General features: G+C 37.3%; 1 protein-coding gene across 3 annotated transcripts; it reads left to right on the top strand.

Annotated features, from left to right (window-relative positions):
• Nucleotides 1–32,688: 32,688 nt before the first annotated feature.
• SLC35B3 (solute carrier family 35 member B3) lies at nucleotides 32,689–62,763 on the top strand. Of its 3 annotated transcripts, none has more exons than XM_075744997.1 (10): nucleotides 32,689–32,871; nucleotides 37,401–37,679; nucleotides 39,043–39,164; nucleotides 41,065–41,219; nucleotides 42,750–42,857; nucleotides 48,679–48,776; nucleotides 51,586–51,678; nucleotides 52,073–52,184; nucleotides 56,506–56,575; nucleotides 57,685–58,730. In XM_075744997.1, the coding sequence occupies exons 2-10, from the start codon at nucleotides 37,479–37,481 to the stop codon at nucleotides 57,833–57,835; spliced, it is 1,110 nt and encodes a 369-aa protein (XP_075601112.1). In that variant the 5' UTR covers nucleotides 32,689–32,871; nucleotides 37,401–37,478; the 3' UTR covers nucleotides 57,836–58,730. The 3 variants fall into 3 exon arrangements, with proteins under 3 accessions (XP_075601112.1, XP_075601109.1, XP_075601110.1); XM_075744994.1 differs by having other exon boundaries at nucleotides 32,841–32,960; nucleotides 57,685–62,763; XM_075744995.1 differs by lacking the exon at nucleotides 32,689–32,871 and adding an exon at nucleotides 33,054–33,347 and having other exon boundaries at nucleotides 57,685–62,763.
• The last annotated feature ends 9,326 nt before the right edge of the window (nucleotides 62,764–72,089 follow it).

Below are 72,089 nucleotides of genomic sequence, written 5' to 3'. Positions count from 1 at the left end.
TGGCAGAACAGGTATGGGACCACAAAGCTTCTAACTTCCCATCTGTTAACAAGGGAATACCGAATTATCTTGCAATTGTACTGCAACAGAGAATTCACAAGATTAAGCTTAGCTACAGAGAAGTAATGCAATGGTCAGATTTTGAATGCTTGACATAGAAAACATAATAGGCTCCAGAAGCAACAATAATTCAGCTGTTTTGTGGACGTCTTGCCACATGCTTGTTTTTCCTCTGTAAAACAGAGCTATTTTATCACGTGATACAATGGCATAAAACATGATAGACAGTTCTTTCCTCCCCCCCCCGACATTGTCATTTTTAACACCAGAATATTTACATTGCATTTAATAAATAACATATTGTATGAAAATAAAATCTCTTGAGAAGGTATTTTCAAGGGTTTTAATCAAAAGAATCCAAACCTGAAAAACCTCACATAAATATTTAAGTTCCCATCAGTGGAGTTTCTTGAATGAATACAATCAGGCTTGAGCATGATTCTTTGCGGTTTAGTGGCCTAGAAGAATTGTGATGAAAGACAAGAACAAACAAAAAGTTGCAACATTAAAAAAAAAGTACAAATAAAGCAGAAAAAACACCACAGATGATGACATTAGAAAAAACAATCATCCACTCAACTGCAGCAAAGGAGCTATCCAGCAAAATCTGACCAAAGACCATGTTTCCAAGTTTTGTTTTTATTTTTAGACCCTGTTAAAACATTTCTAACACATGCAAGCAATGACTTTGAAAAGCAGTAATTGTGATATTAAATTTTATTGAAATTTTCTGAGCACTGATTTGTGTACAGGCTCTTATACCAAGTTCCCACGAAGCCGTAAAACGTTTAAAATACTGTCTGTGCAAATGCAAAATTTATGAATTCACACATCTCTGGTTGATTTATGTGAAATAATAATGCACTATTTAATGCTTAAACATGGCTAGGAGCAATGCTAGGCTATCAAGATGTACAATGAAATAATAGATTTATAAGATGGATAACCTTCCTGCCTAGAGAAGCTTGTTTAAAGGTGTTGTACAGATATATTAAACTATATGTAATTTTATACTAACTTAATGCTGTAGGCCTATACTGCAAGCAGTAAAAGATTACTGCCACAGTATTTGCAATAATAAAATGATCTGGCTATTCAACATAAGGTATCAGAGGAGTGAAAAAAAAATTCTTTATGATTTCAAACTTTTTACTCCTCTCTTTTGATTTAATTTAAACATTTAACTGCTATCTTTGCATTTCACAGCTCACTGTCATCAACTCTCATCTGATTTATCAAAATTGCTTTTGTTTCACCTTCCAAGAGCGAGGCTCTGCCTTTCTCTCTGACAATAAATAATGACATATTCAATGATTTTCACATTGAAATAAAAGGGACTTTATGTGGGACATGGTGCATCTTTCAGGAACAGGCTTCTGCTGAGGTAGAAACTACCACTATGACCTTGTCGTGCGTGGTAGCTTCCATAAGCTATGTATTCCTGGCAAGGCATGCAAAGGTAGCAGGATCTAGCCCTTAAGTAGACAAGCGGCATGCAGTCTTGCATAGGACCTCAAAATATTGGCTGTATTGGCTGGACTACTTGCAAAAGACAATGTGAAAAACAGAGACTTAGTATCACATATTTAAGAATTTGTATTATTAATTCAATGACAGCTACCATCTCACATACTCACATGCTGGCACAGCACTCACAGACCCTACATAGAATACCCTCCCATGTTCACATTTCTTTTTCTCAGAAGAATTCATTGTCTGTTTGGTTTTTTTAATTTAGCACTAAACAAAAAGCTCTTTTAACCAGCTTTCACAGTATAAAGGTATTTTCACAGAAATTTTGAATAGGACTCTATCCTAAACTCACAATCCAACAACCAACAATGCTTCTTATGGTTTGGGGTTTTTTGTTTTTTTTTTCTTTCTTCAGTCTTAAATTCTGTTTGACTAGATTCATTTTTTTCAAGAATTTGTATACTATTCACAGATGTTGGGCTTATATTTTCAGAACCTTAGTGTGTGAACTTCTCATGAACCATTTACAAAAGTAATAAGAACTCAGACCAGGTCATAGAGATGTTACTCATGCTACTGAGTTTTCAGTTATTCAAGTGAGTGGTTTTGCTTAAGTCAATCAATGAAAAAAGGATTAAACGGAGTGCAAGCACACTTGATGGGCAATTTTATTTAGTAGACACAAAAATGACCACAGTTTTCTTAGTCTATATCTTGCCAAGATTACCACAGACTGAATCCTGCTTCTGTTTGATACTCTCAGGCCGTGAGAGCACTCAGAGCCCATACTGAGAGTGTTCAAGTGACTCTAGGTTTTGATACGCAACTACTGGCTTATAAACATGAAGGAAAAGCAAACTGGTCCAAATCCAGTACAAGATGTAAGCGGCTAGCACAAAACCCAGACAGAACAAAGGCACTCCAGTGTAAAATTAAGTTGAAATACCTTCCCACTCAACCAGTTAATTAGCTAAATCCAGTAAAGCCATCCTGTTTGGCTTTGAAATTCCCCAGTCAACTGTAGTTCTCCTTTTGCAGATGGACAGGTCAGTCTGAGCAAGGCAACATTTATGTTATACCTGAGCCCAGCTGAGATGCATGAATCGGGTAGTTCTCCAGTTACCAACTTCAGGGCATTTCCACAAAGTGAGGACAGGATGCATCTTTTCTAATTTTACACATTCATAACACAGATGTCTGCTCGTAAGTCACGCAATGGTAGTTTCAGGTTCAATCTATCTCATATTTATAATGAAGGTCAAGATGAATCATATCCTAGAAATTCTTTACAATGACCAAGAGCAGAAACTACAGGGTCAGGTTCAGAGTTCTACACTGTAGTCTAAAGACAAGATGAATTCAACCCTGACCTCTTAAGACAAAGGGTTTAGACTTTGGTCAAGACTTTCTTTCATTCAATCTTAATGTGAATTAATAAAGAATATAGAAACTATATGATGAGTTTGTTATGCAGAATAATTGGAGGTAATGGTGTCTCCAAAGTCTCTGTTTCTCCGAGGAAGGAGGGAAGCAAACCAGAACTCAATGATGAGATTTTCCCCTAACTCAGTGGCTATAGTGGGCATCTCAGTTGAGACATGCTATCACACCATCCCATTCTCCTCTGAGCTTGCAAAACTGCTACCTGCTACATGAAAGAGGAAGAAGAGCCTCTCTATTCTCTGGTGCCAGCAAGCAGGGCACAATTGATTCTAGCTTATATTAAATCATTCTTTGATGATGTTCTACATTTTCAAAGTATCCTAGAGACTTCCAACTAAACCTTTTAACACCCTAATGAGACAGGGGAATTGCTGTTCTGCCTCCTTGTAAATGAAGGAACTGAAAGACAGGTATCACAGTCTATGCATTTAAAACCATTTGCTAAATTTGAGTAATTCAGTATCTGGATTCTCATTTTGGGACTCCCAAAGCATAACTTTGAAAGGTAATCAGTACCCACTACTCTGACCTCAACAGAAGCTGAGATCACTCACCTCCTGTGAAAATCACTCTGAAGATCTTTCAATGCAGGCACACAAGAAGCAGAGCACACAAAATAGTGGGCCCTTTTGAACATGTTTTCTTGAATTACTGGCTTATAAAAAAACCCCAAAACATCTGCTATCAACTCTAACATTAATTAACAGCACAGAAAGAGAAGCAAATACTATGTTTGAGCACGTAAATCATATATCTGCATGTTGCATAACTAACTATGCATGTTATTTTCCGATTCCATTATTAATCACAGTTCCTGATGATAAACAGAAAAGCAGAACTCACACAACTGTAAATACTCTGGTTTACTTGCTTTTTTTTCTTCTATACTTGTTCCATTCTCAGCAATGGTTAGCATATAAGAAACATTCTATGAGGAAAGAAGCTTCCTTTGTGCAAATTACATTTTTAATAGCCATTTAAACCCTGATGAAGTAGAGTGTAGACAGTTTTATATACATCTAGGTGTTGAGTCTTCTTTCTAACCAGCAAAACTGCTTTTGCAAAGTTTAGAAGAAATTAAGCCCAAACTATACAATATTTTACTTCCACAAATGTTAGCCACAGCTGAAGAATGTTTCCTGCATTTTCAGAACCTGAGCAAATATTTTTTTAAGCCAGTGTGGTACTGAGTATTTATGGCTATATGTGCTGCAAAGGCACAAACAAGATGGGGAAGGGAGGTGATGGTTACAGACTCTTCATGAATCATGGTGTCTCATTGGGTAAAAATGTATTCTACAGCTCCCCACTTGGGAAAAAAGCAACTTGAAAAAGAGAGGCAACATAACACACACACACACACACACACACACCCCCCATGAACATCGCTACTCTCTCCATCCTTAATCTCTGTACAAATCCAGCCACTTCTAACTTCCCCAATAAACAGTGACAACTTTGACTCTAAATCCTCCATTACCTAAATTTGCAGAAATGTCAGATAAAAGAGTTGCAACTACAGTTCTACAAACAGCAACGAGAAATACAAGCCTAACTATATATTAACATACGTGTATTTAATAACTACAATTACAGGCATTTAGAGAAAAATCCTTTCTTCCATTAACTAGAGATTTGCCACCAAGATTTGATGCAGGATACACAATGAAACTTGCCTTAGGTAACCACAGGAGGACCAAAAAAAATCCACTAGCTTCATCCAAGGTCATTTTTAACTAAGTTGTAGCAAAATTACTGTGAAAACTTCCAGAGTGGATAATAAAAATTATTCCATATGGGTATACTCTCTGAGGAAGAGAAGATTTATATAATACCAAATAATAAACTCTGATATAATACATCACAAATAGAAGGACTTCTACATCCTCTCATGGTCTCTATATCCAACTAATAAAATAAAAGATTAGTTCACCCTTAAAAGTACACAGCTTGTCTGCAAGTCTACTGTGGATGCTCTTCAGTGAGCAACCAAAAACATTGTAAAATATTATAAATGTAATAGAACAGTAAAAATGTGAATTAAATATAACATTAGAAGATGAGAAACATTTCAGTTTAGATGCTGAAAATATCCTGCAAAATCCAAATATAACATGCAAACAGGTAACCTCAACTTGATCAGTTTTCTCACAATCACTTATATAAACTTAATACTTTTTAGAAGACTGAGAGAAAGAAATGCTAGGAAGGAATGTTTGTTAAATATGTAAATCCCCAAGGGAAAAAAAAAAACCTACAAAATAAGATTAATCATGAAATAACTGCAACTTTAATTCCAACATGACATGAACTGAAAATGGAACATACATCAGTGGAGGGACAGACAGAGACCATATCTCAACCTAAGGTCGCCATTCTGGGTGTTCTCATAAACAAATACTGTCCTTTGAACAGCCCAACAAGCTACCTATTGCACACAAGGTGTGCTGGTCTAGCTAGTATCTTTATTGAAGCAAAACTTCCCAAGACTTTCTTAAAGAAAGGAACACTGAGGGAGTGCTGCATGCTGATACTGCTAATATACAAGTATTCTAAATATTTTAAGTTGTTCTAGGAGACATTGAGTATATATTTCAGCATATAGTTGACTATATGCTGCATTAACACTGTGAGAAGTTGCTGTAGCTATGAACTAAATATTACAGTATATATCATGTGTTTATTTAGACAAATATATTTATTACTTTTCACTTAATCTTTTCCCCCAAAATTGTATTCAGAACACATCACATAAATTAAAAAAAAAAATCCAAATATACCCAAACCCAAAAAACCGAATTCTGATCTCTACTAGTCTCATGTAAATCCAAAGTTTTTATTGTCAGTTTGAGCCATTTTTAGTTAAGTCCCCCAAAACTGTTTTTATTCCCATATGTATAACGAAAAAAAATTAGCTGAACTTTCTAAGAAAATGCTCCATTAGGCTATGACTAAGCATGTAAAGTTTCAGAACCCAGGAGGGAATTTTCTGCAAAATTACAAGCAATTGAACATTTCCACTACAATTAATCGTGTGCCCTAGGAAATGTACATCTCAGACAATTAAATTTTCCCCTGCTTATGCTCAGTACAGCATTTTCAATTGGTCATAACCTTTCCTTGACTCCATTTTCTTAAAGTGGATGGTCCTCCTAAGAGTATTTCTATGTCACTTCATAATGTTATGTCTATCAGTATGTTTAACATTTTTACAACTAGGTGCTTAAAGCTATTCTTCTACGGCCATGTTTAAGAACCCAAGAGTAATTTTATTCTGCTGAATGCCAGGCATTACAGCTCCAGTTGACCCCAGTAAATGTACATGGAAGATCTAGTCAGTGCAGCTAAAAAATTAAATTTCTCTTAGTTTGATAATTTTGGTATACCATGAATAATATCTCAACGTTGAATGACAAAATCTCAGTCCAAAGACTACTTATTCATGGAATTTGGGATGTTTTGATGCAATGAATGCAATGGCAGAATTTTATCAGCCAAAAACCTGCTCTACCTGCTTTCAGTTCAGAGCCATTGACCCTATGAAACAGCAGATCACTCAAATTATACATTCTAGCATTGATCACCTCTTATCATTACCAGCAGTTTTAAATTAGCTGAGGCAAACTAGTAAACAGAAGCTCGAAAACAAAATACAAAACAAAAGACACCTTGACACAACACACTAATGCATTCCAGTGTCATCTAAAACGTAAAGCCTTGCTATCCTCAGGGCACAATGTACAAGGGCTTCTGCAACTCATCTCAGACCAAAGTGGCATTCTGACAAGTCAATAATCTCAGGAACACAATGAAACTCAACAAGTAAAGACCAGTTCAAAGCTGGTCTTTTTTTCTTTTTTTTTTTTTTTTTTTTTTTTTTTAAAAAAACAGAGTTACCTTGGTATTTAGGCACCAGCATTACTTAAGCTGTGGATTAAAGCTAGAAAGCTTGCAAAATACTCCATCATGGCATGTTTCACTTCCCAGGTGCCAGAACCACTTTGCAGAGAATCTTGGGGTATTGTGAAAAAGAGTAAGGAAACAACACTGTATCCCTCTGCCTATCTGCATGTCACATTTTCCTCCAACATTGGAAAAACTGACCTGTGAATTCATTCTCCCTCCACCCATCTACTTGCACAGAAGGGGCTGTAACAATCTCAAGCAGCTGACGGAAGCCTGACAATCATACCTGGTGGCGTTCTGCCTGCCAGTCTCATAACAACTACAGGAACAGGATGGAGGCTCCCTGTGCCGAAACCCAAGCCAAGTAAATGAGATTCCAATATCTTTCAAAAATAATGTTGATGCTGAGGGAAAATATAATTCTTGTCCCTTTCCAATCAATGAAACCCAGTACCTGAAATTATGTACAAGGAGGTTTCTATGCGAATAGGAATTACTTGTTTCTGGCAGCAAGATTCCCATGCTTAAAGCCCCTATCTGTATCAGTCATTCCTGAGTACTTTCCATTCTCTGCAATCTGGAAATCTTCTGGATGTGTGGACTAGTTGTGTAACAAAAATCACATTAATACACACGCTGGCTGACTCAACGTATCATATTCTTTTTTTTTTCCCCTCCATTCACTGTATTTCTCAAAGATACTACTACTGAAAATGATAGTATTTTAGCAGTGTATAAACAATGTAAATGTAAACTCTTAACATGCAAAGCAATCGAGTTAAGTCAATATTAAGCAAATTCTTTTTTTCTTTTCTTTCTTTTTTTTTTTTTTTCCTGGTAGTAAATGCATAACACAATAACCTCAATGTGATTTACAAAGTGTTAATAAACTTTAAAGTAAATAAATGTCTTTATGATTCTGAAGGAGTCCTGAGATAGCTAGGCAGTCTTAGATTCATAGCTAGTTGCAATGCAGGAATAAAAACAAAAGCAAAAAAGTTTTTAAGTGCAGTCACAGAAGTAGCTGATACAGTGAGATGGTTCCCTCTTCTGGCCAAAGCTGGAGGAGACTAAACTCTGATTTTACTTTTTTAATTGAAATTGGGTAATCTACAGAATTAAAAATAAAGACATCTGTCTAATTTTACTTTAGAACAAATTCATCTAAACATTTGTACAATATATTTTCAGAAATTAGTCCACAGATGAGGTAATTTCCAGAAAACTCTTTAGTGAAGGTCATATATCTTGTTTACGGAACTTCATGTTTAGATTACCTTACTGATAAGCAAACATTAGCACAGGTCTCAAACATGTCTCCAACTCACTGTTCTCACCATGAATATGCATTCTTCAAAAGAAAAACTGTGAAAACAGTTAAAGCTACACTGAAAGAGTATTTAATAGCATACTTCAAAAAAAAAAAATCATTCCCTTGTTGATCCTGACTACCTGTATAATTTCCAACAATGCTCCAATCCAAACACCTGCTGGTATCTATGGCAATGCAAGCTCAATAATGATAAATAAAATAAATAAATAAAAAGGCCCCAAACCAGAATCTCTCCTTTCTACATATTGCACCTGAGAACCTAACTACACCACTAAAAGTGCCAGTGCTCATTCAAGAGCATAGCATATATTATCTTTTTACCACAAGGTATATACAAAAATAATCTAATATATGAATTTGTACCGAGACGTCAGGAAATACCAAGCTGAACTGAAAGAGCGACTCCTAGGGCAAATGGTAAGAAAATCTTTAAATTAATAATATAATTTTATTGTTGAATGCATAATTGTCTGGGTTTACATGGTCAGAGGTTATTTTGGACCTCATCCAAGGAAATAAGGTCAGCAAAATAAACAACATCGAAGCCAGAGGAGATGCCAGAACTGTTGCTAGTCATTTGTTATAAAATACCAAAGAAACAAACACATCTTAAGAATGACCATGATATCTTACAACAGTGTTAAAGCTACTTGAGACATTATTCAGAGCACAACTGGTAACAGTTAACCATAAGAACAAAATGCACAAGGACACCTACACACATGTGCGCTAAAGAATGGACAAAGAAACAACAATAAAACAGCTGAAAAGCTGCAACAAAAGCCTTCCTAGTTAACTTGCATAAAATGAAGGGAAAATGGAAATGACAGGACTTCCACAGGACCCAAAGTTTTATTCTGATTCTAAAGCTCTAACAAATAATGAAGAATTTGGGGATTATGTTAACAGTCAGGTTCTTCTATTGAAATGCACACAGAAGGAAGGATAGACATGAACTGGTGTATCTGATGCTTCACGTTAGTTTGTTATAAGCAGACTAAGTTCTGCTGTTTGCCTAGTTTGAACTCCATCTACTTGTCTCTGGGCACCATTTCTCCCACATTCATCCCTCTTTTTGAATTGCACCCTGGAGAAATTCCCCAAAATTCAATTTTTTTGGCAATCCCAATTACTGTAATACATTCTTGACAAAAACCAACATTAAGTTTTGGAGCTGAAGCAATGTGCTTTCCGAATTGATACTTCTCTAGAACATTATATTGCCTCTCTTAGGAGACTTGCAGCTGCTCATTTGCTGAAAATCCTATCAGCCCTAACTGCTACAATAAAAAACAACAGAGAGATTTCACTGCGCACCACACGTCACTCAAGCCAGAGTTACCTGGCTAATGATGACAAATTGTGGAAGGACATGATAAAATATTTATTCTGTTCTCTTGTGCTTTAGGACTTATGCTCTGTTAGATTTCAGTATGAACTCACAGCACCAAAGTTCTTCATAAAAGGATCCTTTCCTCTTCCCCCAAGTTGATGTGGCCAAATAATTCTGAATTCCTTTAATACCTCTCCTTTTTCCTTCAACTTGCCTTGCTTCATTTATTATTCAGATACCAAGTCTACTACCTCTGGTTCATATCCTGCTTTTTTATTTGTTCAGGGAAAATCATAGCAAGTCAACCAAAGCCTAGTGTTAAAGCAGCAGCAGCAGCACCAGAGTTAAAAGCAAACAGAGCATACCATTTTGGCTCCGCAGCAGCCCACAGAGAACTGGGAAGCAAGAACATGGATGGAGAAAAGAAAGATTTTGAACAAGGTGCAATCTTGTGTGCACTCAGCAGGAAAAAAATTAAGTTGCCACTGAAATAGTTCCATAAAAAACTGTGGTAAAAAAGAGCAAGTCTTGCTTAGAATGAAGAGCTACATCTACAATAGCAAATAAAGCACGTCCAAGGCACAGGATTGAGTACTAACCTATAATCATCTATAATATCTAGCTGCTGCATGCTGTCCACTATGGCTTCATGCCATGTCAAGCAGCATTCTCTCACACCATGCCCAGACTTGATCTGAGGGCCAGCACAGGACAGGGGTTGTTCTCAATACACAATGTGGATAAGGGCAGCGTTTTCTGGGAGAAGGCAGGCAAGGAAGGAATAAGAAAGAGTTTAGCTTTATGGACACAAACTATTCATTTGCTGTTGTAACTCTCCCATCTCTGCATCACTTTGTTCAGGTACATTTCACATGCAGCTCAGAAGCGTAAAACACGTATTTGTTGGCTAACACATACACAAAAGACAGCTAGGAAAGATGAGCTGCTACACTGAGCACTAAGATGGTCACCATCCTTAATAATATACCTCAATGAGTATTTTCCAGCTAGGCAGACATCAGCCAGGTGGGCAAAGGTTGGTCTCTGTTGCTCCTTGGAATGGCTGCTCCTTCATGTTGTTGAGTTCCCATCTGCCAATTCCTCCCCCCCCCCCCCTTTTTTTCCATGTTAGTGGTTTTCCTCTTGAATCCCTGAGAACTTTAAACTATTTTACCATTTTTTGTTTTGTGCAGCTGCAGCTTAGGCACTTTCTCACAACTCAAATTTTCTCTAGAGTCTGACCCAAAGTTACACTGCCTTATCAATGCTGAACCTTGGAGGAAGGTAATCCCTAAGAGGAGCATTACACCTTCAGGTCAAGAGAACCAACCTTTTTCCAATTTATACAAACATAGCCAAGGAGGCCTGAGTATTGTTATTTGAAATATGGGAACAGTACTCCTCGGTATGGAGTGGAGGCCACAAGGCACCATCTCTTACAATATCATAGAGGGACAAATACAAATTCATTTGTATAAGAATAAACTTCCTTGCCTTGAATCTCCCCCCTGTAGTGCAGGCTATGTCAGTCTACACAATAAATAAAATAAAATTTAAAAAAAAAAAAAAATCCAAATGTTTCCTACCACAGCAGGATGTTGCCACTATCAAAGTATCTTGGTTCTCAAAATAAGTTTTCAAGAAAAGACATAATTTCATGAACCAGACTGATCTTACAAGAGTTTAATTTTCTGACATAAAAGGGGTCAGTTGCAGTTTTTCTAACCATTTCTCTCACAGCACTCACAGGGGTGGTGTGAATGCTAATTTATTAATGTTTATATCAGCAAATTATTTAAAAGATTCTTAGTTAGAACTGTTTCTTTAGTATTACTGTCACTCTCAATATGAACAATAGCTTATACGTTTTTTTTTTTCCTTTGGAAAAAAAAAAGCAAGTCAGGAGAAAAAAAAAAAAAAAAAACCAACCAAAAAACACTTCACTTGGCTTCCCATAAAAATTTTGTCCTGGAAGTTCAAGGCAATTAGTAATTTGATAAAAACAAAACCATTTTTCATTGAAGAGTTATGAAATATTCTCAAACAACAGAAAGAAAATGTATTTTGCAGATGAAATTTATGTTATGGGCCAAAATAGGACTTGAATGATACTTAGGTTTATGTTTCTCTTGCATTGAAATACTGTGAATTTTAATGTTAGAATAACATAACATTAAAAGGTTTTCCTCAAACATATGCTATTTATACAGCGCCAAGATTTTCTTATAATGGCAAGCTTTTCAAAATACTTTTTGGAATAAATCTATAAAGAAAACCATACTTTACTTTTTGTATAAGCTCGACTTCATCACTTGTTATTGTTATATAAAATGACAGAGATAAAGTTTTTACAGAGCACAGAGAATCAGAATGTTTTGAATATTACAAAAACCTTTTGTAAATTTCCTTTGTCTCAGATGATTTGCTCATTGAATCTTAACTTCATCAACAACGCTCACATTAATAGTGCTTACATTAGCAAATGACATACCATCTTTCCCTACACAAAGAGTCCAGCTGAATAAAGAAGAATTAATAGAACATTTCTGCCAACATCAACGATGAGAAGCCATACGTCAAAGTAAGGCATTTACTTGACAGAAATAGAGGCAAGAAAGTACAGTTAGCAAAAGTATGGGCAAACTGAACCTCAAATTTCTAAATTTCTAAGTGTATGAGGAACAACAGATAAATTACTATCAGGTGGTTTATACCCTTCCGTACCCAGTTTCCAGGATTTTCTTGGTGAAGGAAAAATAGTCAACCAGAATTTATTAATGTTGATATTGCCATTTCCCCAAATAAACACAGAATTTTATTACCATAACTAAGAACAACAAATCCAAAAGATAAATTTCACACTTGAGCAATCTGAAATTTTCACATGCTACCCTCAAGCAATAGTTTCAAATTTTTTTTTATATGTTCCTAAAGAAGTAACAGTCAGGTTTTAGTATGTCCAGATTTTAGCATTGTTTGAGGCAGATCTCATGAGCAGAAGGCCTAAAACTTAAGTCTTGAGAAAGATAAAAACTTGGTATTTAGATCTGCCTCTATAACCTAAAAAAAAGCAGCTTCTTAAGAAAATGCTCTATCAATCAACATTTACCCTGAAATATGTTACTAATAATTCTGTCAAACAGCCATGACACTACCTGTCCCTTTCGTGTTCCATACGTCTTCAAGAAAAAAATTAAACCATACTATCAAAAAACCAAATAGACCTACGATAACATTAAGAGGTTTGCCCAACTTAAATGACAGAAGTTCACCTTTCTGTCAAGTTCACGGATGTTATAGTTTCATATAATTCAACTTCCAATTCCTGATATCAACATAAACTATAATTTGATTCCATTCATTTAATTTCTTTAGACATGCATGTAAATTAAATATTATGCATATTATCATATTGCCTTTCAGTTTTGCTTTCTAAACTTAATATAAAGTATTCTTAATTAGCAGCAACCATGGAGAAACGTAACCAAAAATAACCCCCGCAACTCGGTGTTGGGTAAGATACAGAGATCAACTGCCACACAGCTTAGTTTTGGGGTTTTTTTCCTTTTTCCAAAGGGAGTCTAATATAATTCTACATAGCACCAACTTATAAGGTTGTATCTTGAACAAAGACCAGAAAAAGCAGTTCAGATATAAACCTCAAAACTTACCAAAAAATGAGGTAAACCTAAGCAAGGCAAAGATCTGTTCATATCATCTATAGGCTCATAGATGATTCATTACAATTTGCCCAGCTTTAATTCTACATCTTTAGAAGGTGGCTTAAAAAAGTCAACAGCAAATGACAGACTGACCTTGAGTATCATTCAGTTTTGTGGTCAACTGGTATTCATGCCACATGCACCATTACATGGAAGGAAGGTGTTACATTTAAGCTGCAATGTCGCTCACACACAATACTCTGCCTGCCTGACAGATATATTTCTACATACAGCTTTTCAGACAGGCCTGCATTTACAAGGGATGATGCCAAGCACTTTTATTTTGTATTTCTGAGAGTCTTTATGCTGAGAGGTGACTCTTGACATTTTGGCATATTGATGTGAAAAGCATGGATACATTTTCCTGCAGTTTTGCATAAGACATATGGGAACCAGAGTGCACCTGTCACAAGTTGCCAACCATAATATGTAGCTCGTAAGAAAACATAACCTCTGGGAATATCCAAATGATATTAATATAGTATGGCTAAACAGACAGAGGCCATAGTCAGGCCTGGCATATAAGGGCACCACTGCCATTGACTTTGGACGGTGTCACACTTCCTTACACCATAGCTGTACATGGTCCCAAATGACCATCAATTTTAAAAAACTTCATGTTTGAATTAATCACAGGCATAACAGAAAAGACATATATATGACCTTCATTTCTTTCAGGGTTATCACGAAGGCATTCGAAGTAGAGTGAAGCAGAAATCACCTTTAAGCCATTGAATGGCTTTTTCCTGAATATCTTCACTCAGAACATATATACTATTTCAGTGCCTAAATGACGGGCTCAATCACCCACAACAGTTCTTACTACACTGTAATTTCTCTAAAAATAAATAGAAATATAGAGACACTTACGGAAGTAGTAAATTTTCTGCAAAAATAATTGGTTAGAAAATCATTCTTCAGCCACAAGTTGAATGATAGCAACTGCTGAAAATACTAGAAGATATACAAACTTCTGAAGTTATGATGGATAATATTTTTAATCTGAGTAGGGATGACAATGAAAGAAGTTCCACATCAAACTGGAGAAATATTTCCAGAAATATAATCATGTATGAAATTTAAATAGTTGGTCTCCTCCTAGAAAATATCATGAAACAGTAGTATATCAATCAGTACTTCCTCATGTTTTCCCACAGGTATGTTGTTACACTTGCATTCTTACTCAACTTACGAGCATCTGCAACATACAGAGCGCTCAACTAAATGACTTTTCTAACATACCTGATATAGAGGCTTAAGTTTCATTCAGACCATCAGTTTGTTCATAGTAACGGCTTGCCTGCAATGTCCTAATAATGTTGAAAGAATTTACTTTTTAGTTATTATAACCCAACAACAAATCAAACATAGAGACTAGAAGCATAAGTAATCCCTCATCTATACCAATTATACCAACAGCCTCAAAATCACCAAATCTAAACCCTGTATAAATTCTTTGACAATCTAAATTATCAAGATGCTAATGGAAGACAATCTGCAGCTGCACGATCCTTACACCTCCCCCTGCAACACTCCTCTGTTCTGACTCCTCTCTGCTAGTCAAATCCTAGCACATTCCTAACAGCCAACTCGCGTAACTTCTTGCACACGCAATACTTTGCTAAGTTTGTTTCCATTCATTTTGTTTATAAATTGCACTGAAACAGCAGTCAGGCAGTGTGTTTTAATTCCTGCACAAACTTGCAGTAAAAACCAAGTTCATACCCCTGAAAAGCTTGCAAACCCATCTCACAATATTTAACATAATTAAAAATATGTTATATCAGACTTGATCTTGCATTCGAAAAAGGGCTTCAATGAACCAAAATTCCTACTATACTGAGTGGAAGTAGCAACATGTCTCATAACACCTGAAGTCTATCATATCCAATCAGTACAGTCAAGTGATATACAACATAATTTGTGGCTGAAGAAGCACATTTACTGACTCATGTGCATCTTGCAATGCTGCATGCTGCAATTGTTTTTAGATCAAACCCGTGTAATCACTAGACAGCCCTGGGGAATGCTATTGACTAAAGAAACAACTGATAACTTAATATTCCAAATGAGAGGTCTCGCTAGATACCTTAGGACCATGCTGTCATTTTTGTTATCGCTACAATCTCTGTCACTGAAGCCCCTGTTCCTGGCAATAGGGATCAAATAATTTAAAAAAAAAAAAGAAAAAAAAAAAAGCATTGTGTATTTATAACATCATACAATTGTGGGTTAACAGTCAGATCATGCTGCAAAGGAGCTTAATTCTGTGATCTTCCTACAATAGTTGACTTCAGATCACTCAAAGCAATGTGATATTAACAAAAAAGAATCATATTAAGTAGTTTATATTTTAAACCTCTACATTTGATCTTAAGATACTTAATGTCATGAATTATGGAACAGAATATGCGCTCCTGAAAATTGACATCAAATTCACAATAGGTGAAATTACAGTAAAGAAGAAGTGCGACCAACATGTTTAGACTTCCTTGGGATATTGTGCTATAGACAGACATATAGAAAAGAATCACACTTGGTTTATTTAGTTTTTAAAGGTTGGCCTTCTGTAGGTTTTGAGTCTTTTTCTGTTTATGTACCAAGAAAACTAACAGGAAATTCATCATCCTCCTCCATTTTTGTCTGTCTTTTTTTTTTCTGTGATGATCTATGGTTCTGCCTAGATGATTATACTTCACCATCTGGTTAACCTTATCAGCAAGACACTAGAAAACAAATCCTGTGCAGTACAATTTTATCTACACTTCAGTTATTCTGATCACAAGCAGCTACCCAAAACTATGAAAAATTGTTATGGAGACGTGATATGTGCTGCATAAACCACTTGTGACTGAATTCAACTAAGGGCTCCTGCACTTTTGAAGGAAAAAAAATTATGCCCCAAAACTCCACTTATGATCATGGTTTTCATGAGCAAGAATTTGCTATGGTAGATACTAGACAAATAGATAATACTGGTTGGTACCAAGGTATTGGGAGAGCAGAGCTCAGAGCACCCGGAAGCAGGTTAAAGATTTTCATAAGCAAAAAACCTCAAATATTCCAGTCTTGGTAACTTATTTGGGATCTTGGAAAAATAAGCAGCAAAGACATTTTGCATTTGAATCTTCAGGGCAAAAAATACATGTTTATCCTACAGAATAACAGTTACATTGAAAAATCTCACACAGTGGTTATCCATATACATATGAGAGAAAACCCTTGCATTTGTAGCATAAGAAATAAGCAAAAATAAATATCTCATATACTACACAACAGAGTCATGCCGATAACCGTAAGTAATCTCTTAATAAGAATGCTACTTTATTAGAGGAATGTATTTCTGTGTTAATTCTATGAAAATTGATCCTTCTCAGTTTTTGAGACACTAGAGTCTCCAAAATGGGCCACTGGAACTTTAAAACAAATATAGGCTATGCTAGAAAGTGAAGGGCAAGTCATCAACCATACTAACTGGTTCTTCTAATTCCTTGGAGAAAAATATTTGCCAGAGCAGTCTGTTTCTTGTTGTCATTCTCAAAAAAAGGACAACGATCTGTTTTTCCTCAGTAGCAGTCAGGAAATCCTCTTATTATTATTATTATCCTCTAATTATTGCTCCCTTGTCTGCAAAGGCAGAAGACTTTATAAAGTAAGGACAAAAATACTAATTGGAGTTATCAAAAAAAAAATCTCTCCAAGAGCAATCCAAAAACCTTGCTCAGCTTTTCTGTTGCCGCTTTCTCTGTCAGGAAGACCACCATCTTACCATCTACTGTAAAGATGCTTCTAGCTCACATCATCAGAAAGAAAAGAAGAAAATAAGAAGAGAAAGCATAAACAGGTAAATTGTGACTAACTCACAAGGGTCATTCAATATTCAGCAGGTAATATTCCAAGTAGATTGTCCATCCTTAACTTTTTGATGCAGCAATTTTTAAAAACAGAATTCAAATTGATCACAGTTTTAGGCCTATTTAGTCCCATGTACGATACAAGGTCATAAAAAACCAAAAGGTTTGCTCTGTAAATGAATGCAAACTATTCTACTTGTACGTGACATTTCAGTAGCTATGCAGAGCTGCTTTGGGTTTCTGCCATGGCCTTTATACACCCCTAAAGTGATAAGACAAATGAGTAAACCAGAAGGAGGTAGGGAGAAATTACCACAGGAAGACAACATAAACCCAACAAAAACTGCCTTATACTCCATGTCATGCCCTTGTACAAAGCCTGGTTAGGCATGTGGAAAACTTGCATCTCAGTGCTATAGAAAATATACGGTATACAGCATCCCACTGGCTAAAGAAAGGCTGCTATGAATTATAGCAGTTCCCAGAAATTCTCTAATTTATGCCAGAAGCTTTTGTAATCCCTCTCTTGACAGAGCTTTCTGCATTTCACCTCTCAGGAGAGCAGCATCAAATTATCTGCCCCACTGAGTCATGCACATTATAGGACTACACATCTTTTACAGCAGGACTTCAACATAGTGGGCAGCCCACACTCTTATTGCTGGAAAGAACGAAGCCAGTATCTTCTGATAAACACCTCACTTGAAAAGGACTGAAACATTTTTGTTTACAAAACAGTCAAATGTCCCAGGATTTACTGTTACCCAAATGAGAGGCCAGTAACACAACATAGGCTTACCCTTAATGTACAGATTTTAGAGAACAGCTATAACCCTGATACAGTTTATACTTCACCAATCTCAAAAATGACCTTAGAGGGCCACCATATCCTGCTAACACTGAACTTGGTGTTCTGCATTCCGAAGGAATTCCATCACTCTTAACCACCATTACAATCTCTCTCTTCCTCATACCTACAGAATGCCAAGAGCTTTGAAATGCATTACTATGCAAATATCTTGGGTGCCTTTACTACACATTTATATTGCAGAGTAATCAATAAATTATTATTTCAATATTTATTGGAATCTCAGAATAAGAAAGAAGACAGATTATACAAATCCATCTTAGTTGATTAATGGGTACTCCAGCAAAAGGCATACACTGATGGAGTGGGTCAGTATGCAGACTATATTACTGAATATTTCAGCTCGGTTGTAAATATAGTATCTGTTTCTCTTAGGGACTGTCACACTGAGTGCAGTATAAAAGGCAATAAATTTCAACAGATTAATTAACTCTTTGGTTACTGGGGCTGTGTGTCACCTATCCTGGCACCTAATAAAAAATCCTTTAATGCCAAGACATAAAGAAGGGCCTCTTTGGAAATGAGTTATTAACAGCATTTCGTGACTAGATGGAGAAATTGTAGCCCAGCCATTTAAGTGTCATAAAGTGCAGCAAAGGCTGCTGGAGGCCTCTGAGGGACGCCAGGCAATACCATAACAATCAAATCTGAGATGGAAGAGGGATTGAGCTGTCCACTCAGAATTTTTATATTGTCAAAGAGCAGCGAGGAAATAATGTGATCAAGAAGTGAATTAACCTTGTGTGTGAAAGAAAGGGGATGATCTGATGGAAAAGGCAGTAAAGTAAAAATCACTCCATAATGCCTACATTGCAGGCTGGTCATGAGGGGCCCCTAATGTCTGCAGGCTGTCAGGGAACAGATCCAGCCCTCTAAGTACCATAAACCCATTACTTGCATTAGTCTGTAATTGGAATACATTTATTCATACTTTTTAAGTTCTTAGGGTCCTGGTGCTGGCTAACCACACAGCATTAATTTCTATAAAAGTTCTCTGTTTCCATCCTTCTGATATAACATGGACAGTCTTCTGGGGCAATTAATATTCAAAAAGGGATGGAAGACTTATATACCACTTTACATTTCTACATACATCTATATCACACCTTACTGTTTAATCTGGTTTCCTTGGTGTCAATTCCCCATGAAGCTATGCTGGCATTTCTAGTAAATAACAAGTTGCAGAAATTTGCACTGTTGGAATTGACATAACCATATGGGAGGGCTACACCAAGGAGGAAATGATCCATACCAAGTCTAACAAGGTTGCTTTGACCTAAGTGTCTTTAGTAACATGCTTGCCAAGCAAGTGAAAGTCATACAGTATACTACTGTCATGTAGGATATTGCAATTTTTTTTCTTCTCCTTACACAAGACAAAAATTTTCATTGGACCACTCTCTATGGAAGTGATGGGCACAGTCTAGGAGCAGATTATGTCTGCTAGGCACAAGCCTCTTACGTATACATCATTCACAGTCACATGTGACACCAGTGATGCCTAGTGTAAAAAAAAAATCATGCATGGACACACACTTAAAGTGACCCTCAAAGACACGCAGATAAATTACACACAGAGTGGGCTCACACTTGATGTTTTGTATAATTAAAAGTATTTTCTATTATTAACTAAACCTGCCTTCCTCAAAAAATTTGTTCACTATTACCTCAAAGCAGAACAGTACAATAAGAGCTAAAGATCACCTAAGCAATTGGTTGCAGCATCAGTATATGAACTGAGCACAAGAAAAGTATCCTTTAAAGAAGGCCTAACAAATCCTTATCCTGATTATTAGAAATAACTAGAATTACAAAACCAATAGGCAAGTTGAACAAAGATTTTCAAATGTACTATGGCTGTCCAAGTATTCTCACTTTAGTGAGGATGATTTAGTTATCATCCATTCCAGCATACTTTAGTCCACCTAGCAATCAAAATCAGGTTGAGAAATGCAAGCATGCAAGGTCTCCCTTGCTGCCAATAGCATTTGCCTAAAAGTGTGCATTTCCTAGGCAGCCATTGCCCTGAGAGGAAGGGCACAGGACTTCTAGTATAAGTCATCTCTCAAGTGTCATGTTCAGCCACCATCCTGGGTATACCACTTGCTCTTGGTTTACAAATCTCCCCAATCCAGCCCGTAGCACTTCTGACTCTCAGAATCCGAGCACAGTTTTAGTTTAACTGAGAAGGTTTATTAAGAACTACTGCTGTATCTACTTTTCAGAGGGCCTAGAGTAAGTACTATTGCAGCTCTTGCAGTCCACTCTTTCCTCTAACAAACACTAAGAAAAAAAAATTGCAACTCACATTTCTGTAAATACCACTTCTTAGACAAGCTTTTGTGAAACAGTGTGTTTATATTTATGCAGAGGATTTACCAACAGTAGAAAGGGATATAAAATTAAACAGTTAATTACATAACCAGAAAGTATTTACTCCTCATGGTGAACGTGTTCTCTTCCTCAAATTTGATTCAGCAGGTCAACAACAGCAGAAATTGAATGAGTTTGTTATATAAGCGTATTCAAAGTTTTCCAAAGAGTTTAGATTATGAATCTAACCACTGAGTTACCCTCTTTGCTCCTTCAAGATTGTCCACACTCTCTTATATATTCATGGCAAACATACAGCAAAATACCTTGTGTCTGTCAGTATTATATCCACTTTTAGTTACCACCAGAAAGCATACAAAAGCTGCCTCTAAGAGCATCTCTTCAAGGCATGGAAAAACATCCCTAATCTTTCTGTCCTTTTTGTTCAGCTAGCCAAATATCCAAAGCACCTAAGTGAACAAGCAATACTGGAGAATACATTCAAAGCTGAAATTAGGTTAGTTTCTTCCCCACTCTGAATAACAACAAATAATATATCCAAATCAATTACCCAAGAAAACACAGAATCGAACTGCGCAGCACGGAGCCTGTTGTAAAAGAGCTTTCACCTAAAAAAAAAAAAAAGTATTTGCAACAAAACAACTGAAAAAGCCTTTCTCCCGGTATGCAGAGCAGCTGTGAGTGCCAAGCAAGGCTCAAGTACAGTAAAATTAAATCTAGCAGAAGTGCAGGCACAGACTGCCAAGCATTGTATGCAGCAGGGATACAGAAACCATTCATCCTGCTCCCAGACTTCCAGTTCAGTATCAGGTGAAAACACCTCATCATTTTTAGTAACCTCACGCTGCTAATCCAATTGCTTGAAATGAAAAATAGTTTTGCCAAAGAATATTAAATTCAGGCAGTATTTGCTGAGCCTAATGGCATTTGAGCACATGGCCACAAAAAGAGCAAGACCAAAGATCAATTTTTCAGACTCTCTTTCAGTTTGGTGGAAACAGACACTTTGCTCCTCAACAAACATTACAAAAATTGACACCTATATGAAAAGCTTGTTTAGTAGTACAATTGCACTTTTGTTCCTTAAAACTTATGACTTAATCCACAGGCTTCATCTAACGTTTATGAAACGGGTACTTCAATCCACAAACTACTAGGGGGAAAATTTACTTAACCCATAGTACTGTTCGTGCTCACGTTCATGATCAGAAAAGCCTCCCTAATCCTGATTAACTCTTGAATTTCATACAACTAAAATGAGGTTGAATGAAATGTTTTCCATGGCTATCCTACATACCTAAGGATTTAAAAAAAAAAAATTTCACAGAATAGAAACATACATATATGATTAGATTAAAAAAGTGACAAATGCACTGAGCCATCAAAATTTTGATAACAAATACAAATCTGCCTGTCTTAAAAAAAAAAAATCAACCTACACTTTAGATTGCAAAACGAAGTCAAACTCTCCTCAAAGCTGAAGCATTCTGGAATAACGATCACAGGGCTGTGAAAGGAATTAATGAGCTCTAACAGTACATCTACTACTGCCAACTGTGTTATAAATGCTTCCCTCACTCCTTCACTTTTCTCACCTATAAACAGGAACTAGTATAAAAACATCATGGTGTTGGAAGACTACTTGTGAGAGCTTATGTCATCTTCAGAAATTATCAAACACTGTACTAGTTCAAAGTATTACAGATAAATGGCTGGACTAAAAGATCACATTTCTATGCAGATGACTTTTCACTTCAGGAAACAAGCAAACAGACCGGTTTTCATTCTTTCATAATGGAAAATGTTATAAACGGACAGTGTAAGTCACGAAACATCACTAATCATTGCTTAAGGTCATGTCTACCACCACATTCAATCACTTTAAACTGAACTCCTACTCAATTCACTAGTCATGGAATTTAAACATCTACATGGACACTCCAGCATGTAAAACACTGAACATCGAAAGACTGAAAAATCCCAGGGAAACTTACAGAAAAGGAACTTTGCTTCAATCTAAAAAAATAAAAAAATAATAAAAAAAAAAAGTTGGTTTTGGAAGTGTCACTGAAACACTGAAATATGCCCAGATACCTCAGCCAAAAGCAATGATTCTGGTTAGTGAGCCCTGGAACAATTGTACTGGTGAGTGAACTATCAAAGATTTCCTAATAAGGAGGTTTAAAACTAGCAGAGTCTTAGCTACTTCCCGTAAGGAATGGCCTTTAATATAGCTGAAGCATAATATCTTAGAAGCAAAGGACCATGAAATGAATATTTTTATACAACCAGGTGCTATTCTAATACAACTGTAGTATAGCATGTTTTTTTCAGAATGGCCAATTGTTATTAATGCTCACACAAACAGATAGACTAATACTAACCATGATTACCAGTCAAGGTGTTTGCCACAGCCAATACCATAAGAACAGTTATTTATTTTAGTAAATCTACAAAATTTCTTTTTCCCTTTAATTCCTTTTTCTCTCCTGCAATAAATATGAAAAAAGAATAATTCATTAATCTTCAAAATTAAATGCATTGGGTACACAGGAACTAAAGGCCACTAGTTTCTATCTGAACAAAAATTGTTCAACACTATCTTTAATCCTTTACAGTGAACCCTGCTGGTTCTTGTTCATGGAAGGATTTTCTGCCACCAGCTTTTGTGCCCCAAGTAATTTTCATCTTTCTCACACACCATTAATAATGCTACTGCTCCAGGTACACTAAACAATATAATTAATGGAGCCCAACTATACCGCAACCTAGCCATGTTGCAATGTGACTTGGGTCTATAAAGAACATGCTGAAAGCCTTGGCAGAATTGGCTGGATTATCCCAAATAATAATGCTGTGTACATTCAGAAAAAGAAAAAACAAACAAACAAACAAAAAAAAACCCAAACAAAAACCAAAACCACAACACCAAAATCCTCCCCAAAATACACCACCTTCAACATAACCAAGCAATTGGAATACAACTGTAATAAACTGAGAATAATGAGCATGTTATAATGCTACTTAACTTATTTGTAAATATCAGCTTAAACTGCTTAGCAAAGGAAAAAAGCTTGCAAGATGGACCATGGGGAAAAAAAAGACTTTAGATTATTGGCCTAAGTTCAGCAGCAGAGTTAGCAATTTATGGACTTGATTATACCTTCAAAATGAACAATAACCCAGTAACTACTGCAGTAGAAAGGTACTAAATTTTTATGATATGGGGTAATCAGGTTGGCTACCAAAGACATAGTAGACATGCTGCAAAGAAGAAACAATTCACATTAAAATAGCCAAGTAACAAATTTCCTTCTTGAAAAGGATATTTTTCTTTACATGATGTCTTTAGCAGACTGTAGGCTATTTCTTTAAATGAATGCATATGACACACTTAATTTTCAGGCACACTTGGTTACAGAAACAGGTACTGCACTGTACATCATGTTTAGAAATAAATAGAGCTGTCATACCTAGATTCATATTGACATTTACATCAGACTCTTAATCTGTATAGATTTGACATATAGGAAAAAGTCAGTCACCCCACATATAAATGATGCTTACATATTCATAATCAAAATGTTCTTGGTTGTTTACTCAGTAAAGCAAAACTAGCTTCTTTATACATCTCTACTATGGCAGTAAATAGTCTGACATTTCAGCATATTTGGAGACAGCATGCTATTTTATTGCAATTACTATTTCTAGTGAAAAATTAAGGGGACAAAATTGTGGTGATTTTTCAAAAAAATAATGTATTCATTTTTGTAGAAGGTTGAAAAGAATTGTATTCTTTGCTTCATGGTGTAATGGGTACTCACAGACTGTGGAATTAGCAATTTCATGCAAAATCAGTAAACTTTTCCCTTCTATTTAGTGCATGAGTTGTTAATAAAAATGAAATAAAGAATGAAGTACCTATGACGACTCAATAAGCAATCAAAGGAATGTAATGTTTTTTTAATTACTTCACGCCTACAGGAGTAACTCAGCCGCTATAAAAATGATGCAAATGAAATTATAAAATATAACATTCAGAATTTAATATAAATAATATCCAAATGTTTTTATGACTCTACTATGTTTTTTTCCAATTTCTTGCTATCTTCTAGAACTTAAAACAGTTTTTATACTGGTCTCTCCTGAATGCTTATGTAATGAGTTGAGGCCAAAGTTTGGGCACCATCCCTGTGCAGCTAAATGTTGGATGAATCCACAGGGATTTCCAACGAAAGCAATGAAGTCACATATGACATAAGAGAATTTTTAGGACATTGAAGATAACTTTCTAGATACTGATTTACCTTTGACAGCTGCATTAATTATGCCACAAAATATTTTTCTGTTCAAGCATTTTAGATAGACTCTGGATACATTGTATCTTACCCTATTTCAAAAAGCCAATACACAATGCTTTAGAAGAAGCAAGTTTACCAATGTACATAATCCTTATAAAACGAAGTCAACATAACACCAATACTGCTGATAAAGCTCAACCTTCAAAGAGACAACTGCGCTCTTTGCCTGAAGGTATACATACAAATTTTATTCTTTGAGTTATTTACCAAAATGTGTGGAAAGGTTGATTTCTGTTTGGTTGGTTTTTAAAATCACATATTCAAAAGCTAAGAGCTGTAATGTTTGTCAGCGCACTGGAGGATCTAACCATACTTCTTAACTGGGTATTTTGTGAAGCAATAAAATTCCCAGTGTAATCCACAGCCCAGGGACTCAGATATCTGTGAATCAAGGCCAGGTTTTAAGCAGCACACTGTGTAACATTTATTCAGGTTTACTAAATTATGAAAGACTACGTAAGCTAAAGCCATGCAGGGAAGGAAAAGGGAAAACACAAACTAAAGTGAAACTGCTGAAATGTAATAATAACTCAAGAGCTCAAGTGAAAAATACCTACATAACACTATACGAAAGCCTAACAAAAACCCAGAAGAGTCAGAACAGACACTTGACAGACCTAAGGATCATCCTTGTCAGAGGAACAATGGAAATCAACACTTCCATACCTTCTGGAAAGCTCATCAGAGGTCTGCATTGAAAGTGACAAGATACTAATGCTTCATCTCATGGCATGTTAGCCCTGGCTATCCACCATGTGAGTTAGCATCTGATAATTGCTGTATACTGGAAAGTTATGTATGATATGCTTGCACTCTCTCCACTCACAGTATGTCCAATATAAAATAAAATGGCCCAAAAAAAGTGACCCAACAGAAGGTGCATTAAACCAAATGGACTGTACATCAGATGAAGTATTATTTATTTTATTTTTCCCTAAGTTATTTCACATTATAAACTCCCCTGGTCAAAGAAGTTTATTTACTGTAAGTTTGTATAAACTTGAGCACAATTCAAGCCCTGTCTTGTTTGAAGACTCTAGATGCTACAGTAGTAATAATAAAGAAGAATCAAGCATAATTAAGAAACTTTCTTAGTAATGGAAAAAAGAAGATACTATGCAAATGTGCACAATTTAAAAAAAACGCTGTAAAAGGACAATACTAGGAAATAGAATGCTTAGAGGTCTTTTGTGACATACATTCTTCATACATTGAAATATCTACATAATACATCTTATGTCTATTGGTGCTACAATTAAGCTTGTAAAAGGGAGGTGGATGTTCTTGGGGTTGGGGGGGGGGGGTGTGTGTTTGATTGTTTTTTAAAAACCTGTCTCTCCACTCACAACTTTCTTCAGGTAGCAATCTCCAATAGTATTGCTGATTATTTATTCCAATGCACAGGGTTTCACCTAGTCGGAAAACACAGGCAGCTGTTTGCTATGAGACAGGAAAGAGATGATTCTTCAGGAGTCTGTAGTAGTCAGTAGCTGCACAATGATCACGCGCATGTCTGAAATGCAGCACCCTGCTGCCCTCATCTCATCGGTTCCACACTGTGGGAAACCAGAGATGAGACATCTCCTGTAACACAAAACAGTACTGATGACACCAAATGCTACAAACCAAACCAGAATGCAACTTTATAGCAAAGAAGATGCCAGAGGGTGACGCTGGCAGTTACAGAAGTCTCTGGCTTTGACAGCTTTAATCACCTGCTTGTTGAAGGAATTGAACTACATTGCTCACCAACAAGACCAGAGGAAGCTGAACCTGGCATATGTCAGTTCAAAAGAGACTCCATCCAATGACATCTTTGACGATAACCCTCTGGCTACTCTAGTAAATTCTCTGCAGTCTCCAAAATACATTTTTATGCACAAAAGATGTAACTTTATGTTGATATGGGGCAGGGAGAAATAGGCTCAATTGTAAACATTTTCAGTGGATACTCTTTGCCGTAGCGTGCCATATGGATCCATTCTCTGATAACTACAGGGTAGAGATTAGGATGGCTTAATAGAACTTTTCATAAAAATGGCTTGGCATACTGATGACAAGTTCTCAACCCTTGTAAAACATGAGGAAGAGTTACACAAGAGGGAGATCTGCTTTCCCTTCTTACCTCAGCCACTTCATATAAAGTATACATATAAACCTGGACATATCATTGAATCTTGTAGCACAGCAGTTCTGATGCCCCTAAAGCAGTGACAAGACTACTTCACAGGACTGTTGATTTATCAATTCATGTTTGAAAGATACTCATAAACAACTGTAAAGTATCATAAAAACACCCATGAGTACAAGTGATATGAGAATTCATTGCGTAACTTGTTAGTTTCTTCAGATTTCATGGAGCTATGGAGTTTTTCCACAATCTTTCTTGCCTTCAGAAAATTTAAGAATACATATAAAATCCATTATTTACTGTACCAGGTCTTTAGTACTAAATAGAGTATATTGCTTTTAACTGCGACTGTGGCTAATTCCCAGCTGACTTCATTTTTCTAGCACATCAGCAAAGTATACCGGGTTCTTTTACTCAAGTTATTAACTAATATTATTAATTAATTCAGCAGAAGGAATCACTGAAGTGTAAAAATTACTTCAACCCTCTTTTAAGAGGGATTAAGATGTAGTGATGAACGAACTTCAGAAACTCAGGACTTTTTCATTCATTTATTTCAACACAATATAAAATATTTTGATGCTTATCATTCTCTTTCAAGTATCATTCTCCAGCCAAGTCTGTCCAAACCTATTCTCTCCCTAAAGCCACCAATCAGAAGCATAAAACAGACTTCATGTTCTCTTTTCTTTCAAGAGATCACTCCTTCCTTTCCAGTACCCACCTGACACCAAAGAAACTGTCTTCCCAGAACATACCTTGCTTGTCAAACACCTACCTTCCAAATTCATTTACCTCAAAATACTGCATAATGTCTCCACTTACCTATTCCATGACCTTTATAGTACTCTTCAGTCCCAGATATACCCAAGTTGAAAATCTGTTAAAGCTCCCTGTAGCAGCTCTTTAACTGAACATTACAGAGGCCAAGAACTTAAACAGCTTCAAAGCAAGATAGACAAAGTGATGGAGGAGATGTCTACTAGCAGCCATTAAACAATCTAGACACAACCTCCACACAAGTTACTAGCACAAGCCCGAGGGCTATGCTAGGAGGAGGACTGCTTAATGTATCCTCAGCTCCTGAGACTCCATCAGAGAGGGTGACTAAACAGATCTATGATCTGACACAATATTTGTTCTTAGGTTAGCTCTCAAGCCCAGATATCCCTTGACATTTCATCAAAGCCCGCATCACACATCTCCAGGACGTATAAAAAGCCATGTCCTTACTCAGCAAACCTCCCAAATCTTACACTTCAAGAAAGAACATCCATCACGTCTTCACTTCTCAGAAGCAGGGCCTGAACTCAAACTTTGCACAGCCATGACACACCCTATTATTTACAGTCTAGAAGGCCCTAAACTATTACAAAAATCATGTGATAGGACAGTGAGAAATTTTTATATAGAAAACATTCTATCAATCAACCTGCCTCGCTAGTACTTACTCTGCCATTGTCTCCAGTGTAACAAAAGACCTGCAGGCACAAGTGAGACAGCTTTTACTCGTGTGCTCTAGAGTGTCATCAGTGTAACGTTGTCAATTTTGGGTCATACGCCTGTTCAGAACTGCTTATGAATAAAAAGAAGTTCTTCTAAAGAAGGCTGCTTGTGACCTAAACTGACTGGTAAAGTTACTTTAACATTCTCAGATCACAAAGTACAAAATAATTTAAATACATCCAGGCTTAAGCACAATTTTTCTGTTATCAGCCAGTTATGATTGCAAAATTTTCTATGATGTTATTCCAAACAAGTGGTAGAATATACATCTGCACACCCACACTCTGAAAAAGTTACTTACTGTTTGCATTTCCAAGTACTACCACGTATACGCACCAGTGACAAAGATAGAAATAATGAAGCTGTATCCAGACAGATATCAACACTTGATAGATTATCTGTCTGGTCATATGTTCCATGTTTTAAGTGCAATTTAAAAATTTAAAAATCAGTATTACAGTACTTTGTAATGTCAGAGGCAGAACCTTAATTTAACTTTATAATTCTAGGTACAATAGCTTTCTCTTGACTATGAAGTGATGTATCACACATTTCAAACTGGGTATTCTATAATCATAGAGCTTTTTGTTACTGTTAAAACTGCAATTTAGTTTCTGAGGCAGTAAAATGTAGTAGTACAAGGAATACATTAGAAAAGGTTTTAAAAATTAGGCTAAGAAAAATCACTGCACCTAGAATTTAAATACAGAAAATTATAGGAATGGATTCAGAAAACATTTATTAGAGAAGCCTAAATAAAATAAACATTTTAAAGATAAAATACATGCTGTTTTAATTGCACTGATATTGTGATACTTAACTGGCCATCCCCAGATTGGATGGGCACTTATTCCTAATTTAAAAAATATTCCTAGCAAAAGGCCAATCAGGTCGGTCTTCTATATGTGCCTAATTTATTTTGTTCTCATTCCACAGCATATCAGAGTAACAGCAATAAAAACCTGTACAGATCTGGCAGGAAAATCTTACTGTGAAACATATGGTATTAAATTATCAGTAACAGCATTATATTTGTCAACAGGAGAAGAGAACCATTGCTCTTCCCTCCTCTTCCCCATGCTACAGAGGTAAATAGCCCCTCTTCTTTTTGTCAGTCAAGTTTCCAGGTTCATCTAACTCCCACAAACACAGCGGATGATGTTACAACAGTCAAAATGCACTTTCCTCTAACAAAATACATACTTTTGCATAATACTTAGTCTTCTTGAATGCAAACTCTAAAGCACAATCATAGAAAAACAGGAGACTTTGCATGTAATCCCCCACCATTTTTGGTAAAGGCAAGAAAGGAGTAAATTACATTGGGTTTAGCTGTATCAAGACTCACAAACTGCATCCTCATTTGCATATATCACCTTTTAGTCAACATAGCAGATTCTAAAATTATTTATACAAAGCTAAAAAACACACTGCTCTGAGGTGGGTTCAAGCTTTCAAATGTGCTATTAATTTGCCTTTCATAACAAAAAGCCCTTATTGTTTTCTTCATTTATTTATCAGCCAGGTGAAAATATTTGTGGATAATTGTGTCACTAATGGTATTTGGTAGCTATTTACATGTTTCACGGGGAAACATACCTGTGTGAGTGGGTAATTTTTGCACACATAGGAAATATGGTTTTACTCCTTTAAATTCTTAATAGGAACACACACTACGCCACAAAGATATTACTGTCCACCATCCAGTAACAAAAAGCAAGCTGCACACCTGTTAAAAATATTCCGTGTTTGTGTTCCCTTCCACAAACAAGAAATGCATAACACCTTTGTTCTGGTTAATTCCCAACCTACTATATAGGGCATGGGTACAGGCGTACCATTTTACAGCTGAAAAAATTAGAAACATACATATTCAAGGAGCTGGAAAACAATCGAGGCTAGATGACAAAAACAACAAAATCTAATATGAAGCTGGCATTTCTAAGTTAGATTGTAGCGAACAAAAGTTCTTGTCAATAAAACTATGGCCAACAGCATTATTGTGTATCTTCACTTACGTATTCCAGAAGACAGACATAGGATTACGTTCGCGCACAGAGTAAGCTTCCCTGTTGGTACCTTGAGCTGGTCAAGAAGTAGTACAGATAGGCAGCATGAGAACTTTGAGATCTTTAATACTTCCACTGCCTCTGCTTGTGATGTACAATATCTATTTCCTGGATAAACAGAGAAGTTAAGTCCCCAGAGTCTGAATCCAGTACCTTTCATAAGCCCTAACTTCATTTTTAAAAACGATAAAAGAAAATGTAATTTGCTTTCCAGCTTTACCAGTAATCCATACGTGTTCATATTGCAGACTGAAAAAAAAAAAAATCTGAGAGATCAATAATAAACATCCTACTCGTTCGTTCATTCTTCTACTTTATTTAAAGAGAACATTCCCCAGCACACTCCCTGCTCTACACTTTCTCCACTTTGAATGATGGAATACAGATAATAGAAATAGAAACATGCATTGCAAACAGCAAAATGCACATTCTTTACCAATAGGCAGGAGACTTTCCGAGATGAAAGCAGCCTAATTTCTAAATTAAAAAAAAAGTTACAATAAGATAGCAACAAGATTGCAAAATCTCAGCTATTAGGGATTATCAGAATTACATTTGCCAGTGTGTCTCTCCTCCATGCTCTTCCTAGTCACGAGCCCCACACCCCAGGTTCCTCATTCCAGTTACTGGTTACTTAGTCAATCCCATTTAGTGGTACAGGTTTTTTCCTCATACCTGCCTGCTTCCATCAAGTCATTCAGGTACACTCTACTCCAAAATATTGCTTCCTATCTATCTTCACTTGCCCTCAAGTTGTGAGCTTTATGCTCCTTCTTGATACCTATTTCCCAACTAAAGTTAGCTGGGAAAAAAAATAACATTGTGGATAAGTAATCACGTCGTTTACATCGGCAATAATAAAGTTCATTACAGGTGTTCCATCTAGAGAATTTACTTATAGGAAACTAGATAAATCCCAGCTGACCATGTGCAAGTTTGGAGTTGTTTACTTGAGTTATTGCGGTCGCTACTTCTATCCCGGAGACAGCAAAAAGCACCATCCCTATTTGTTGCAAAAAGCACAATTGTTTGCTAAACACGAAATCCCTCAACACAGATAGAGGGAACCCAGACCAAGAAGCACTAGAACCACTCAAGAAAACGGATTCAAAATTATTACTATTTTTTTTAAAGTCACCCTCAAGCACATACTTTCTTTTTGGTGTTTGTCACTTAATAAATAATCTTAAAAAATTATTTAAATACTGGTGCACTTGTTGATACTATCCATAATACATACTGATTTACTATGGTAGCACTGGAAAAGGTAAAAGAAAACTTTTAAAGCAGTGCAAACATAAAAGCTCAAATTTCTCAAACACTATAGTAGATATACATTTATGTATAATTTTAAATACTTCTGCACATTGTTACTAGAAACATAGCATTTCCATTTTATAGCTTGATATGATTAATAACTAGATTTTATGTATTTTCAAGTTGCATCTAATTCAGGTATTTTTCAAAAAAATGCCTTTAGCTACTTTTCTATAGAGCTTTTTACCTGATTCTTTTGGCTGTTATGTTCTTTATGCATTTTACATTATTGCTCTCATTTACCTTTTTGCTTGTCTTTATTAAATATTTTTATTATCACTTTCTTCCTACAGTCTCATGTAACAAGATCACAAGAAGGCATCCCTGTAGAGTAAAACGCGGTTTTGTGATTTTTATTTTTTTTTTTTAATGAGTGCAGCAGCTTCACCTGGGTGATTTACTACTCACGCTAGAACAGCTGACTATTAACCAACCCACGGGAACAAAACTTATCAAGGATTCCAAACTATTACCGGTTTACACCGTGGTGTGAAACACCGTCCCCCTCCCCCCGGGGCTTTTCCAGAGCATTAAGGCTAGGTGCCCCCCCGCCGAACCGAACCGCGACCACCGACACCTGGGCTGGGAAGACACACACACACACACACACACACACACCCCCCCGGCGACCGTTGGAGGGCGGCGGTTGGCCCCACCCTTGTCCCGCTGCGCTCGCGCCCTCACTGAGGCGCCCCCCTCGCCCCCTCGCCAGACGGCTGCTACGGGCAGAGCGAGGAGCCCCTTCGCGGCGTACTCCGCCCAGGGCTCCTTCCCTACACCGGGAGATTCGCGCCCCGGTCGTGTTCCGGCAGGGCAGAGCGCGTAGCGGCGTTACCCCCTGCACCCCAGCCGCCCCAAAGGAAGCCCCCTCGGGAGCCGCAGCTGGGAGCCTGCGGACAGCGGAGGGCGGTTCCTAACAGATAGGCCCCGCCCCCCGCGGGGGTGAGGCGGCAGCTGGAGGGCGCCACGACCCGCCTCAGGACGCGTAGCGGAACGCCGAGTCAGCGGCGCTCTCTCGATAAGCTCGATGCTCGCGCCGACCCCTGGCTTCCCCATCGCTACTTCCGGCGGTGTGCGAGGCTGGAGGGAGCGGGACGGGTGTCAGCGGAGGAGGGCGGTTGGCTGCTGCTGCTGCCGTGGCCCTTCTCCCCCGCCGGACAGGTACGGGGGCGGGGCCGCTCCTCCCCCACGTACCGGGGGCGAGGGGGGAGGAGGCGGGGTCTCTTCCTGGGGCAGTCATGGACGCGACGGTGAGGAGCGTGGAGGGCCGGGGGCCGGGCGGGGACAGGAAGATGCTGGTTCTGGCTGGCGGGAGGGTTTTGGCTGGCCGGAGGAGGCGGCGTCCCGCGGCGCCGGGCCCTCGGGGCTGGTGAGCAGCGAGACGTTCCCTTTCTTGGGGGGAAGGGGTGAGGAATGTGGCGGCCTGTGGGTGCTCGGAAGCTTCAAGCCCTGCCCGGGGCAGCTGGTAGGTGCTCGGGCAGAGCCACGTCTGCCCTGGCCTCGGGGTGTGGCGTGGGCCTGCCCCGGCAGCTCGCGTGGCAGGCGGCTAGGCGCAGGCGAGTGAGCAGGAAGGAAGCCTCAAGGATCTTGCTGGTGCCTGTCCCCTTTCCCTCTTTTGCCTCCAGGGCAGGAGCCAGGTACGACCAAGCAAAGGGTCTGCTCGGGTTTCCCACAGACGTACGTTTGCGTCCCCGTAACCCGGAGCATCGGTGTTATGGTGCCAACTGCTGTCCTGCCACCAGGCATTTGTGGAATTGGCTCCAAAGGAAATGGATCTTGGCCATGGCTAGCGTGGAACTTGCTTTGTGTGGCTCATACGAGCGATTTTTCAGAGAGTGCCGAGATGCTAGTTTCTGCCAAACTGATGTTTTTAATGGATGTTCTTCAGGGTTAGATAAAAAAGCCCTAGCTCCTTCATAATGTTTTTTCCATACTTGGTACAAGTCATTAACTTTTTGGAGACCAAAGAAATTTTGCTTTTCTAGTTACTTGTTCATTTGCTTTTTTTTTCTTCATGTAATAATCACTCTGTTTTACTTGTGTGCTAGGTTAAAATCTTGTTCTGCATGGGACTTTTTTCAAACAGGAACAAAAAGTCTTTGATCTAAAGAAAGTGTTCTTTACATTTTTGCACACAGGAGGATAAAAAAGGAGGGGAATGTGCTATTTTACATTCATCAGGGCAGCTCTTTAGCCACTTGATTCTTCATAAAACAGATCTTTGCTGCGTGTTTGTTCAAAAGGTGACTCAGTTGCTTGAGGGATTTTAGTGAGAGGAGGATGAATAGTGTTTTTTGATACTTAGAAAAATAACAGTTTGAGAATTCACACTGGACTTCGGAAGAGTTCTGTCACTGTTGGTAATGACGTTACTTGGTGGAGAATGTTTTAATGGATACATACATTTACAGTTTCTTCACTTGTTAAATAATGTTCCTTGAAATGTTTCTTGAACATGGTAATTTTTTTGTTTCCTTTAGAACATAACAGTGAAAAAGCAATTACTGTGCATCATCTTCTTATGGATGGCTTTGGGTGTGACTAGAGCCATCAGTGTTGTTTCTTACTACTTTATTGGTAGACTCAGTAATCTGCAAGAAATTAAATGGATGGATTGTAAAAACTGATAATGTTTCTGAGGAAATACAAGTGGTTGAAAATTGGGAAATGTGTTAATTGTGGTGTGGGTTAATGCCAGTAGGCAGCTAAGCACTACACAGCTGCTTGCTCGCTTTTGCCTCACCCCCAGAGGGATGGAGGAAGAGTAAAAATGAGAAAACTTATGGGTTGAGATAAAAATTGTTTAAGAAGTGGAGGAAAAGTAGAAAAAGAGAGACAAAAAATAAAACAGGTGATATAAAGGCAATTGCTTCTCCCACAGCAAAACAGATGCCTGGCCAGTTCCTGAGCAAAAGATATCTAACCTCCCTAAACCCCCTTCTCTTGCTCTTTATTGCTGAGCATGATGCTTTATAGCATGGAGTATCTCCAGTTAGTTCAGGTCATCTGTCTGGTTGTGCCTCCTCCCAACCTCTTGCACACGTCCCAGGCTGTTCACTGGGTGGGGGGCAGAGGGAGAAATAGAAAAGGCCTTGATGCTGTGCAAGCTCTGCTCAGCAATAGCTAAAACACTAGTGTGTTATCAGCATTGTTTTGGTCACAAATCTAAAACACGGCACCGTACAAGCCACTATGAAGAAAATTAACTCTGTCCCAGGCAGACCCAATACACAAATACACTTGGTACTGTTTCTTCTTCCCTCTACTTCTGATCCTATCAGAGGTATTACACAAGTAATGTATAAATTAGTGGCCAGAGTGGAAAATGTAGCTACAAAACTATGCGTTATACAACTCGCTCCATTTTTGAGCTCTTGAAGCACACATGACAGTACATGGCTGTCTTCTGCTGGGCATGTGTCATTCTCTGTGTTTCAGTTTAGGTGGAAAATGAGGCTCAGATTACCTCTGTAGCTCTCATTCCTGCTAAGTGTGACATTAACAAATGCTGTGTGCCTGTCAAGAGGAAGTGTACACTGGACAGGAAGGATCTGAATAGGCACCAAAGTTCAGCTAAGATGTCATCAATGAATAGATTTCTAAGTAGATTGTCTTTCCTTCAGTGATTTGCTCCTTGGACTTGAACTTGGGAGTCCTAGCTTTGCATGCAATTCTTCTGGGGAGAGTAGTAATTCATATCCTGCTTTAGTGACCAAGTAAGGGTCCTGACTGTCTTCTACAGGCACCTTTACTCTGCTTTCCATAGTGGTGTAATGCTATAAACACAGTACTAAATGGGTCTGCTCAGTCATCATGCCCAGTATTAACAGCTCTACATAAATGCTTTCATAAACTTCACCTTAAAAACAGTTCAATTGTTCCTTCTTTCATTTTCAGGGTGCTCTAGAATACAGATAGTCTTGGGATGAAAAGTAAAGTTTGTTCATGATCACTTTATGCCCATATGCTCTCATGCTACTGTCCTTAAAATTAGAAATATTTTTCTTCCTTAGTGGTGGTCCCTGTGATACTTTTATTGAAAGCAAATCTATTTTCTTTTCATTAGGGTTTTGCCAGGCTAGACAGGTTATGCTTTCATCTTATTTGAGTTCTTAAGATGGTCAATCTGCTCCTCCATCCTGATACCTTTTTTGCGGTTGTTTGTATCTGTCCTTGAGGGTGATCAGAACTCTGAATGGTGGTGTATGCGAAGGTTCACTAGTGCCTCATGGCATAACATTGTTTTTACTGAAAAGAGTCTACTTAAAGTTTTTCCATTTTTTTTTTTATGGCCACCTCATTTTGGGATTCTCTAATAATCCACAAGGGTAAACTTTCTACCTCTCGCTTTTGGTTTTCAACTGAAGAGCTCTGAATTTAAACTCAAATAGTTATTATTGTCCCTAAACTACTGTTATAGGCTGCAAGCTATTCTTTCTGGACTTTTAATAGGAATCTTGTTCCAACCTGATAGTAGGTTGTATCAAAAAAGGAAACATACCCCTATTGACAGTTTTACTGTCAATGCTTCATTTTTTGGCTAAACTTATCATTTATTACGTTGTATAATAAATTACCAATGTCCATGCAGATTACATTTACTACATTTATTGTATGATCTAGCTTTTATATATTAGCACATTTTCCATTTCTAAACAGTGGGAAAAGCATTTTTCATACATGTGTGATGAGTAGAATTATTTTTGAGCTGGGGAAGACAAACCACTAAATAGTTGAGACAAACAGAATTTAATTACTGACTGCTTGTTGAACTAGATGCTGATCTACACTTAAAAGTCTTGGGACAACTGACTGACCAGTGTGTTTATCTTGAGGCTGGGGGAAAAAAAAAAAAAAAAGAAAGAAAAAAAAGCCACAAACATCATACTCTCTGAGCTGGAGAAAAGAATTATTTGCCTGTCAATTTATTAAGCTGCTAAGTTCCTTCTCCAGGCTTCAGTTACACAATTTTGTTTTCTATTACATGTGGAAATGTCTGCATGTGGTTAATATTAAAGGGACTGCCATACCATAGACTGCATCAGATAACCAATCTAATTTCTCAGACTGGCTTCTTAATCTTCTTGTTTCCATCTTAATGTTTGGGTTTTTTTTTTTTTTTCCTCAGAAGCGTGTGAGAAATTGTGAATAAATGTGAGAATGAGGGAATAACTTCTTCCAGCTCAACACTTGTAACCAATCATAGGCTTAACTCTATAGTTTTTAGTGAGGCTTCCCATGTAGTAGACTGGTCTGGTATATTTTTGCTGTGAAAATGAAGTAAAGTAGACAGAACCACAGTGCTTCAATACCAGTTCTTTCACTGTGATTTGATCATGGGGATTGCTTCTCTCCCAAGCAAGTCACTCCTGCGAGTACTGACATAAACTGGCTAGTTTGAGCCATTGTGAAACTGAAGCTGGTTTTAAGTCGCTGGTGTTTTGGGGATTTTTGTTTGTTTTGTAGAGTGTAGGAATACTACTTCCCACATGAAGCAAGTGCTTTGATAAAGTGTTGGCCTCTGATATTAACTAATGTTAACTTTGGACATCAGAAAAGTTAAATAAAATTTGTGAATAAAAACAATTCAACAAAACTCTTAATGTTTTCCACATAAGTGTCACACTTGTTTACTGTTATTGTTGGAAGACTGTGTGCTATGTCTTATCTGACTTTAACATTTCCCTCAGCTTTCAGACAGAGGACGCACAGAAAGAGAAGAGCAGAAAGAAGATAACAATAGCACTGAATGCAGCGAACTAGGAGTCATGGATCTGAAATTCACTTCATCAAGAAAATACATTTCCATCAGTGTACCTTCCAAATCTCAAACTATGTCTCCTCATATCAAATCAGTAGATGATGTTGTAGTTCTTGGCATGAATCTCAGCAAATTTAACAAACCTACTCAATTTTTCATCTGTGTTTCTGGAGTTTTCATGTTTTACCTAATCTATGGATATTTACAGGTAAATGCTATGAACTTGTCTTAGGCCAATTCCTCCTACCCCTTTTCTTATGAGTAGCATAATAATATAGTAAGTATTTTAATATGTATAGAGGTTTTAAATAGATATTGATTGCAAAGTCGAGCTTTCAGAATTCAAGAGCAGTAAGTGATTGTATAATGTAAGATTCCATTATAGTTCACATGCCTACAAGGTTTGGTTCAGTTGGACTTTAATAACTTGATCTTTTACTTCCGTGTGCAAGATACACCTTTCAATATTGTTTTGAATGTGTATTTTTTAAATGCGATTTCATAGTCTTCTGAAAACAAACAAATTGTAGAACCATACAGACTGACATGTAAGTCTTCATTGGTGTTGAAACCTTTAGATGTCCTTCAGTTCCATGAGTGCCATGCAGTAATAGTAGTCTATTGTTTTCTCTGCTCTCCCTTCAGGACAAAGCTGAAACGTGTACTACGGTTGATTGTTAAGCAGAAGCATAATATTTATGCCATTTTAGTTAAACATTTCTCTTCCTGCTAACCTTTTCTCTGTTATCTTGAGCAGCTACATTTCTGTTCCTTTTTAATTTTTTTAAGTTTGGTGAATCTTCTCAATAAAGGAGTGATTTAAAAAGTTGATGATTAAAAATCACCATGTTTCTAATGCAGTTTTAAAAGAGCAGAGAAGTTTGTTCAAGTAAGGTTACTTCCAAAGAGTTAGACAACATTATCAGTAATTGGAATTAGAATCTCAAAAAGGAAACTATTAGGTAGCCTTTTGTTTCTCTGACACATCTACATAATTCTTTATGCAGTGTGTGTATTTTTCCATAAAAAATTACTCTGGTTTTAAACGTTCCTACAGCCTGCAAATTTTTAAGCTAACAAGTGCTATTTCATGTTGGCACTCAAAATACTAGGTGTGTATTACCAGTAAATATGTCTGTTTGAGAAAGTTTGTATTTAATTTATTGTGAGCTATTTATAAATTCTGACTAAAAACAGTCTACTGAAGTAAATGAACTTGAAATCAACTGAAAAACAGACAGGAAACTATATTTTATATATATATTTATATATTTTATATCTATAATTTGAGATAAATATTAATGGATCAAATGTATTCCCCTGATGAAACAATACATTAATTTCAGTGGATTTACACCAGCAGTAAATTTTCTCATTGCGTTTTGGAGAACCTAAATTGTCTCTTTTTCAATATTTTGCAAGTTACATATGGCAGGTAAATTCTAGTTAACCAGCAGCTGCAAAGGCTAGATTTGCATGTATATGAGGGGAAAAAAAAAAATCTGTTGATCTTGTTTTGATTTAATATTTTGGTGTATGTGTGTGACCTTGGTGGGTTTTTGTTTTTATAGGAATTGATATTTTCAGTGGAAGGTTTTAAGCCTTTTGGTTGGTACCTCACTTTAGTACAATTTGGATTTTATTCCATTTTTGGACTAATAGAATTGCAGTTGATTCAGGACAAAAGGAGAAGGTATGTGTTTTTTCTAAGCATTTTACCCACTGTGTATCAAATTAGAAGCATTTTGATATTTATGGTAAATTTAACTTCTGTTGTTTGAATGTGAATATTGTGAGGCATTGGTGGTAGTAGTTCAGTAGTTAAATAATGTGAATTTACTGGACGATGTTAGATGTTTTATAGGCACCCACTTAGATTTCAGATCTATAGGTAGTTTGTTGACTCTACTGTCACTTTGTCCCACTTACAGAGCATATTCTGTCCTTAAGGTAGCTGATACAGGCTGACCTGTATATGTGTTGCTTAGGATTATCATGTCTAGAATGCATGTCACAGCACTTGAAGCCATCTGCCACTGAATACCTTTTCCTCGAACCTTGGTACCTCCTCACCAAGAGGTTCCTCTGACATGCTGTTCATCTTGGAGTGTCAGGGGTCTGCTCTCTGTTTGCCGTGTGGCTGTGTAGGTTTGCTTCAGAGGATGTGCTTAGGTTTTGTATTTTTCACTAAATATAGCACTCATAACACCCTGCCACAAAATTATTCTTTGTTTTCACTGCAGTTTGCCAAGGAGATTCTTGCTGTCTTGAATCCTATGATCGGACTCAGTGTGGCCATTCTATGGCTTCCTGCCCAGCTACAGCCTCTGCAAACTGTATATTGAGGCCCTCTGGAAGCTTGGATAGAGGCTGTCATGTTGTACGTGAATTTTAAAATCGCTTTAAAGCGTTATATCCCAGTTGAGCATAACTAGATTTCCTTACCTGTAGTCAGCCTTGGCTGATTTTGCATATACTGATTTTAGGTAATAGAGTTCTTTTGTAGCCAAACAATGTAACTTTGAATTATTCTTTTTATTTAAAACACTGGCAGCCTACATTTCAAATTATCTGACTTTTGAGATTTATCAGATAATATTGTGTAGTTGCCTTTTGGGTGTTCTGTAACTAGCATTTATGTTTTGATTACCAAATAGTTGCTAATGCTTACAGAGCATGATCCTCCAAGTAAGTTATGTTGGAAATGTAGATCTGAAATCTATTTTACATTTTATTTTCTACAACCTAGGCATCTTCTTGTACACATTAAAAATCTATTTACTAATTTTTATGCTGAATTCCGTTTCATAAATTTTAAAATTTTTTGCATGCCTCAGAGTATGTGTACATCACATAATGAGGTACGGATAAGACAGGGTTGCAGCAAGACATCTCCTTACGTTACTTACTGTGGCTCTGAGTAAGCACAAAAAATAGCTGAATGTATGCACAACAGTAACTAAAAGATCACTTCACAAAGTGAGCACAGCGATTGCTGAAAATTACTGTTGGATCATCTGTTGTCAGGTGATAATTTCATCAAATTGCAAACAATACATCTGAAACTGAAAAGGTTCAACAAGCCCCTCTGTTCACGATATCTGAATTGCTTCTTTCTTAGTTCTGTTGAGTTTTACAAAACAATGGTGGTACTTTAACTTTCATTCTAAAAATGTCAATGTTCATGTGAAAACTTCACAAAAAAATTTGACACAGTGACCATGACAGGACTAAGATTCAGGATATTTTATTATACCAACCTTCCGTGTTTCCTTTGAGAAATAACCTGAAGCCTTTGTCTTGATTCTTCTGTAAATAATGTACTTTCTCAGAAGGTGGTTAAAGAATTACTGCTTGAGCCATGAAGTTTTTATTCTCTTGTATTTGACTGCTGTTTATTAGCAGTAATTGAAAGAAATGAAATTTGAAATCAGTCATTTCTGTGCTTTTTTTAAATTTCTATTATGGAATGCAGTTTGGTGAGAAAGATGGTCAAGTAGTATTACAAACATATTCCTTTGTCTAAATTTTCCAAGCTAAGTCGCCTCTAGATGAGTCTGTAATACCAAGATTCGTATGTTTGTATTTTGTAGAATTCCTGGCAAAACGTACATGATAATAGCGTTTTTAACAGTGGGAACTATGGGTTTGTCAAATACATCTTTAGGATATCTGAATTACCCTACTCAAGTCATCTTCAAGTGCTGTAAGCTGATTCCAGTTATGATAGGCGGGGTTTTTATACAAGGTAAGTGTTAGTCTTGGTATTAGATGATTTTTTGGTTGTTTCTTTGGGAGGCAGTCATGTATGGAATCCTGTACTTTGGTAAATTCCATTGAGGTTCTTGGATAGAGGGGGACAGGTAGCATTTTTCCTATAGGAGGAAAAACATGAATTTCTGAAGCATCTTCTCAGAAAATATACAAATACAATTAGATGAGCAGAAAATGTCGTGGGGGGGAAGTTGTACAGGTCACTTGCAAAACTTAAGTTTTATGCAGACTTTCTTGGGAAATGTAACTTTGTTTTCTAAACCAAATCACTTCATAAATGAAACATTTTCGATACTGAAATGGAAAACTTGAGATGGGGGAAAAAAAAATCCAGCCATGATTTGTGAAGTAATCCCCTACTCTTGTTTGAAAAGCTCAATTCCTAAATTCCTAATTAAAATTCCTAAATTTAAATTGAATATTTGATCAGAAATACACCTGACTTTAATGTCTTTGGCTAATCCTGAAGCCATGGTTTATATTCCAAGAACAGAAAAGGAATCTGGAGAACAACAGATAAATACTCTAGTTATGTGAATAAACATACTTGAGAATTTCTGGATTTGGAAGACTTAAGTTTCTATTTGTTCAATACCCAAGGATTCATTAAGTCAGTAAAGTTCTGCATGGGCAAGTGTTATGGAACAGAATCTAGAATGATGGATTTCTGTTTCTGTAGTTGATTCTGGCCTTCAAGTTGCAATAGAAAGCTGAACTTTCAGAGGATGTTACAAGTTTATGTATGCACATGCATGCAGAGTATTTGACTTTTATTAGGAGTCACTCTGTATAATTTTAATACAGAGAGACTGGTATTCCCTTAAAACTTTGTGAAACTTTATATTGTGTTGTAGTAGTATTGTATTCTCAGAAGCTGTGATTATTTTTGTTATCATTAATACTATTTTTAAAAAAATTCAGTTAAAATTTCAGTTCAAAAAAGTTCCCTTGGAAGTTTATATTGAAAGTACAGCCTCTGGGAGAGGAATGTGTTATTTCAAACAAGATATCCTAACTCCTGCATTTTCATCTGCCTACTCTTTCTCCACTCCCCTCCACATTCCATCTCTCCCAAACTGAAAGACAATGTAGGGTTCTAGAAGTACCCAAATCATACATTAATGTTTGGGAATGACTTCTGTAATCGATAAAGGCAGCCAAAATGTCCTGCATGAGGGAAAAATCTTAAGAAAACATGTCAGCTCTCCTGAAGTTGCTGAGATAGTGCTTTTCGTCAGGGAGGATGTGCTTTATGTCATTAGGAGTAAAACTAAAATTGACCACAAGAATCAGATATTACCTGTTAAGATCCTCCTCCACGTTAGAAACTGCTGTTGTAGAAGAAACTAATTCCAGTCATGAAAGGCCAGAGCATTAAGTCGTCTGCTTAAGTAAAAGAATTACATTGGAACAGTTTTTGCTTTGCCTTCTAGTCTGCTAAACGGGATAAACGTAAAATTCTGAGAGTGTAAACAATCCATTCATGTTTGTATTGCTTTAATAGGAAAACGTTACAATGTCGCAGATGTTTCTGCTGCCCTGTGTATGAGTCTTGGATTAATATGGTTTACTTTAGCTGACAGCACAGTTGCACCAAACTTCAACTTGACAGGTAAAGATATATTATACTTCGCAGTTTAAAAAAATGCTTGTTTTTTCCTACAATGTGTTCCATAGAAGTTCTGAGAGTTCTTGGTGGAGTGCCTTCAGTTATCATATGGAAATTGCAGGTTTCATTGTAGCTTTGCACTAGCAGAATGGTATCTGTGGCCGAAGATGCCTTTATTCTAAGTGTTAGTGTTTAGGTTCTTAAAATTTCTGGAAATTCCACCCTTTAGGTTGAAATGTCTCAGGCTTGTTCTCAAGAAATACTCAGTTCCTGGTAGATATGTTAAAAGAAATATGATAAAATTCAGTCTGACCATTTTAAAACTTCAAAAGATTCATTGTCTTTTCTAGTTAAACCTTTAAGTCTTTTTCTATTTCAGAAGCATTTACTTTATATTAACTGACAATCTCCCTCAGATTTGCTGTATTTCTTAGTTGGAGTGCCCATGTTCTAGCTTTTCTATACTGTGTAAAATCAGAAGCAAAGAAAAGATTTTAACCTGCTTGGGTTTAAAAACTTAGTTGAATTTCTTTCTCAAATGACAAGGGACAATTGGTTATTAGTAAAATCCATATTATTTACTTGCCTAGTGTTTGGATTAATACTGAACCTTGAAAAACTTTTGAATATTCAACTTCTAGTGTATTCTTTTGAAATTCTGAGGTGAGTTACAACAATGGTTATGGCAGACATTCAGTGTGAAACCTGTATTTCTTCATAGTGGAGGCACTGGTTTAGAAGTTTAGTTCCTAAAAATAATATTAAATTCTTGTTTTTAAGGAAAAGACTTTTGTCATCACAAAATATCATTTCATCTAGTGTTAGTAATGATCAATTTATGTTGTTGTCTAAACTGTATATATCTTCTGCCTTGCTCATAAATTAATTTTCATGCCTTTTAATGTAATTTTAGTGCTACTGGTTAACCTGCTGTGCATCTCGTGTGTTTGTGTGGTATAACTGGTGGCGACTTGGCAAAAAAATGTATTTTGAGTACAGCATGGTGTTGGTATGCATGTAGTTATATTCTAGTGTTTCTGATGTATAGATATATGTTACCATTACAGCTATTTTTGACTATAGCCTCTAAGTGCATTCACATGTTAATATTATTCCTTTTGGAAAATTTGAATTATTGTAAGTATGTGCTATGACTTAATTCTGGAAAGATTTGGAAAGGTGATTCAACTGAATGGGATAGGGTAAAGTGCAGCAAATATAGCAAAGTCCTGACCCCCTCAAAGGTCTGCAAAACAAGATAAAAAACTGTAAATGTCTTCAGAGAATAAACAGGGTTGTCTGTCATTATTAATTTATTTTGAACACTTCAAACAAATCTGTATATAGTGAAGCTTAGAGCACTGCCATTTGGAGGAAGATAGTTCTGTGAAAATAGAATATAGAGCTAGAATTCGGACGTCTGGATCTCCCCTTAGGAAGGTGATTTGAAATTCTCCTGTTCACCTTCTGAAAAAGTTCTTTCTGTATTTCTCTGTGCCCTCCTGCCTGTATTGTTTTATTCCCATGTGACTTAATTTAACCAGAAGAAACTTTTCATAATGGGAAAGGTGGGGCTTTTCCATTTCTTGGATGAATTATGGAGATAGATGGTCCTTTCCTTCGAGAAATGTACTGATTTTTGGTATTGCAGAAATATGTAACTGGCAAAGTGTAAAACCGGTGATAAGAATTATTAAAAACATTGCTCACTCTGCAAAATGGCATATTCTTTTGAATAATTATACTTTTTTGATGTAAATCTCAGAATAGGAACTGAAAGTGAAGAGGCAGAATTTAATTTTGTATCTTCATAAAGTAGTTTCAAAGAAATAACAAAGTATTTATGTTTTTGAAAGTTTTAATATCCTTAAACAGCAAATAAATGTGAAACTTCAGAATTACTGTTTTCTAAAGTTGCAGTTTTATGTTACTGCCTACTTACTACCCTGTAAATTCCTGAGTTTGTTCCCGTGATTTATGCACATTTATGTAGAAATGTTTCCATGCAAACTGGCATAATTCTAGCATGATTTCATAGAACTTCTACTAACTTGTTCAGAAAAAGCTGTTTACATTTCACAGCTCTGAGAGCAAAACTATGCTGTGAAGCTAAACAAAACACATAATCTTTGTCTGATGCAAATACTAAAAATGGAGCATGAGCAGACATAAAATACTATTTGGATGAACAATTTTACAAGTCCTTTTTTTCTTTTTTTCTTTTTTTCTTTCCTGCTATTGAAATCTATTCTCAGTATTGCTGGGCCAAAAAAGGAATCTACACAGATTTTGTTTACACATGAAAGAGGTCAGCCAAGAAAACAGAAACTCTCTTCTCCCAGAACAGGTACATATTTGTAACTAAGGAAGAGGTATACTTTTCAAGATGGAGTTGATGCTAAGAGCTCAAAGCATCTCCTAGCATTATTAAATTGGAGAGGTAGTGGTAGTAAATAGCTGTGAATAATAGGTACAGGACTTCCAAAAGAGAAACCAGAAGAAAAGGGTGTGCAGAAGGAGGCAGTCTTGAAACATTGGTGCTATGGGAGCTTCCACTGTTCTGGCATTACAGGTGTAAGTGGAAATTAACAATTTCCACATTGTTAATTTCCAGTGAAGACACAGTAAAAATACCAATTGTATGCAAATTCCTCCACCCTCGACTGTTAGTACAGGTGCAGTTTAGTCTTTTGCAGACAGAGGTGTTTTGTCCTTAGCTTCGCTGTTGGTAAGATGCTATTACTTGGTGTGGTGGGTTGACCCTGGCTGGGGGCCAGGTGCCCACCAGAGCTGCTCTGTCACTCCCCTCATTCACTAGACAGGGGAGAAAAGGTACAATGAAAAGTTTATGGGTCGAGATAAGGACAGGGAGAGATCATTCACTAATTATCGTCACAAGCAAAACAGACCGAACTTAGAGAGGGAATTCATCTAATTTATTACTAGGCAAAACAGAGTAGAGGAATGAGAAATAAAATCAACTCTTAAAACACCTCCACCCACCCCTCCCATCTTCCTGGGCTCAACTTCACTCCCGGCTTCAACCTCTGTCCCCTCTCAGCAGCACGGGGGGACGGAGAATGGGGGTTATGGTCAGTTCATCACACGTTGTTTCTGCTGCTTCTTCATCCTCAGGGGGAGGACTCCTCTCTCATTGTTCCCCTGCTCCAACATGGAGTCCCTCCCACAAGAGACAGTCCTTCACAAACTTCTCCAATGTGAGTCTCTCCCATGGGGTCCAGACCTTCAGGAACAGACTGCTCCAGCGTGGGTCCCCCACAGGGTCACAAGTCCTGCCAGCAAACCTGCTCCAGCCTGGGCTCCTGTCTTCACAGGTCCGGAGGTCCTGCCAGGAGCTTGCTCCAGCATGGGCTTCCCACGGGGCTACAGCCTCCTTCAGGTGCCTTCATCTGCTCTGGCGTGGGGTCCTCCCTGGGCTGCAGGTGGAATCTATACCCTCTCATCCTTCCTCCATGGGCTGCAGGGGGACAACCTGCTTCACCATGGTCTTCACCACGGGCTGTAGGGGGATCTCTGCTCCGGTGCCTGGAGCATCTTCTCCCCCTCCTTCTTCACTGACCTTGGTATCTGCAGAGTTTCTTACATCTTCTCACTCCTCTCTCTGGCTGCAAAAGCTCTCTCTAACTAGTTTTTTCCTTCTTAAATATGTTATCACAGAGGCGCTGACTGGCTTGGCCTTGGCCAGCAGTGGGTCCGTCATGGAGCCTGTTGGCATTGGCTCTGTAAGACATCAGGGGAAGCCTCTAGCAGCTTCTCACAGAAGATGCCCCTGTAGCGCCGCCCTGCTACCAAAACCTTGCTATGCAAACCCAACACGGTTAGTTACCTCTACCATGTCTTCTAATCTATCTATGGCAGGCTTCTAAAATGTGGAGTATTATAGAAGTCTACTGGGCAGGTAAACTCCAAACAACTCACTAGTCTAACACATTTGCATGGTGGGGATTGCAAGGGTGAGAATGTATTGTTGAGGAACTTGTGTAAATATCCAATAGCTTATAAATGTATAAGCGGTGTTAATATTTTAATGACTTCAAGCATCACATTAATAGTGTTAAGTACAATGTGATGTAGTGTTTCAATCAAGTCTGTTGGTGCAAGACCTTCAGGTTTATTTTTTTTTTTTCAGAACTAATTTAGGACCAGTTCTTCCAATCATTTTTACTCATGCTTTGCATACGATGTAATGTTACTGGTCTCATCCATGGCTTTGCTGCTCAGCAGGTGCAGTGCTATCACAATGAGTGGAACAATTCTTCTCTGCATACTCCAAACTCTGTATGTATGTACTATTAACATGTGTCTTTGTCCATACATTTCTCCTTTCCATGCGCACTTGCACTTTAGATTCCAGGTAACCTTTTCATCTCAACCCAGTAGTGAACCCATGCATTTGTCCAATGCTGTGCCTGGGCCATTAAGTGCTGCTGGAACTAGTGTCATAGAGAGCACAGATGAAGACACTCACTTTACACAAGTGATCTGCAGCAAGCCTGCTGCAGAGCTGGAGGCGTCCTTACACCTTTGAACCAGAGCTGAATCCATGTAGTTGCTGTGGTCTTTAGCATAACCAGTATTATTCAGGTTAATATGTCCTTGCCATTGACTCATACCTTTCCCAATGCCAGATAACTTTGAATAATGAAGAGTTGTCTTCTGTTGCTTCAGTTGCATAAGTCTAGTCTGGGAAAAGAAATGATTCCCAAACTAAAAATGGTGGTTTGGAAGTTCTCATACATCCAGAAGCTTGCCAAGCTGATGCCACCTTAAACTTCATTGGTCTTAAAAAAAGTTAAATCTTTCAATTCTCAAAATCCTAGGAGCAGGGTTTTTTTTTTTTCTTCTCTGTCAGGAGTTTATACTCTGTTTGGTCCATCAAAATGCCTGTTTTGAGACCTCTGATAGCAAGAACATAATATTAAGAAAATATAACACTGATTATTTCTAGTCTTCTAGTCCTCATTCTTCCCTGACACTTAACTATGTTTTAAGGAACCAAGACCAGAGTAGACAGTAAATATGATTTTGATGACTGATATCTTCTGTAATGTTGTATACTTAGGAAAAGTGGTATTTCAACCTGTGTGCATCATTAATTTCTAACTCTTGCAACATTAAATACAACAGTTGCTATAGTCATGAAAGAATTAAAGTTCAGAGGTTGGGAAATGAATTGTGACTGGCATGGATAAAGAGTTATTAATTTTTGTTATTGGAAAGCTGATTACATTATTGACTGTGTAGTGACTTTGTTGTGAGCAGATATGATAACCTAAAACCCTGGGGTTTGTACCTGAACTATAGGGTTTTTTAAAAAAATATTTCAACAATGAAAGATATCCATTGTGAATCCTCTTACATTTGTTTTAACGTTACATCTAACGTTTCTATTTGCCTTTGTCAGCAAGAATAATCTAGGATTAACTACTCAAAAGAGTATGTTCTCTGCTTATTTATCTTCATTAAAAATACCTAAATAAATGCAACTGACATTCTTTCGCTCCTGTTACTACAAAAACTACAGCTGGCTTCTGTATAGCAATGTCCAGATGTTCCTATCAAGCTTAGAGAAGCACAGTGCTCGCAGCTTAACTAATGGAGGGAGTGGGGGTGGACACTGCTATATACCAGCATGAAGAAATTGTTTTGCTGGCATTTAGAAAATGATATAGAGAGGAGGTTATTATTTTTCTATTCCTGAGATTTTTTTTTTTCAGGATAAGTACAGAGTGGTTTTCGTCACTACTCTGCTTTGCTGATAAATATTCTGAACAGGTTTTTGTTTTTTTGTTTCTTATATTAGGTGTGGTCCTAATATCCCTTGCCCTCTGCGCAGATGCAGTTATAGGAAATGTACAGGAAAAAGCTATGAAGTTGCACAATGGTTCTAATTCAGAAATGGTAAATACCAGATTTGCAATTTTAAAAGCACACATTCTGTCATAGACAAGGCATACAATGACAAGACGTGAAACAATCTGCTTTCCTCTTGCTTATGTAAAGAAGAGCTCTTGGTATACTGGTCTTGGGTTTTCTCTTTGGGGGCTTTTGTTGTTTGGTTGATTGTTTTTTAAACTTTCAGGGGTGCTGCTTTTTGTGTGCAACTTCAAATGTATATTGCAGCTACAGAAACACTTATTTCTAGCAACAATTTCTTTGTCTACCCTGGAGGCCTGAAATCAACGGAGTGTTTTCAGTATGATCATACACTTAATCTCTGAAAAATATATACTATTCGGGTATAGATAAGCATGTGTTGCATGGAACATGTTGCTTTTCTTACTTTACTAGACTTCTGATTCTAGAGTGTGTTAGCATTTGAGGCAAACTTTTTTGAAGCTTTTGGAATCAGTTAAACTCTGACTTTCAGTATAGGCGAATGTGTGTGTTACTGATGCAGTGAAATATGTGATTTTTGAAAAAGACCTGTTCAGTATTTCTTATATACTTATTTGGAACACAGATTAACTGTTCATATGGTCTGAGGTTTTTTTCTTATTTTAGAGAAAACTTATGTTTGAACTTGGCATCTTTTTCTCTGAAATTGATTAATTACAAGAAAATCTTTTATTATAACAGACATTTGAATATGCCACAAGTAAAAAAATATTGAAATTTAATTTGCATATTTGGCATGTATTTGACATAGAAAATAGAAATCTATTTTCTCATTTATGAGAATAACTTCATAAATGGAGAGAAAAAATTAGTTAGAAGGAAGCTTCACTTATGACTGTAAGTAATTTAGGTTGGCTCAAGAAGTTTGAGCTGCAAGCTTCTGCAAAGTGGAAGAATATACCTGAAAAGTGTCACTGTATTCTTGGGTTTTATTTTTGTACTTTTTCTTAATATTCACTGTTGACTGCTGCCAGAGGTATGGACCTCACCTGACCCAGTGCAGCCTTCTGTAGCTGTAATCTCTGAAATCCAAAACAAAGTACAATCTGTAACTGGTTTTTTGCCCATTTTGCGTCCTGCCAGCAGTCAGCTGACAGCTGTTAACTGCCTTACCTAGGATGCTCCTGTTTTCTCCAGAACATTGCATTTTGTTCTGCATTAGTCTGACAAATGTTGGTCTTTGTATTTTATACTCATACTACTTGTAGCAAATAAGCGTAGTGATTAAGGATATAAAGATTTTGTTTGTTTGAGGCCTAGGGATTACACTCCAGGATTTTGTTCAGAGAATTCAGTGCAGAATTGCAAGCAGAATTTCAGAAATCATTTTTCTTGACTTGAGACCATGGGTGAAAATTTAAAAGGTCTTCTGAATCAGCAATCATGTTTAACAGAGAGTGATCTGGAAATAAAATTGAATAGTAAAGGAACCTGTCATGCACAAGATGTCTGTTTTGTTGCTAAATTTGGAACCTGACCTGGATTAAGCAATTATGAAAAGAGAAAAGATGTCTTGCAGCTGGAATAGTAACCACTGGTCTGAAAAATTGTATCTGATTTTACCTTGTGTGTGATTCTAAGGAAGTGACTTCTATCACACTGCCTAACGTGAAACTAGCAATGTGGTTCTCATTCGTGGTTGTGAAAAAGTGAGCTCTTTGCAAAGGTTGGGAGAAAAGCTGTATGCAGAGGCAAATGAAGAACTAGAGTCTAACTTTTTTTGTGTATAAACACTGAGAAATAAGAGCTCTGAAGATCAGGTCATTGGTTTTTAAGAGGTTGAAAGCAGTTCTGCTCTTGAAATGCATATTCATCGTCCTTTATTGTGGAGCAGTGATAAGTGTTCTGTTGTCTCATGGCATTGTTATTAATTGTTAATAGATTTATTTTTGCGGATAATTGAGATACTATAACAAGTAAACAATTGATGAAACCTGTGTCAAAAGAAGTAGGTCTGTAATTGACATCAAGTTTTGAAGTGTAGTAAATCAGTGTGTTCTAGTGAGTGATGTGTAGGATAGTTCCATTCACTGTCTCCCCTTTTCACGTGAAAAGGCCACTAAAAGTTACCCAAAGAGCTGAATACTTCCCACTGCACGGGAGGCTGTATGGATGGGCAGTTCCAACTTCTATTGTTGCCTCTACATGGGAAAAGATAGGATGAGGATTCTTTTGTCACTTCTGTATGAATCTATGAGTTAAATAAGGGTACAGACAAAATGAAGAGCTTACCTCTTTGCTGAGTATATAGTCTGTTTGGAGTACTGAACTAGGCCAGAGCTGGTCATATATGAAAATCTTGTATCATATAACCATAATGCAGGTGCACAATGTATATGAAGTGGCACAGATGAAACTTACGTGACGCTTCTTATGACAGCTCATAGTGATTATATGCTACCCTTTGCACATTTAATGTAATAGTGGATCTTTTTTGTGCAGGACAAGTAGCAGAAAACAAAATGTCTAACATTTTATTCAAGTTATTACATAGTTGTGTGAAGCTTTATTTAGGCTGTGAAATCCTGAATTTGAAGGTTTTACCACAGTCAACATTGAGCCCGGGATATTAGTAACTGAGTAGCTTACAACTTTTTTTATGTAGTTGTGAGTAGGAAGAATGTCTCTGACACATTATCCACTTTTCACTGTACGTCACCTATTACAGAAATCCTAGTAAAAATATCTTCAAACACTGCAAATTTAACTCTGAGTAGTTGAACATATTAATAGGGCCAAACATTTGAAAGCATTTAATTTTGTCCTTTTGTATAGTATCACCTGGTAATTATTCTCTCTTAAACTATTCTAGGTTTTATATTCCTATTCAATAGGTTTTGTGTATATTTTATTTGGATTAACGTGCACTAGTGGATTAAGCCCTGCAGTAACATTTTGCTCAAAGGTAAGTGTAAAGATTTCCTTTTTTCCAATGAAGTTGTTCATAGAAAACATTGCTCTGTATGGTTTAGTAAATCTCACCACTTCTCTGAAGTCACATTTTCATCACGTAAACTGGTTGACTTGTATAATTCATACATTAAGGAAGTTGTTACAGTCTTTGATGTATCGGTAATGTTTTAAAAAACAAAACAAGATCACAGGACCAGACTTATGAGCTTATAATTTCATTATTATTTTTCCATTAACGAAAATTAAATAAGGATCTTTGCATGAATGCATTGTTGAACAGCTTATTATTGCTCAAGCAGTTGATTAAAGTCTGTAGTTTTATGTCATTTTGCAATACCTCAGGGTTTGTTTTACGCTTTCCTAACAGGCTTTTCTTGTTGTTGCAGCATCCAGTTCAGACTTATGGTTATGCATTCCTTTTCTCCCTGACTGGATATTTTGGCATATCCTTTGTTCTAGCATTGATTAAAATCTTTGGTGCCCTTCTGGCTGTAACAGGTATGAACAAATGATATCTTTACTGCTTTTGGTATAAAAGCATGAAGTAATTCCATTCTATTATTTAGGACAGAGCTTTTGAGAATTGTTCTCGCTTTGGCTTTTTTTTGTTATTTCCACTGACTGATCATGGCTTGTGTAGCATGGATCTTCTCTAGTAGTATGTGTTTGAGAGCTTCCTGGTCCTTTCTGTGCCACCGTTTCAATTTTGAAGAGCCTGTTAAGTAATCTGTGAATATAGCCTGTGGTGTGTGTTAATGCAGAAACAACACTGTTCTAAACTGAGGAATTGCAATGAAAATGTATAGCAAGGTAAAGGAAAAGGCAGGCATTATTTGAAACGTGGAAGGAGAAGTAAGGATGTTCCAGTAAGGCATAGTAGGCAGAGTCATAGTATCTAAGCAGAATTTCTGGAGATTTCCAGCAAATGGTATTACTAGAAAAACTGTGAAGAGCTCTTCTGAAGCTTCTGAATGTCCATACACTCTTAGTGGAATGCTGCTGTAGCAATGCTAAGCGTATGCTCCAGACTCAGTTCAGAATAAACTCAAGTGGAAGAAATTCTGACTTTTGTGATTGTCTTCTCAGTTCTTTTTATTAAACTGAAGGGAACAAAGGGTGTGTATATTAATTTTGAAAGTCAGGATTGGAACTAAACAAACTTCTGATGGGCCATGTAGCAGCTGCTGGATTATCTCTAAATTGTAACTTGTGCGTTCACGGGGTAGGTACAAGCCTATTGTTAATGAACAGAAGCAGACTCTGTCTAATCTTTCAGTTGTTCTAGACTTCCAGTGTAATTGTCCCACAAAAAATGGAAGCAGTCCTGATTTCTGTTAAATGCTTAGTATAGCATATGACTCTTATCAACCATGTCAGAGGAAACAAATGTAAAGAACTCTGATCAGTAATACGTTGAAAAAATTTGGGCCACTCACTGTTGTGTCTGCTAGCTGCATGTGAATATGGAACAATGTAAGTCCCTAAAGTATGTCAAAAGTTCCAAGTTACTGGAATCCCCTCCAGGCACCAAATGTCATCTTGTCTGCTGCTGTGATAGTTCATGCACAAATAAAAAGTTTCTGTGATGTGCTGTTCTTGCCTAATAATAGAACCATTTCCTAGCAGTAAATGCAAGTTGGACCTATCTGCATGTATGTATCTAGATTGATGAGGAAAAGGAGAATGTGAAGCAAGAGGCAGTCACAGCCATTACAGATTTCCAATTTTTGTAGATATTCAGACTTGACTCTTATCCTGTATGCAACTGGACATATTCTTCATGTTGAGTAATCAGTCATCTAGAAAAATCTTGTGCAAAGATTGAAATCCTAATACCTGAGATTGGCTGTCTATGAATGAGGAAGCCACTGCGCACAATGAGTCTCAGCACTGCGCTGGCAAATAACGTCAGCTGTTTATGCTTGGTCTTTAGTAATGCATTGGCTGATGCATGCCTTAATCTTAGTACTTTTCATTTTTTCAAAACATACTATGTGTGGAAGGACAACGATAGGGCTTCGGAGAAGGAAGTGTGTTCAGAGCCCATTGATACTTTGCTTGAGATCCTTAATAGAAGAAGCAGTATAGAATATGATTAAAGCAAAGGACTCACTAGTAAGACAGATGCGACAAATTGCAGCTCAAAAATTATTTGTACTGGTTTATTGTGGCTTGCATCTGTATTTGTGAGGCCGCGGCATATTTTAGTATATGGCGTTACCAGAGTGTGGCAAAGCTAGCTACAACAAAATGACATAACTGCTTTTAACCAGTATTATTATGAGTTTGTAAAACAATCGAGTGACTGAAGTGTTTACATAACAGAATATCCTTGAATGTTGGAATAAGATGAAATGACCCTGCCATTCATTTTTAACAGCAGTTAATTGTAATGTTAACATTTTTTATGTATCTAATAACCCAAAGGAAAAGTCTGACACTTGATCATTTTTCATAATCTTCCTGTACTGCTGTTTTCAGGCTGTCCCTAAAATTCACTATATGCAACTGCTCTAGAACATAAAATTGTAGAAAATTGTTGCTTCCAAACTTAAAATGTAACTTGAGTGTATTTTTCAGAAATCAGTCATTGGCTATTTAGCTTCTATCATTTCTGTAGTCATTACAGTAGTCTATCAAGAACAGTTATACCAAGCTCATTCCTTCCTCTTTTCTTAAAACTTCAAACATTAGTCACAAGAGCCTGGGTGGAGAAGGTGTAGCAGCAAGGTATCACGGAGCCACTTTCCTCTCTTCCCTCTACCCCTAAAAGCTGGTTTCTGTCAGGTGAGGCTCTACTTCATCCACAGTAGTGGAGAGGAAAAAATAGGCAGTTGTTTTCTGACCTGAGGATTGCATGCTCTGCTTTCCTATTAACAATTTCCTCTGCAGCACTTCTGTATCACATTTGTTTTAACAAAGTTCAGTAGGTCTCCTGACTGGAAATTGGCATAGGTGAGAGGGTTGGTTCATGTACTAAAATAGCTGTTTAAAAATAAAAAAAGTCTTACTGTGCTAAAAAGCATTTTAAAATGTTGTGGAATAGCAAACCTTTCCCAGGTTTTCTTATGCCTGACCTTGACAATCCTAACACTTGAGCCCTTTCTGTCTTGCCTGTAGCAATGTGAAAATGTTTATTGTGCCTTGGAAGAACACCACATTCATTACTGTCCCTCCCACCCTCCCCATCCACCCTCCCCCTTCTTGGGGGGAGTGGGGTGAAAGAGTTTAATGAAAATTGTATTTCTATTACCAGAATGAGAAATTATCAGACTTAATTGGGAAAAAGAAGAAAAGGCACTTAATTTAGAAGGAAATGGTTACATAAATATTTTAATTAATAACTGATTTGAAAGAACAGAAATAATCGTAATTAGAAAAACTGAAGTAATTTAACCATTTTTTAAATTATTCATCTGTAAACTGTTTTCTAATTAAAACTCAATTTTCTTTTTCATTCTCCTTTAATTTTTCATGTACTAGAAAATCATTTTATTTGATGTGCATAAATTTCTTAAAATGTAAAGAAAATTATTACTAAAAAGTTGAGATTGGGGGCAGATAAAGCAATGGTGAAGGCTGTTTCTTCCACTACAAAACATCCTTTTAAGCAAATATTTCTTTGCAAGGGAGGATGGGGGAGAATAAAACTTGCTTTACTAGCCCTAACAGCATGAAAATACATCAGTAGACAGTGGTTCCTCTTGTCAGTATATTAGTAAGACTAATGTGGATGTAGTTATACAAGTAAGGCTTTCCAGTATGGCATAGTAAAAAGTACTTCATGCTAAGCAACATGTTTTCTGTTAATAAAAAACTTAGGGTTTTTTTAGGTGCAGACCATTGTACTGGGATCTTTAAGTGAGAAGCCTGTATATAACACCTTCTCAGGCCTTTAACCTCTATAGCTAAACTTGTACGCCTGACTGCATTGTTACTTTTTTAAACATTTTCTGTAACTTTTACTCATTTATTGATTTTTGTTTCAGTGATAAACTATATAGGTTTCCCAGTACGCAATTTGCTAGCAATGCTGTATTTGTGTTCATAGCAGATAGCATTGAAATTGTTCAAATAATTATTGGAGCTGTAATTAATTTGAGAGTAACCCAAACAGTTTACTTCCATTTTGGTAACAGCATTGTATTCTCAACTCTTCTTACTACCTTGATTCTTCCTAGTAATAAGATCACATGTAGAAGAAGATCCCTTAATGATTTTGACGAAAACTTCCTAATGCATAATCGTTGGTGAGACATCCTTGGTCTTAGATTTCTAACCAAAATTGTATTTCTCTGCACTGTTAGGTGAATTTTCAGTAACTTCAAAAGAATGACAAGATGCTGATCTCATTCCACTTAAAAATGAAGCCCCAAGCACCACTGAACTGTAATAACATGAAGTGGAAATGGCAAGAGATTTGGTGTATCCAAATAGTGATACCACTTTTTTCTGCTTTAACAGATTAGTTGATACCATTGGTTACTTGCAAAGATTGTTTGTCATTTTCAGATATTGTGAATTGATTAGTGTGAATTTATTAAATAGCAAGTCTTGTGCTGGAAGTTTCTCTGCTGCAGATACTGTGGCTGGAGCTGATACTACTGACACAGTGTACTTGTTTCAAACAGCGTGTGGTTCTAGTGTTATTTTGCACTGAACTGGGGCATCTGCAGTCTGTGTTTGCACCAAGGATGATTATCGTTTTAGCCAGACACTTAATTATGTCATGAGGTTATCTACTAGTATTGAAGATAATATTATGTTCTTTTGCTATCACTGAATTCTTAAAGAAGTAAATGCTTGTTTTCCTCTGCAGTAACAACAGGAAGAAAAGCAATGACCATTGTGCTTTCTTTTTTGTTCTTTGCAAAGCCATTCACATTCCAGTAAGTATTTACAATTGTAATTGTTTTTATATATTTTATAAAAAAATACATTATTGATCATGGAAATGTAACAACAGCAATTAATCATATTCAGGCTTTAATGCTTTTTATTTCGTATCTTCTATAAATGTTGGCCATCTGCTGTAAATATCGACTGGCTTGTTGATGGTTATCATGCTAGAGAAAATAGTTTCCATTTTTCTAAAGGTCTGGAAGACAAACTATTCCATGTGTTGGCATTTTGTTGGGTTTTTTTAAGAAAAGTCTTACATAATATCTAGTGCTTATGATAGGTAATAAATTGTTTGGTTACTTTCTCTGTGGAGGAAGATTCAACTATAGAAAGGCATTTTGTCCATTATAATATTATTTCCCCCTTTATGAACTCAGGTTTGAGTTCTTAGCTAGCCCTTTTAAATAACTGCAAGTTTCTGTTATCTTGATACATGAAATTGCAAGATTTTTGAGCTTGGGTTTCTTCTCTCTTTTTTAATTTCAAGGAAGAGCTTACATTGAAAAATGCAGCTAAGTTGCTACATTGGTCCTAATTGCTTCTTGTTTGAAACAAAATAGTATTCAATTTTATTGCTATGTATAAATTTATTTGAGATTTAAAAACAAAGCTTACAGCCAAATGCCCAAATGGAATTTACTCCAGCTAAAAATCTTGAGGCTTTAAAATAATGGAGAGCTGAAAGAAAAATGGGCTTACATTGGGAAGTATGGATATAAAGCAGAGTGAGAAGACATTTTGGACCAGTAATAGAGAATATAGGTCTCATAACCATAGGAAGGAAAAACATACTAAAATGCCTCAGGACTACTTTATTCACGTGAGAAAGACAGGTACAGTTTAGTTATTATTGAATTATAAATGCACCTTAATAAGCTCTCCAGCCAGGATGGGAAAAGGAAGGGCAGAAGGATAGTAATAATAAAGATTCAAGCAAATTCTTTCTTAGAGTCCACTAATTTGTGGAGGTTTTTTTCCTTAAACTCTTCTATCCTTAAAGTGGGGGATTTGTTTTTATTTAATCCACAAATACTGTATGTAACTGTTACAGATAAAGTGCTAATGGTAACTTTTTTCCCCCCTTCCTCCCCTTTAGGTACGTGTGGTCAGGCTTACTGGTTGTCCTTGGTATATTTCTTAATGTTTACAGTAAGAATATGGATAAAATCAAACTGCCTTCACTGCATGGTCTTTGGAAAAAAAGCGTGGAAGAAAGAAAAACAAGGACGTTGTCACAAACTGTATAGACTGCGGTTTATGACTTGGCTAGACTATGACTTATTATTTTATTGGAACAGTCTTCAACTGATTCACCTTCCAAAGGGAACATTATTAAAACCAAAGGAGCTGAAGGCATATTGTCTGCTTGCAGATTGCTAGAAATGCACATTTTTGTGAGCCCTTTCTTCAGAGCACTTGAATTCATCATAAAAGGTGTTGTAGGCCATTGTTGGATGGCATTACTAAGCAATGAAGGACAGCGGCTCCTGGCAGACTGCTGAGAAGCTGCACTGCAAGTGGGACGCAGTAGAAGACTAATTTGGGCATTTTAATAACATCGGCCATGTGGCTGATCTGAGATTAGTGGTTCTTTCTTAATTGTCTAGGTAGGGTAATTTGAATTATACTGTATTAACGTTTAATGGAGTCTAATCAGCAACTGGTTGACCAAATTGCCATTTTAAAGGCGGCAGGTTTAGAATATGGTATGTTGTCACTCCTTTTCATTTTAAATAAAAATGTTGGGAGTTTAAGTTATTGATTAGATCATCACAGAACTTGGTATTTATTGTAATAATTGATTTTTTAAATGGAAATCTTATGGTGTTACTCTTTTTGATTATTGCTTGCAAGTAACAAAAATGAGTTTGAGTTTGTGCAGTCAACACAAGTGCTTTTACAAGGGGGGAATGGGCATTTTAGATCTGAACAGAGTGAGAACACAGAATGAAAAAGTTGTGATTGAAACAGTGGTGTAAGAAGCTTGCTTATTCTGTGGTGAAATACAAAATTTTTAGTGGCCTGGGGCCTTCCATGTCATAGTGGTGTAAAGAGACATGGAAGTTCTCTAAATTAGTAGCATCAAATCAAAACTCTTCACTTTCAGTATTGGAGTAAAGAATAACAGCATCTGCTAATGTACTTGGAATATGTATTGTGTCAGTCTTTGTGTGGTCCTGTGATGAACTTAAGAGGATTAGGGTACAGATTATAATTTTCTTTATTTAATGACAGGAGGAGACAATGTACTACCAGTCTGCCTTTTTCATCATGATTTTAGAAAGACTAAGTCCTTTTATCTCTCTTACTTTCATATTCAACTTGCCTTTGAATCACTTCTCTTTCGTTTTATGTATTTAATAATAGCACTTTAAAAATACTAATCACCTTACAGTTCATTGTTCTCATGTGGCCATGATTTTTTTTGTGGTTGTGTTCCTTAGATGCATCTTGGTGTGTATTCTTTCAACTTAGACAAAAGTAAATTGGATAATAGAATTGTATAGTCAGGAAGAATGTACAAAATATTTCAATATCTCGCAGGATTGCCTTCTGCCAAAAATATTAGTTTATCAAAGTATTCAAAATGTTTTTCAGACATTTAGGAAGAATTGCTGTTCCAGGGAGCTTGTAATCAAAGCAGAGACACAAAATATGCTTTAAATTTTGCTTATTGAGTTGTTAGCCTAGCATATGCCATATGAAGTATGTTATAAAATAGAACATGAAATAATACAGCCATCTCAGCACAATGGGATAAATAGGTGCAGTGGAGACCTGCGCTAATGTAATTGCAGTGTTTCCAGCACTCAAGCTACTCTGGTGTGTCAGCAAAGCCTTTCAACCTGTATGCACCCAGTGCTGGTGAGTTAGGAGAATTTATTGCGTGTGACAGTTTTGTTTTTTAAATTCCCAGCTGCTGCATGATTGATTGTGTCCTGAATAAGGTAGAGGTGTGAATTTGACAAATACACCTTGAAAGAGAAGGATGGCCTGCCATGGCTATCCATTTCCATGTTGCAGCCAAGGTTTTGTGATAAGATATGAAAAAGGGTTACAATTTCAAATTTGATGCAAGAGTGCATTTGACCAAGTCAAGGGTATTGATACATGTTTCTTTCCCTGTGATATTTATCAACTCATATTCCCTTGCATTCTTTTCACTAAATGAAGTTACTCTTTCTGGTGAGGTTAAGTTACCTATCAAGCTTAAAAGAGGGACAGTTTTTGAACCATTAAGAAGTGATTACAGAACATTTACTGCTCTGTTCACTGGCTTGGTAGAACTTGGTAATTGGCATTTGAGCATCATTTCAACAGTTTTTCAAAATTGTAAACTCTGCCTGTTGCTAAACATTACTGAACTTCAGGAAACCAAATTATGTGACAGCTACCATACATGCAGAAGGGCATAGTAAATATAATTCGCTTGGCATCTGTTCTATATAAACAGATGAGAAGTCACTCCCAAAGTTTCTGACTAGAATTCAAATGTAGTATGTAGGTTGCTGAACTGTTTATACAGTTTTGTCTCTATTTTCTCTGTTTGGAGAGTGTAGTGTTCACAATAATTTACCTCTTAATTTATTCTCTATTGTATACAAGACTGAGTTAATGGAGCACGTGTAAGGGGACATTTTGATTTTATTTTTTTATTAATATTCTTTTCCTTACATAAATGTATGTTCTGTTTTACAGGTGTACCTTAAATGATTTTTATAGACAGATATGTAGGTTTAGTGTCGAAAGCATAAATTTGAGTCAGATTTTTATTTTCATAGGTGTGAGTCTAGTACTTGCTAATCAACAATATGTAGGCACGTTAGCGAAAGTGCACATCCAAGTGAGAGTAGTTCATAATTTGCCACCTGTCATGGACTGCACAGTTTCATACTTTCATTGAGACGTTAAGAAAACCTTCATTTCAGTGAATTGCTGTTTGTAGGGGGCTTTTTAATAAGCTTTATAGCACATGCAAGTAAGAGAACCTTCCAAACCTCCAAGTGTTCTCATTACAAAATTTTGGTTTCAGATCTTCTGTACTGTATATGTATGTTGCTTTTGTGTTGTCTATGAAAGATGAATAAGGGCTTGTCCACAAAGTAACTGTAAATCCTTTTATTTTTTTGTGTAAGACCACCTTTCCTAATGTTGCTATGTAAGCTGATCATAATAACTTGCATTTTGCACTCATTGGCTCCTGGACTCTTTGCAGTAGGCATTATAAAACTACAGAAACAAACATTCATTCTGTCACCATAAAATTTATTATCTAAATATAATGTGAATTAGTTGCTTCTTATGCTACACAACTTTCTCCTCTCTGCAGAAAAACTGTGATGTAAGAATTAGCTGTAATGGGATTGAAGTTCACACTAAAATTTAAGGCTGCCCAAGGTCTCCATTGATGTCAGCAATCTACCTCTGTGACGCGGTCTATCTGCCTCCTTCAGCAGACTGAGGGAGCTCTGTTTTCATCAATTAGTATGCATTTGCAGTTGCTTTCGCATTACACTTTTGCATTTATTTGGCACACTTGAATACTGAAGTTAATTGTGCAGTGGATTTCTTCCCTATTTCAGTACATCAGTGTCACCAACTGCTAATTATTCCGTTACCTATATGTGAATACAAGTGTGGAAGAACTAATGCTCTGAACCCCACCTAAGGCTGCAGTGTTTCCTGACACTGGGTTAAACTGTTATTCTTCATCTTTTCCCACGCATTTTGAACTTTCCAAACATTTTAAGCTAAAACTTAGGCATACATCGTTCCTACTTTTCTTCCTTACTTCCTTACTTGTCTGTCTGTCTTCTGGATGCTAACTCCCTTTTTAACATGCTCTGTTGATGCACTATGGATTGTTTCAAGTTTCTATTCCTGCATTTAAGGGTTTACATAATACTGTTACAGACTGATCACATGCCATATTTTCTGCTTCATATCAGTTATGACTGGATGATTCTTTTAAATCCTTTTTTTACTCCACAAAAGAAAAAATCTTTTATACTTTCTGTTGTTTTTGGAAAGGTCTTGATGAGTACATGTATGAGTTAACTCCTTGACCTCATTCCGTCTTCCAAGAAAATCTCTTCTCCCTTGCTTGCCTTTGAGAACTAAAGGAAGAGGAAATAAATTATTTCAAGTGCTCTTTTTTTCTTTAATAAGTGCCTTCCTTACTAACCTGGTTTGTCTTAATTGTTTCTTTTCTTTCGAAATGCCTCCCATGCTCCCAGGCACAAACAAGCCCTTCTCTTATGTTTGACCACTGCTGCTTCAGTCATGGAAAAATTGTGAGTTGTTTACTATTCTGGAAAGAGGTATAGAATTGCATGTATACTCTGGAGGGCAGGAAATAATAAGTAAACTTCACAAGTTAAGGAAGTAATTAAATGGATTCATACTTTTTTTTTTCTAGAACGATTTTATATATGATTTAGGTAATAGCTCAGAATGCGTTAGAAGGGTTTTTTCTTTTATATTTTACCTGTTTAAAAATCCTTATATTAATTTTAATATTTAATATAAAACTCCTGACTATTTAGGCAGCTTATAGCCATTAATTTTAGTCTTGCCTATGAGGCAGAAAAATCCTTTCTCCATTTCACTGATGAAGCAGAGGCAGTAACTTGCCCAAAGTTGCCTTAGTAAGTCTATGCTGACCAGGGAATAGATCTTAATACCGTTGATTATTCTATGCCCCAAGTCCAACAGAGTCGTCCTCTGCCTGAAATAAAGCAGTATCATCGTAAGCTCAATTTTCTTTTATCCTGGTATTTGATATTTTAAATTGTTTCTGTTCTGTGTTCTATACTAGTATAATTTAAAGTGAAATTAAGACAGCCATAAAATAGGCTTTTTCCTGCATTTTGTTTGAAGCTTCTTTGCATTGTTACTGTCTTGTTGATTTGTTCTGTTTTCTGTGAACACAGCTATGGAAACAAGCCAGAGAGAGTAGCAGTTGTAGACGCGTAATATGCTTCACTTTCAGGTGACTGCTCCGAATTTAGTTCACATTGCTACTGGTCAAAAGCTGCTGCCATTGGAAAACTCTGAGGAATTGTCATTATGTGAGGAATTGAATATAAAGATGTCATCCTGGATCTGTATTGTTTGCCATTCAATGTAGAGAAGCAAAGACAGTAATGCAATAAAGAATATTCATGCACAAATACTCAGCTTACACTATAATGCTGACTTAACGCTTCTTTTCTATACCTGCATCAATTTTTTTTTTTTGTGGTGTCATAGTAATGTATTGCTTCTCTACACATTGGATATTTAAATAATTTTTTTCTTTGTTAAATGTCTCATTTTATACCTCCTCTTCTCTTTTTTTGTTTTTGTTTGTTTTTATTTTAAGTGTAAAGCTTTACCTTGTAATTTTCATTATACCTGTAGTACTGTGTCAGTTCTGGGCTCCACAGGACAAGAGAGATACTGGGCTACAGGACAGAGTCCAGGGAAGGGACAGAAAGATGGACTGGAGCATCTCACATAGGAGAGGCTGGGAGAGCTGGGACTGTTCAGCCTAGAGAAGAGCAGGCTTGAGGGGTTCTCATCAATGTGTACAAACACCCAGAGGGAGGGCGCAGAGAAGATGGAGCCAGGCTCTTTCTGGTGGTGCCCAGTGACAGGACCAGGGGCAATGGGCACAAACTGAAGCACAGGAGGTTCCCTCTGAACATCAGGAAACACTTTTTCGCTGTGAGGGTGACCGAGCCCTGGCAAAGGCTGCCCAGAGAGGTAGTGGAGTCACCATCCTCAACCACTCCTTGACGTAAATCTTACGATCTTTGTCTAGATTCTAGAAAAAGACTTCCATTTTTTTTCTCCTGTTTTCAAAGCGTTAATAAACACACTTAAAATGAGTATTTCTGGGTTGGCTACTTGGCTGAAGCTGAAGAAACCATGCTGGCAATGCCTGATAGTGTGAATCTAGCTGAAGAGTGAGTAGTTTGAGAGCACAATCCCCTTGGGAGAGACAGCTTCATTTGGGAACTGCTGCTCAGTGCAGAATGAGAGTATGTCAATCTCTTAGAGCAAATGCAAGAAACCGGTAGATGAAATTGTGTGTCAACAGCATCAACTGTTTGAATATATTCATTAAGCAATTCAAAGCTGCTTTTGATTTTTCTGCATTTAGCTCTTTGCATGCTATTAGGGGTTTTAGTGCAGCATCTGATCTGCAGGTGTCTGTTACAAGTGTTGCTACATCACTTGCTGCCTGTTAGTTGTCAGCATTTTGCATGAACATGATCAGCTGTGGTAGATCCTGTGCTACTTGTTCAAAACCCAGGTATAAATTCCATTTAAATACAGTTCTGTACTATCAGGCATTTACATGAGCATATCTATGCAAAAATCTATTATTGTACAGCAGTCCTAGCTCCATGTAAAATTGCTCTGTCAGGTTGAACACTTGAACCCCAACAAAACTGGAGCTGATACACTAAATACCACTGTTAACTGTTGTACAATCTATCTGTCACAGAATAAACTTCTATTTACCTGTAACTGCAGCAGTAAAGGGAAAATTGATCGAATAAATATGCCCTGAGCTCTTGTTAGTATGGTACATCTGAATACAGGGTGTTGCAAGTTTGGCTTCCACTGCAGGCTCTGTCCTGGAATAGACTTGGTGGCGTGTTCAGGGTGAAATATCCCATCAGCATGGGAGAAGGCTGCAAGACAGCAGGATTTGAGTATGCTTTGAGTCTGGTTGATTCTGTGCTGCCAGCATTGTCCACTTTGGGCTCTGTTAAGACAGCAAGTCTGTCTCTCCTCAGACTACTGAGTTTTCTAGGTAGCACTGGCAGAAAACGACTTACCAAGCCAAGTCTTACACGTGGTTTAAAGAGTGCGAGAGTGCTTGTGCTTACTTCTGTGAAGTATGTCTGGAGGAAACGTAGGCATCCCAGAACTCTAGCATTTGTAAGAAAATGGAAGGTGTGGTGGTTTTTTAAGATCAAGGTGGAATAGGGTGCTCACCCTGCTCTCCCTAGGAAGGAGAAACACAGTGCTAGTATGCGAGAAAGGTTAGAGCTTCAGTTGTAGTCTGTGAAGCAGATGGTGAGTGGGGGTTGGTTTTGCCACGTTTCAAGTTCCTGAACAACTTTGTTTCCACAGCACTCAGTGTTAACATCAATATGGATATAATCAAACCTCTGAAGAGAACAGTCTTTTTCACACTATTGTCCACAACTGGGGAATGAGGCAGCAGTGGTATCTTGGTGACAAAGCGTCGTGAAAGCTCCACTGTCTAGTCTCACAAATAACATGATGTCGTTGGCTGCATGCTACAGAGGCATTTCCTCATTGCATGCTTCTCCATGACTTCAAAAACTGGAAGCCCTCATGCTAGTTTGATTACACGAGAACTATCACAGTGCTTTGCAGGACTACACGTTACAGGCAAAGAGCTCTTGGCACAAAAAACAAAGAGCACTGCAGGCTGTGCTTAAGAAGTGAATTATGTTAGAGGCTATCTACAGAAAGTAGAGCAACCCAAGTTTGCAGATAGGTGAGTTATTTGAACCCATCTCAGCCTTCATCTGAATGACCAGGTCTAGCTAAATAGTTGTCCCTCCTGAGCAAAACAGCGATAGCAATAGGAAGTACCCCATCTCGACTTTCAGAATGACCTGTAGTTGACAAGTTAAAAGTGGTTCTGACTGCTGTGGCTGAGGGAGAAATCATCCAACAATAAGCAGTGCTGTTTAAAGATAGAAATGGCTTCTCTGATCACTGTGTCTTTAAATGTAGCCTACTGTATTAATGCTCTCATGCCTAATCCTGTAAATCTGCTTATTTTCACAAACAGGTAAAGGTATACCTATTTACTTTGAACTTGATGGGTGTTTCAGTTTGAGATAGACATTGCAGCCACAGGATTTGGACAATGATGGACATGTCCACAAAGAGGATTTGGGGCCCCTGAAAGGCTTTAATGCATAAAGCAGAGTCCATATAGGCTTCAGGCAGTGACTAAGCAGAATTTAAGCTCTTTAGGCTTTAACATGCCTTTAATCTTTTGTTACTCTAGCCTAAAGTTAGGATTATTTATTTTGTGTACTATCCAAATTTTTGTACTGGAAAATCATTTTAGTGAGAAATATGCTAAAAATTGCCCTTAATAAGCAGTTCAAGTTAACAGCTGGTGGTATTTTATCCCTAGTTTACACCATCCTGTGCAGTGCAGCTAATAGTTAAATCTGAAGGTGAGTGCTTGGCCTCTTCAAATGAAGACTGTATTCTTGCTGTTAAGTAATATCACCATCCTTGATTTTAACAAAAGAAAACAGATTCTACATAACTACATAGGTAAGAAGTGATTTAAAAGTAACTAATCCTTACTATGAGTCACACCTGATTTCCCTGGACTCCTTACCCTTAATAAATGAGTCATGCCTGGCTGTACAAGCTTGGTTTGCAAACCCCATCTTTCCTGGGATTAAAGCAGCCTGAGATTAAGCAATCATGCTTGCATGCTTCCCAGGGATGAAACCAGCTATTGCCTAAAGCTTTTGGATCCCCGAGCACATTGGTAAAGGCAACTTGAATTGACCATCTTAGACTTGGTAAATTTTGCATTGCAAGACAGCTTCAATATAATGTATTCTTTCTCAGATAAGAGCTTTTTATTTTTTTTTCCCCCAAGAAGTTGAAGCATAGACTGTTACGAATGGTAACATGTTTGGCTTCTAAGTAAAAATGTCACTAGTTGGGAGAGCTGGCTTTTTTTTCCTACTGAGAGGTAAATTTGGATAGAGAAGGGGTGTATTGGAAAGGTGCAATGTGGTGTCATTTACCAGATTATATTTCAGCTCTGTGCACTGTGGTTGGATGAGGAAAGAACATCAATAAAAGAAAGAAATGAAAATCAAGATGCGCAATAGTGTTAATTCTTGGCAACCCTATTTTTCCATTACGTAATGTTGGATACCACAGATACAAAGCAGGTTTCAGTAATCAGACTAAGAATCAGGACAGGAATTTTTCAGAGCAATTGGAGACAATCAAAATCCTGTTGAGCCTTAACTGTTTTTTTCTGTTCAGAAAACACCAAATTCAACCAGCACAGAAGAGCAGTAGACTGCCCCTCTCTGCGCAAAGCTTCCCTCGCCTTCTGTGGCGATCCACTGAGAAGACGGATTCACCTTAAATGTATACCTTGACCGATGGGCAAAGACGTTCTTTTTAGGTAGGCTGAGACTTCGTGATCAGAAGTAGGATGGCACCTGTCGGTCATCTTCATTGCAGGTCCTTCAAAGTTGAGAATAGCTGTGCCAAACTGAAAATGTGTGAACCACGTTTGGTAGATATGCAGGTGGCTGAAGGGAGCTGTGTTTGATTTGGTGTGTGATTTCTTCGATCTGCTCGATTTCTCCTGCCAGAGCTATGACTGTTGGATCAGCCTAACTGTTCTCTTTCTGGTAATGACTGGCGGTGTTAAAATGTGTATTTTTGAAAGTGCAGATACCTGTGTCTTGCACAGTTTGAGCAGGGTTCAGGTTGATTTTTTTCTTTCTATTTTTCCTAATTAATATTCTGTGGTGCAGGGGATTCTTCATGAGTAATTTTCAATATTGACCTTTTATCCTCTCTGTTTAGTTTATTCATTGAGACTCACAGTAAGAGCTGTCTGCATCTCTTCTTCCCTGTGTTCCTTTCTATTATGGTAATCTCTCTTCAACAGAATTGGTAACCTGTGTTCTTTTTCTCACCCTCATGTAGTAAATAATGGTACATGTCTGAAGCTTATCACAACAGCAAATAAGATGGTGCATAATGCATCATCCTCTCCAAATCGCCACAGTACATCCGTTACCTCTGTTATTTCTTGCAAAAAGCTTAATTTTTTTGCCCGTGGATGTTGTAGGGCAGCAACAGAAAAGGGCTGAGGTAGCTACGAGAGGACGTGGGCCTTTGGGAGAATGTTGTTCCTTTTAGTCGGAGGAGCAACTCACACTGGATTGCTTATGGTTTTATCTCCATATTTGCGCCTCTGCCCTCACCTTTTTTTTTTCCTTTTTTTTTTTTTTTTTTTGTAGTCTAACTGGAGAGCAGCAGGTAAAAACCTGGCATCCTAGTTACTAGTTTTATACTATATGAGTAATTTTTTTATCATTTTGCATTCCTTTCACCATGACAGCTATGACCTTATTGAGTGTTCATAGGCTTATTCTTTTGTTATCCTTTTGAGCCAAGGGTATATGTACTATTTCAAAGAAGCTCTTGAATTATTGAAAAAATAAGGACCAGATCCCCAAAAATATGTAAACATTTTACTCCTTCGCATGGATGATAGACACCTAAGAGTTTGTGTCCACAAAGATGCAGAAAGCTGCCAGACAGTAAATTTAGTAGAAACTGCCAGTGTGTGTGCACTTCTCAGTGAAAAAAAGAAACCATAAATGATCTCATGTGTATTGAGCACATAGGTAGTTACTGTGGAATAGGTGACAGTGTAAGATGACATTCTTTTCTCTCTTGCAGTAACGTTCATGTGGCTGTGATCCAAACTCAGATTTATGGCTGAACATTTTGCAAGAAGCTGGAGTAAATCTGGGACTGAGGAGAGAGATGCAGCTGTACTTCCTTGACTACATCTGTAGCCTCATAACCTCAGAACTGTCTTTATAAGAAAAGATGGAGAAACATCATAGCAAAGTCTCATTTCTTGTAGAGTCTATTAATATCCAACTATCAAAACATCTGTACCAGTAGCCTATGAGTTACACGCTACTGTAGGGAGGAACATCCTCTCTCTGCTAAACCGGTTAATATTAATCATGAATTTATACTTACTATATTATTCTACTGATAAATAAAAACAACACATCTTTGTTAATGTGCGAGCTACATCCTGACTCTCTTAACTCTCAATGAATGTTTGTAGACAATTGATGATTTATTTTGACTGTGTGAAATACTGAGGCTTATGACTCTAACTTAATTTAGTCTCTTTGCCTCTGGAATGCTGGTATCCAAAAGCAAACCAAGTGATTTGCTTGGATTTGTTACTCAGAAGTCTGGGGCTGACACTACTGCAGATTATTTTTTAAACAATGGATTCATAAAGTTCTGTTCAGCCACGACTCCTTGTTTCTCCACAGTTGTCTATAAAAATCTATGTTCTTAGTTTGCAAGAAGTGCAATAACTACAAATTTGTACAAATTCTATTGAATATAGCACATTGCACGATATACCATAAAGCCTGTTGACATATATGGGCAGCATGGACTGCAGATCTATTGTTATTTCACAGCAAGAAGACTGTAACTGCTACTTACATTTCAGAGAACAAAAATCTCAGAATAACAGAATCGCCTATCTTGGGAATTTCTCGTTGAAACAGAGGAGCTAGTGCTTCTGTTTTGCCAAAAAGAACATCTTTTCTGAAGAAAAAGACAGTATTCAAGAGACCTTTCCTTGTAAATGAAGGACAGGGCACTACTAGGAGCTCCTATGTTTGATATGCATGAAATCAGATTTTTATGCAGAATCACTAACAACAATTTCATCATTTTTAAAGAAACTGTGAATACAAATAGAGCTTTGTAGAAATTCTTGAAAAGCAAAAATGTACAGATTGCTACAAAAGGAGATCAACCAGCTCCTCCCTGGGGCCGAGTTTCAGCAGTTGAAACTCATTCACACTCAACAGCCAAACTGAAACAACTACGTGCACAATATTTGGCTTGGGCTGAGGACAGATGTAATCCTTAGGGAAAGTGTAGGGAACGTTTTGGTGGTAGGAAAGGCGGAGGTTTCTCCAGGAAAACAAAAGCCGAGGAAGAGCAGTTTGTGCTTAATGGAAAAATACCGTTTCATCTGAGACGGGATGTTACATTCTTAGTTAAAGATATCATTAAAAAGCTGAAAGAAACAAAGAGCTAGATTGACAGAAGTGCTGGGGCAGGAAGCAAAAGGAAAAAAAAAAGTCAAAATACTAACTTGTTTTTCTTTGCTCTCACTCTAGACTTTTTTTTGGAGCAAGGGGATGCATGCATGTGGTGGTTCTTTTAAATGGTATCTTCGTTAGGAATATTGCATGCTAGTACTTTATTTGAGTTTTTTAATTGGCATTCATGTGACCAATTTTTAATAGCTTATCCTAAGGAAAGTCTTGAGCTGAATTAAAATTAAGTTCAGGTTTTGATAATGTAATACACAGAACGTAAATTTTAAGGGGAAGTTTTAACTTTCCCCAGCCAGAAGATTATAGCTCGCCACTTTACCTCCCCCCAAAAATCTCACACACCTTTTTTCTGCCTTGCATCCAGGCATGCAAAGGATAAAACATTAGAGGAAAATATATAGCATTGTTTTAAAAGTGCTTCATTCGAGGAGCTAAAATGCCTCTCTGTCATCTAATAGTTACAGCTTTGTGTCTGTACAGGGCTGAAGCGAGGCTGGGAGCTTTAGTTACGCTCTCTGCTTTGTTCTCTGTTGTCTTGTAAGCGTAACCTTAATTGAATTTTCTAGATTGACAGTACTTGGTTTGGAGAGAGTATGTGAACCGCCAGCTATCGCTGTTTGCGTTGGGGTAACACGTACCTAGCTCTGCCTCGCTGGTTCCCAAACAGCCCCGCAGTACGAAGTTGCCCTCGTCCTGGAAAGCGAGCAGCATCAACAGGCAGTCAGCCGCATGTGAAAAATGACAAAGCATTTCTCCTCGTTTCACAGAAAAAGAAGAGAGGACGGCTGGCAGAGGAATGCTGCGCAGGGCGACTCTAACATGGGCCGGCTGGATCCCAGCCTGACGCCTTTACACCGTAACTGCTGCATTTCTCTGCCGTCGTTTTGTAGGTTGCACTTTTGGTCGGTGACTTGATGCTGCCGTTTTAGGAAACGGTATTGCATGGCTTCATTCCATCAGCTGACAGAGATGTAAGAATTTCATTAGCTTGATAACTGCTCTCATTCTGGCTGATATAACGTGAAAAACGTAGTTTGAAAATACCTTCCAGGGCTGCTGTGGTGGCCCAGATAGGGCCGTGTCCGTGACCCCAATTCATTTCCTAGCCTTTCAGTCCTCTGGATGCCGCGTTTACTAAGTAGATTCCCACAGGTTTCTCCACAGCAGGTGGAAGGGCAGCTGAGCAAAGAGCTTAGTCAGGACTTCAGCAAGTGTTTGGATACTTGCTGGAGATTCATCAGGAAACGCTTCTGATGCAGTTACTTCCTAAGGCTACCTTAATTAGCATGCAGGCTTGCAGCCTTCTCGATGCCAGGATGCTCTCTTCCAGCAGCAAGGTAGAAGTAGGTCCCTTTCCCACCTAGCTACAAAGGGAGCTGTGAATCTCTTGGACAACGTGACCCCAGAGCAAAGAACTCCTATCCTCATCGGTGAGTTATGGATTAAAATGTTGATGTGCTCAACTTTATTTAGGGGAAATAATGTTCAAATCTTGAAAGCCCGAGTATTCACAAAGTAAAATTGATCCATACATCCCACTTTCCAGACAGAGAACACAATTATACCATGTGACTTCTGCATCCACTCAAATGCCTTGACTGGCTACCATCAAGCACCCAGCTCCTCCTGGATAAACAACAGGCTACAAATTCGTCACAAAAATTGGCAAATAATGTTGAATTATAAATATATTTGAGAAAATTGTACTGCTTTGGCTGACAATTCATTAAAAAAGAGGAGCTGAAATTGATCAAATGAATTGTTTGTTACTAATTATTTGCCTAGTGCTAGCTGTGATGTGAGACCTTGAGGGTGGGAATAAATTATCTTAATGAGGGATTAGGTTAAGGCATGTTATAAATTCTCATTTCAAGAGCTAACCCCACCATTAATATATTTGCCTATAACTGTGAATCTTCTTTAATAGCTGCCTGTCTTCTTTGCACTGCGTAAAATGTTCCTCCTTTTACATCCATGTTCTGCAAAGGAAGTATGTGGCCTCCCAGATTTTATCTTCGTTAGAAACACCAAAGAAGTACCTACAAGGAAATAACAGTAATGTAGACTGTAAGTTATATTTCATTATGGAGAAAGAAATGTTGGCATCCCAAGGACAGATGAAGTACCAGATACCTTTTACTGTGAGCTGGACACATCCCTTCTTTTGAAAACCTTGTTTGTGTAGTGCATGTGACCTTAGGGGTATGGTTTTCCAAGTGAAATGAAGATGGAGAAATGGGGAGAAGCTGCCTTATACAACTCGGAAGGGAAAAGAGGAACAAGGATGCATATGTTGTTTTACTTGTAATAGAGTCCAGAGTTGCCTCTTAGGATCCGAACGCTGTACAAGCTCACGATGGTAACATTTGCCTCAGACAAGCCAAGTAGCAAGGATTTTAAATCTGATCTTCCTCCATTCAGTTTCTGTAGCCACATTATTATCATACTTAATTATTATAACTGCTATTAATAATTCATAGCAAAATCTGAGACAGGTAAATCATAGACCAATTGAGATAGGGACCATTTCTCTTTATGTATTTGTGCAATGTCTCGTAACTCTGGATACTACTGC

This window comes from Balearica regulorum, chromosome 2 (genome assembly GCF_011004875.1).
Source record: "Balearica regulorum gibbericeps isolate bBalReg1 chromosome 2, bBalReg1.pri, whole genome shotgun sequence".
In the NCBI taxonomy this organism is placed as follows: domain Eukaryota; kingdom Metazoa; phylum Chordata; class Aves; order Gruiformes; family Gruidae; genus Balearica; species Balearica regulorum.
Note: the sequence above shows the minus strand (reverse complement) of the source record. Positions and strands in the feature narration are given on the sequence as shown.

What these genes read in the sequence shown, in the direction of transcription:
- SLC35B3 (XM_075744994.1), top strand. An exon ending in ATGGTTCTAATTCAGAAATG is followed by an intron (nt 48,777 to 51,585) that starts GTAAATACCAGA and finishes AAACTATTCTAG; the next exon opens with GTTTTATATTCCTATTCAAT. An exon ending in GCAAAGCCATTCACATTCCA is followed by an intron (nt 56,576 to 57,684) that starts GTAAGTATTTAC and finishes CCTCCCCTTTAG; the next exon opens with GTACGTGTGGTCAGGCTTAC.